The following is a 72,089-nucleotide window of genomic DNA, read 5'->3' as shown; positions in this document are numbered from 1 at the left end:
GATATTTGATTAGCTATTTTAGACGAATTATTTTAGATAAAAAAAGGCTAAAATAAAGAATTTTTATGTACCTCAACCTATTGGACAGGTTTTTTTTTTTAAATGTTCAAGGTCCATATATCAAAATCTACATCTAACTTCTTGCCGCTAAAAACTTTAGCCATTGCTATGGCCTTGAAAATATACAACAAAATGGGCCAGAAACGTACATTTGGGAGTTTTCGAGATCGATGATCACTATTCTGAAGTTAGAATTTCGATATACTCCCCCCTCCTCTTGGGATAATTCACCTTGCTGCTCCAAATTGAATATTTACAGAAAGTTGTAGTGTTAGGTCAACGAAGGGCAAAAAACCCAAAGAAGTGGGGAGTATATCCCCATTATAACTTCGAAATCGTGATCAGTGACCCCAAAAACTCAAAATTTTTTGGCCCATTTTGTCGAAAATTTACAGAATCTTGCTGTTTTGGACCAACGGGGGCGAATAACAACAGAAGAGGGGAGTACATCTTCATTCTTACTTCGAAATCGTACTCAGTGACCCCAAAAACCCCTGAGTATACTTTTTTGATCCTTTTTGTTGAATATTTACAAAATATTGTAATTTTGGACCAACGAGGTAAATAACCCCAAGAGGGAGAGATTATATCGAAATTCTGATTTCGGAATAGTAATCAGAGACCTTGAAAACCCCCGATTTTACGTTTCTGGTCCATATTTTCAAGGTTTTAAAATTTTCAAAAATCACCTCATAAATGGATTCTAATGATTAGCCTATTGGGCCCATAGCAAAAACCAAAACTTTCTAGCGGCAAAAAGTTAGATGTAGACTCCGATATATGGACCTTCCTGATCATTTAAAATAAAAATTGGCTCGATAGGAGGTACACAAAAATTCTCTATGAAAAGCTCAAATGACACGACTATTTGAGTAAATCAATAAATTATTAATTAATGAAAAAAAGATGTAAAAATCTAAATTAATGTGCCAAGAAAACCATTTTTTCTGAGCGTAAAATATTCAAAATAAGAAAAAGAAACATGATGTTTTATTTTCAAAGTCTGTGGTTATACTCCAAGCAAGTGAAATACTTTGATACTTAATTTCTGAATAGAGTAATTTCTTAACGTAATGTTTTAGGATTTTAATTTTTAAAGGATTTTCATGACTCGTAATTTCAAAGCACTTGGCATCTTTTATACATGTAACATACGGGTTTTTTTTAAGTTGACATATATTTGAAACTCGAAAAATAACTATTATCGATAAAAATGCTTCAAGCGAAAAATGTTGGGTGTGTAAGCACACATCTTACGCAGACTTACGCTCAATGAAAAGCTCACTCTACTCCATAACTAGTAATCGATAGATGAACACTTTAAATTAGAAAGTTTTTATTGATTAAAAAAATAACATTTGTAGTTCGAAACATTTTTCCGCAAACCGTACAGTTCGGGTAATAAAGCACTGAAAAGTTTTACCCAAACTTGTTTTTTGGTATAAAAATTGTTATTTCGTATAATTGTTTCTGCAAAATCGAGACTCTTCCAAAAAAAAAAAATTCCAAAACATCCAATAAAAGTGGTTTATTTTTCTATAAAAATCATTTTTTTTCAAATTGAATGAACAAACGTACAAAAAGCTAGATTTTTGATATCAATTACTGTCTAAACTATTCGGTTTACGAAAAATTGTTTCAAACAAAAAAATTTTGAGTATTTATAAAGAACAACTTTCTAATTTAAAGCGTTCGTTTAATGCTTGTCAGTTATGAATCAGAGTGAGGTTTTAATTGAGTTCGAAAACTTAGATCGAATTCGATGACGGGATAAGATGTGTGCCTTTGGAACTAACATTTTTTGTTTGTTGTGTCAAGATGTGTCAAAAAACACCTTGTATATTAAAGACACCTTGAATTAAGCTTCGAGATCATTGACTCAAGAAATATTTACTTGCTATAAGAACATCAACAACCAAGTAAACCAAGTAGGCATATCCCTGTAAAAAAGGCTTAAGTTAAAAATAAATCCTTCAACATATCAATAAATTTTTAGACTTTATACACTGGGTGTTACAGTAAAAATACAATTATTCGGATATCTAGCACTGAAACACTTGGTATATTAAAGATATTTTTCCAATTGACTCTCAAGTATAAATCAAATAAAATCAGATATTAAATTAATCTTTCAGAGTTTCAGCATACTTCAAATATCAATAATCAAATAATAAGCAATATTATTACAAAAGTACAAGATGTTCAATAATAGGTATAGAAACTTAGGGCCAAGATTAAAACACTGAATTTTTGAAAACTTCTTTAGGCGTGTAGGGCACTTTTGGAATGGGGAAAAGGCACTGAGCTCGCGTGACTGTCACGCAAAAACATTGACACTAAACGCTGAAGATTCAATCTGAATTCAAAATATTTGGTTCAATTGAAGAAATGTGTTCAATTAAAACTTTTTTGCAACGGTATAAAAAAATTGATTATACAACCGTTGGTAGCTTTGACTTTGAAGCGAAAGTATATTTGACGTAAATTCGTTTCGATTTGAATATCAACTCTCTGAGTTTTATATTTCATTTTTTTGATTAGTTTTTATAATTGATTTATTGGATTAGGCTTTTTAATATTCGTAAATTGTTCAAATAAATAGTTTTTTATTATCCTGATCCTGATTTAATATAAATATGAAATTTTGTGAGGATGTGGAAGTATTAACTTACTATAACTGCTTACCCTTCGGTATATTTTAAACAAATAAGTCCTATTTAAGAGTTACAAGAATTCAGTTAATTTTTTCTCTAAATTCTGAACTTTTTTTCTAAAAACCCCGATTATTTACTGACCATGCTTGTCTTTATACATAATTTAGGGGGATTTTTAAATCATTCTAACCAATCCTAGCCAATTCTTATCCCTATATATTTTATAGGTTTTTCTATACAAGTCCATACTGCAAGTCAATTATCCTGCAGGAATTATTGCAATATCATTTATTTTAAATCGAAATATATTTTCATTTATGTTTATTGATAATATGTTTCAAACAATCACTCATAAAAATTTGCAAAAAATCCTTAAATATTTTAAATAAATTTTAAAACAAATTGATTGAAATGTAAAAAGTTCCAGATCAATTATTGAAGATTTATTAATTGTACTATTTATGTTGTATCAAAATTAAATTCATTTATTCAATTCAAATTTAGTGAACTCAACTGCACCTAAAACTGAACTTCAATTCCCTCGCGTAGTTGGGTTAAAAGAAGCTGCATAGTTACTTGGATTCCGACAGACTTGTGTAAATCATAATTCTATTGACTCATCTTCATATTTGTCTTCGAACTCCGCGCTGTGATTTAAGTAAAAACGTGGGATTTGAGTATCGTGCGGTATCGATTTAAGTAGTATATTATACGCAATAGAATAATAGTTATTTAAAAAAAATGAAAAATAAATCATATGTCTCATTCTGTTTAAATATACAGTCAAACCTGGATAAGCGAGAGTTCAAGAGAGCGCAATCTGATTCTCACTTATAGAGGTTTCTCACTAACCCGAGTTTCTCGCTAATGCAGGTACATGGGTAACGTTTCTCTCGTATAGAGGTACGCAGCAATAACAAGTCACAGCAAGTACGAATGTAGTAAATATGTTATATGAGTAGCTATAGTTCCTCCTAAATAATATAAATAAATAAAGCTGGACTGTCCCTTATAGAGGTATAGATAAGTAGCAGTCTCACTTACGGAGGTACATGAGGGAAAAACGACTCTCTCTTACAGAGGTTTCTGTTTCTTGCTAATAGAGGTTTTGGGAGCTTAAAATGATGGGTCCTGGCTATTACGATCACTTATAGAGAGTTTTCTCACCTACCCAGGTTTGACTGTATATGTATTTGCTATCAAACTCTGAAGCAAAAATAAGAAAATGAGGAACCTTCACCTTTCCTCACAGGATATGTGTTACAAATATTTTTGTTACATCCTGTTTATGCAATTTACAATACATAACTGTATAAAAATTCCATTTACTCTTTATATACATATATGATATACGAACAAAACTATTTTTTATGATTTTTTCCTGTTTATACTAAACAATAGAATCGTTATACGTTTCTATCTGCATATAGCAATGGTTCCCAACCTGTGGTCCATGGATCTCAGGTGGTTCGTGCGACTTTCGCAAATAGTTCGTGGCAAGGTCCTCTCCTGAAATTACTTTATTATACCATGTATATGAAATATACCAAGGTATACAAAGTTTAGTCCCAAGTTTGTAACGCTTAAGAATATTGTTACTATGAACAAAGTTTTGGTATAGGTGTTCATAAAATCACCTAATTAGTCCATTTTCGGTTGTCTGTCTGTCTGTCGTCTGTCCGTCTGTCATCACGATTACTCAACAACGAAAAGAGAAATCAAGCTGAAATTTATAGCGTGCTTAAGACGTAAAAAGTGAGGTTGAGTACGTAAATGAGCAACATAGGTCAATTGGGTCTTTCCATTTTATAAACTGTTAGAGATAGTTCAAAAGTTTAAAAGTAAAAAATGTTCCTTTCAAAAAAATAAACAACTTTTATTTGAAACATTTTTTCGTAAATTCCACTGTTTACCCGTGAGTTTACCCAAATTGTGTAGTATGTATTATATGGGTATATCAGTTATGAATATGTGTGACATGTATGTATGTGTAATGTGACAGAGTAATCAACACTGTCTATACATGGTATTTCAACTACTAACTAAATTGTTTGTTTTCACTTGGTTTTAATAATTTTTACATAATATTTCTAATAACTACAATATATAGAAATCTAACGAAGAAGTACGCTGCTTTAAAATAGCTGATTTGACAGATATCGACAACCCTACGCTTTGAATTTTACATTATAAAATATTAACCACTTTTTAGTGCAATAAAGCAAGTTGTTTTTGCATATTTTTTAACGAAATTAAAAATTGTAGTGCTTTTTGTTGTTGTGTTCATTGTTCAATAAACAAAGTTATTCTCGAAACGTGAAAATCGGAAAATAGAAAATGGTTTATTATTAATAATAAATCGGTATGTTATATGAAAACACATTGTATCGATACAATATGTGTTTTGTATGTGCATCGATCACTTTTATAGTTTCCCGTATTATATTATGCGGTTCAGGGGCGGATCTACTTAGGTATTCTACTATATTTGAAAAAGTACTTCAAAATGTCGATTTTGCTAATAAAAATGCACCAAAAATTTATTTCGGAAAAATACACACGCTTTCTTAAATTAAAGTTTAAGAAACTTAAATTAAATTTTAATCCTTTTTAAACTGTCAAAAACGCGGGCATCCGATTTGGTGACGTAATATCTGTATCATTACACGAAATAACACAAATAAGTTTGACAGATATATTCATTGACAATTAAATATAACAAATATAAATATTGATTATCTATGTACATATTATACCCAGCTGTCTACACTGAACTAACTGACGGTCTATGGTTCATACCGATATGACATCACAGCAGGGCTTGCCCGCGTTTTATGTCACGTGATATACAGTTTAAAAATTACGATTTTTAATTTTAATATTATAAAAGAAAAATGTGCTTTTATGACTCGAAATCAGAATATTTAAGTATACATATTTTTACATAAATTTTAACTTTTTTCAAATTTCATAATTTATTTTTGACTAACGATAATACCCTATTGCTTTTTGGGATACAGCCCAGGGTCGCATCGATACAAAAGGTCCCACCCTCCATTACAAGACAAAACTATGCAACATATAGGCCTGGAAAGTGTTATAGTATTATTGTTTAATATTATCCGGATGACGTTACCGAAAATTTGGTGACTAAGTGGATTCAGGTCTGCACTCGCGTAATTTTCGAATTATGAATTTTTCAGATTTTTCAACTTATATACAGTTTTTTTAAATAAATTTTTTTTCAAGTCCTTCAGAAATTGTGAGAGTTTCTCTCATCACTAGAGAAAAGGTGTACTTCGGAAATTTTCGGGTTTGGCCGTTTTGGTTATAGTTTAATATAAGTTGTACTCAGTAAATTAAAAAAAAATTGTGATAGAAATATGGGGAAATTAGGTAAATTGAATTTAATTATTTAGATTATTTAAATTATTTAGATCTATTATTATTTTTCTGCTCTAACTTTTTCACTCCCAAACTTCATTCAATAATCACGTAATCAACCTATATTTAATAAGCTAGTACATTAAAAAAAATTAATTTATATAAAATTATGTAGAGGTTATAAGTTGAAGTATTTCTAACGCGCGAAATATTTGACGCACGTGCAGAACGCGTTAGCAAATGTTACACCACTCGATTAAAGATTACCTAACGGTTGACGCGAGTTCTGACGGGTTAAAAATCTAATTTATTACCGTCTAAGTCAGAATATTATACCTCTTGCAGTGAAATTTTTATGCTAATTTATGGAAAGAAACTTGTTGATGTTTTCCCAAACCGCTATAGGTACCATCTTAAAGTAGTTCGGCCATCACATGACTAGCCAAGTTAGCAACAAATTTATGAATAAAAATAATATTTGTATCACGTAAGTGTTTTTAATGCTTTAAAAACATCGTAAAAGATAAAAATTATACGTCAATTTGACTAGTTTTTGACATTTAAACGTCAAAAATCAAAGTTTTTTATGTTTTCTTTTTAGAAAACGCCGTAAGGTAATGTTTTTTTGCATAAACAGATTCTGTGATAAATTTTCTTCATGATGAAAAGTTTTTTGAAGCTCAATCACCCATTAATTTTTGTACAATTAACATCATTGTGAGTTCTTGCATAAAGTACTGTGCTAAAAATCACAATTTTAAAATGAAATAATTCACAATTTTGCCTCGTAAGACGTCCCAAAACTGTATGTATTATAATCAAGGTACTCAAGATTAAGGGATCAGTACACTAAAAAAAAAAAGAATATTCATTGTACTTGATCAAACAGTCGAACCACTTTAAGGATTTTGGTAACGTTGCCAATCACTAGCTGTGAAGCGAAGCGCTCTTTCTACAACATATATAGAAAACAAATATAGGACATCAATCTAGAACTGCTGACTATATCATTTATCAGTTCTTTCCAAAAATTGCGATTTATCAAAGGAGTTACAATGTGATGAACAAATAAAGGAATTTACAGAACAAAAATGCAGAAATGTTACTTTATATATCATAACTATACATAGCCTGACAATTTATTTTGCAATAACGTCCAGTAGCGGATTTACCGGGAAGCAAAGGAAGCAATTGCTTGGGGCCCCGATTAGACAGGGGCCCCAAAAAATGGAAAATTTTTCAAACACATTCGAAAATTTGAACAAAAAAAAAAAAATACAATGAAACAGGTGTACGGAAATGAGCGTAAAACATTTGTTGAATTGTACCAAATCATTTTCAAGGATGAACTGTTTTCAGCGTTTCCAAATGTTGAATGCCTCATCAGGCTATTCCTTACAATACCGATAGCTAATAGTACAGGGGAGAGATCGTTCAGCGCATTAAAACGCGTCAAAAATTATTTACGCTCATCGATGTGTCAAGAAAAAGTTAGTGATTTAGGCTTACTGTTTATCGAAAAAGACAAGCTTGAAAAACTTGACTTTGATGATGTCATTCATCAATTTGCGACTGAGAAAAGTTGTAATTTAGATAGTAAATTATAAGTTAAATGTAAAATATATTGATTATGCAAAATTAACTAGTTATTCATTATTTTGAAATATCGGGGGGGGGGTATTTTACAATGAGGGCCCCAAAAACCTGAGGTTGCTTGGGGCTCCGTCAGAGTTAAATCCGGCACTGATAACGTCATACAGTTGCTATTTGTATATTGTACAAACATTTAATTCATATTGTACAGATAGGCCCGGTAAAATCCGTCATTAAGCATCAATGATTTTCGCATGGAAAATTTTTGTAGGATTCCGCTTTAAAGTGGTCCTGAATGAAATAGTAGGATATTGTTTAAACTACGTTATGAGAGAATTATTTGATAAAATGAAGCGATTCGGTCACAATTATTTATTTGCTTAGAAAAAATTAGTTTAAACAATAGCAGCCCCACCGGCAACCTGTATTTTAACGTTCAGAAGAATTTTTTAAACGGAATCCTTCAAAAATTATTTATGCTCAATGACGGATTTTACCAGACTATTTTCTTGTCCTATTATTTTCCAATACCCTGTACCTACATCACTCTAAAATTTTGACAAAATGGTAATAAGTTGAATAATTAGACATGTACCTAAGTAGTGTAAGTCTAGGATCCCGCAAATTCACGATCCGCCACTGCAACTGATGCGGTTGTGAACAATGTAAAGAGTTTTGTTACAATTATATTCATTTCATATGTACAAAATATCGACTAAGTTTATTTCATGCATCCATATCAAAAGATTCGATACTCACTTCACTTTGATTTCATTTTTAAAGTAGTTCGGCTGTTTGGGCAAGTGCGGTTAATGTTCTGTTTTAAAGTTTTGGGGCAAAAATAAAAATGGCCTCTTGAGGGGCAATAATGTGAATTATTTCATTTTAAATTTGTGATTTTTAACATAGTACCATAGCTTCAAAAAAGTTTTCGTTATGAAGAAAATTTTTCACTTCTGTAAATGCAAAAAAAAAACCATTCCCTTACGGCGTTTTCCAAAAATAAAAAAACTTTTCAACGTGTAAATGTCAAAAACTTGTTAAATTGACATAAATTTCTTATCTTTTACGATATTTTTAAAGCATTAAAAAACATTTACGTGATACAAATATTATTTTTATTCATAATTTTATTCGTAACTTAAATTTAAATTCAATGAATATAAATCATTTGCTAACTTGGCTATCAATGATGATTAGGCAACTCACACGTGATGGCCGAACTACTTTTACTTAAATCAGGGATTGAAAACCATTAGTTCACAAGTTTATCTTAAATTTAAAGAAACGAATTAACAAAATATTAATTTCAGATTAAATTTAATTTTTTTTTATATATATATCTTTATAAAATTATATCCTTATCCTTATCCTTATCCTTAAATATTATAAATGTGAAAGTAAGCATGTTTGTTTGTTACGCTTTCACGCTAAAACTAGCAATTGTTTTTAATGAAACTGTACAGCAATATAGTTCACACTTCAGAATAACACATGAGCTATAATTTATAAAGATATATTAATAAAAAAAATAAAAAAATTAAAAATTAATTTAATTTGACATTACCATAAATTACAGATTTCTGTAAAAGTAGTCATTTGACCTTACCATAAATTACAGATTTCTGTAAAAATAGTCAATATAAGATATTTCACGGCCATCTTTTCTGATATACTCAAAGAATAATTACGACTAATATACATTTAAAAAATAGAAAACCATACATATATTTTACCTGTGTAAAACAACCCTTACCATTATTTCGAGTGTTTTAGAAAGGAGATTAGCGGGAGCAATCTTTATTAATCTTTACTTTTATACCCAGCGAAGCGGCTGAGTATCACTCTAGTATCTTTATAAATTATAGCTCAGGTGTTATTCTGATGTATGTGTTATATTACATACAAACAACCAAATAAACATACTTAATTTCACATTTATAATATATGTATAGGGATTTACATGGTATAATGTGCGTCTTTATACTCAATTGTCTATAACTAAATTTTCCGATAATATTTCTTGTAATTTGTAGTATCAGAAAATAAAACAATAACTAATAGATTTTCGGACCCTTTACCCTAACCCCCCCTCCCCCCAAAGAAATTCTTTTTGATAGTGTCAAGTTCTTAGCTTCTCTTCTTACCCTTTTATGTAAATATTTCATGAAATCAAATATCTGAAAAGACAAAAATTCCATTTCAATAAAACGCGTCGAATAACACGAGTTTTTTTTTTTCAATTTATATTATGTATTATCAATTATTGATATATTTTCAATATATTTCGATGTGAAATAGAATTTTCAATTTCAAATTTAATTCCAATAACGTATAGTAAAATCATACAATAACTTAATCCATTTACTATCCCATTAATCCCCTGGTTTAATGGACAATATTATTAGAAAATTAAATTTTAAATACATATTTATTTAGACTTAAGGTTATACGAACACTATCATTATATTTATTTAAAAGAATTTATCATAATATAGAAAATAACATTTGAGGAAAAGTATGTTTATAGCTTGTCTCACAAGATAAATATGATTGCGCCAATATCGAGATTGAAAAAATTTCAGCACATAGTCGTTGTGGCACTGAAGTCGTATGAGTGCGTCCCCTGTAGTCCATACGTCTACCTCCCCAGAGAGGGTAAACATTAAAAAAAAGGTCTTATTAGCCCTCACAGATTATTCTTCGAACATGTACTACAGCTTATGCTGGAACGGTCATTATCTCCATAGATAAATGATGTGTTTTATTCACTTTTCAGATTCTGTTTATTCAGTTTTTTTATTACCATTAAAAAACGGCTCAACTAATTATCTTTCAGTTCTTAAATACGCGATTTCGCGTCGAATAAGCCCAGTTACGTGTTAATGTCTTAACTGGTTCGCGAGATAATTGAGGCGAAAGAATCCGAACGTTGATAAGTGAGATTAAAAGAGGTGGACGCTATAAAGCGGTGGGTTTTATTTGTAAGCCCAGTGAAGCGGGCAGGTATCAATCTAGTAATGTAATAAAATCTTAGAAGTCAATTTCGACTTACTACTTCAACTAATGTCCCGATGAACTTGAAAATTTGCACACTAATAACAAGCCACCGCTTTATAGCGGTGGCTTTTACTTTTAAGTTCAGTGAAGCGGGCGGGTATCAAGCTAGTTATAATCATCCGCTAGTTTTTGCGTGAAAGCGTAACAAACAAACAAACAAACATTCTTACTTTCACATTTATAAAATACTAGAGTGAAACCCACCCGCTTCGCTGGGTTTAAAAGTAAAGATTGATAAAAATTGCTCTCGCTTATCCTCTATAACACTCGAAATAATGGTAAGGATTGTTTTACACAGGTAAAATATATGTATGGTTTTCTATTTTTTTAAATGTATAATAGTCGTAATTATTCATTGAGTATATCAGAAAAGATGGCCGTGAAATATTTTATATTGACTACTTTTACAGAAATCTGTAATTTATGGTAATGTCAAATGACTATTTTTACAGAAATCTGTAATTTTTGGTAATCAGTCAAATTAAATTAATTTTTAATTTTTTTTTATTTTTTTTATTAATATATCTCTATAAATTATATCTCATGTGTTATTCTGAAGTATGAGCTATATGGGTGTACAGTTACATTAAAAACCATTCGCTAGTTTTGGCGTGAAAGCGCAACAAACAAACAAACAAACATGCTTACTTTCGCATTTCTAATATATAGAGATAGTGATTTTATTCCAGTGTCCTGATCAGGATGACCATATTGTCAAGTTTGAGGTTTCCTACTTCACTTGTCCAAACAATGAACTTCTTATCGTTTTGAAAATAATCATTAGAAAATTAATATTTTATCACCTATATTGTCTACGGAATCCTAAGTAGATGCAATAGACGAGTACATTGACTTTTGATTCTAAATATAAATTAATTAATACCTTCCATGCATATTAACCCAATTAAATAATATTATTTGTTCTAAGAGAACGGTTCTTTAATCCATTATCATCCATTATCAATATAGCTAATGTTTAAGATAATTACACATTTATGTTACGATCAACAATTTAACTCGCGGCTTCACTGCGTGCATTTAGTTATTCAATTTGTGTTTTATTACAAAAACTCGGTATATGCGAGCACATTTTTATACTAAATTTTGAGCTTTCGTATACTTTCCAGGTTTATTTTCATAGGCGTCGCCAGTGGTTCAAAGCATCCACTTTAAAAAAGTAAAATTCTACTAAATTCATCAGTTATCAGATGAGTTTGGTATGAAATTAGAATCAATCAAGTTACCTATAAATTTTCAACTAACCATCTTTTATAATTTTTGAGAAAAAGGGAACAAAATTTTTGTCCTAATTTAGACTCCATAGAAAAATGAATTTATTTACAAAAAATGTTTCAAACAAAAGTTGATTATATGAAACAAATTTTCATTTAAACTTTTTTTTGTCCTTTTGCGGTTTAGCTCGGTATCTCTTTTAATTTTTGAGTTATCGTGATAACGGACAGACAAACGGAAATGGATTAATTATGGTTAATTTTATGAATACCTATATAATAATAATAATAATAATAATAATAATAATGGGATTTAACCTCCGTTTCTCTGACATATACGCCTATAACAGAGGCCACCCACATCATTATTTGTTAATCTTTATTTATTTATTTACAAACATATTTACAATTAAATTTTGATGTGGGTGAAGTCGGTTACTTCGTTCTTATTCAAGCGACGACAATGTGATCAATTCTTCACTCCCATTAATTATAAATTGTTCACACTGCCGCTGTCTGGATTCGAACCCGCAACCTAAGTCTGAATGAACAAATAGACAAGGACAAACGCCTAAGACCGCTCGGCCATTTAGGCTCAGAATAATCTTATGAATACCTATATCAAAATTTTGTTTGTAGCATCAATATTTCTAAGCGATACAAACTTGGGATTAAAATTAATATACTCTGATATATTTCATATATATGGTACAAAAACTAAATAAAATCATGTTTGACAACAAGTTTTTAGCAAAAGGAAGTCCGTACGATTAAAGGGGTACAACAGGAATAGTAGAAAAAGAAATTTTTAGGTAAGGCCCCATACGAAAATACAAAAAAAGTATACGATTCTCATCAATATACATCCGAATTCCTGTATCTGTGACTCCACAAAATTTAACTCTAGACCCACGCCTGTTTTCAGGTAAATTAATTTATATCGCAATTAAAATCCTGAAGAGTTCCACTCCCGTAGTTACCGTAACCCGTGGCTACCCTGAAAACTGGTGAAAAAAGTTCTTAAATTAATATTAGGAGAACATGTCTTAAGAGAGCATCTATAAAAACTAACATGTTGGCCTAATAAACTAATTTAAATTTATGATTTTTTTTCGTTCAAATTATTTGTCTAGCCTGTTGTTTTCTAAGCGATACATTTTTAAACCGTGAGTATATTTTTCGTCAAACCTAAAATGGTTTGGAAAATGTGGGGGGGGGGGTGATTTAATTTGATAAAGGAATAAAGGAGGTAAGGGTAGGACAAAAAAAAACTTGCTAGAGTAATAATATATAAGATAATTGGTCATTTGTTAATTCGAAATTGAGTTTAGAAAAACATTCTTTACTTTTCGATAAAGTTAGTTATTATACCGTTGTGCTACAACCTGTTTTATCATCAGAAATAACGGTAAAAAATAGCACATGCTTATCAAAGATGCTTGGCGCATGTGTTTAAAGTCTTAAATTTGGAGTTCTGCTATTGTTAATGTTCATTTAACAACCTTTAAAAATTCTTGTGAGCAGGCTCGAGGTTTGCTAGCCCTCTGAGCTTCGAGACTCCGGTGCCCCAGAACCTTGCCGTACTTAATTTTAATTTCCGTGTGTAATATATATTCAATGAATATGAAGGTAGTGTTCGTATAACCTTAAATCCGTCTAAATGAATATTTGAAATTTAATTTTCTAATAGTTATCCACCCAAAGCTAAAATAGATTGAATATTAAAACCTTAATTGTATAATAAGTAGATTAAATAGTTCATTTATGATTTTTAAGCTTCCAGGGCAGTTGGCTAGTTATTTGAAATCAATTTCAAATTGGAAACTCTAATTAATTAGTTTTCCTTGAAAATAGTAATAATGAAAATGCATAATATAAATTGGAAATGAAATCGGATATTGGAAATATTTTATTATATATATAATAATTGCTTTTTCAGTGTTTTTTTTTTAATTTCCTTCAGGTAATTCTCTGCAGTTTTTCATTTGCACGATTTTTTTGTAACCTTCCAAAATTATGTCGGATTTACTGATTTAAGGGATGTAAGAGTGTGTATGATCAAGTAATTTCAGATAAACAAATAAAAAGAAGTTTATATTTTCAATTTTGATAGTGAATTATGTTATAACTTGACGATATAAGACATAATAATTTTCAAAATATCAAAAATTGTAAATTTTGTTCCATTATTAAGCTTTCGATGTTTCAAAAACCTAGACAGATATCGAAAAATTTTATTCCTATTTTTCGTCTAAATTTATGAAGTTATAATATGTTTACTTTCTATTAAAAAGTTTTTTTTTAATTTGTTTTCATTCGTTCCAAGTGAAAATTATAAAAAAAACTTTCAAAATTTGTCGTTTTTCAAGATTTGTCCATAATAGCAATGTATTTTATATCGATTTTCAAGAATTTTTATACCGTGTATATGAAATATACCAAGGTATACTAAGTTTGGTCCCAAGTTTGTAACGCTTAAAAATATTGATGCTATGAACAAAATTTTGGTATAGGTGTTCATGAAATCACCTAATTAGCCCATTTCCGGTTGTCTGTCTGTCGTCTGTCTGTCGTCTGTCTGTCGTCTGTCTGTCGCCTGTCTGTCGTTTGTCTGTCGTCTGTCTGTCGTCTGTCTGTCGCCTGTCTGTCGTTTGTCTGTCGTCTATCTGTGCGTCCGTAATCACGATTACTCAAAAACGAAAAGAGATATCAAGCTGAAATTTTTTTTTTTGTTTATAGCGTGCTGAGGGCGTAAAAAGTGGGTCGAGTTCGTAAATGAGCAACATAGGTCAATTGGGTTTTGGGTCTGTAGGACCCATCTTGTACACCGTTAGAGATAGAGCTAAAGTTTAAATGTAAAAAATGTTGCTTATAAAAAACAAAACAAAATTTTGTTAGATACTTTTTTTCGTAAACATCACTGTTTACCCGTGAGAACGCAAATTATGCGCAAATTGTATTTTATGTATTATATGGGAATATCAGTTATATATGTGTGACATGTATGTATGTGTAATGGGAGAGCGTAATCAGTACTGTCTATACATGGTATTATAAAAATTAACTCAGTTATTTGTTTGTTTTAACTTCTTTTTTTCTTTTTTTTTTTTTTTTTTTTTAATTTGTTTTCATTCGTTCCAAGTGAAAATTATAAAAAAACTTTTAAAATATGTCGTTTTTTGAAATTTCTCCATTAGAACAATGTATTTTAAATCGATTTTCAATGATATTTTTCTTCAAAATTTGCATGGAAACCTGAGCTGAAATTTGAACCACATATTCTTTGAGTAAAAGTCTACCTATAACATTTTTTTGAGCCTTTAAAACAAACAATATTGTCATGCTCTTATCCTTAAGCCTTTAACAAATAATTAATAGAACAGCCAAATTTTTCTCATTAAAAATTGGTTTTAAATTATTACACAAAAACAATTTTTGTTAAGATTTTTAATATGAAAATATAATTGTTTTATTGCCAACTGTTAAATTTACAATGTTGCAAACATAGGAAGTTCAAATTGGAACGTCGCGTCGTTCTATAGGTTTGTTCATGAAGGTTATAAAGAAGGAGAACGATCGCTATAGAAAATATTGTCGCCAAAATATGGACAAAATAAGTGAGGCGCTGGGATCGCTAAGTTGTCTCATTAAAAGCGGGCTGTTGTGCGCTAATTTCAAATGATCTGTCAATGTTTAATATACTTGTATTTAATATCATTCAAAGGAAAACAAAAAGCAAATAATGAAATTATTATTAATTATTATTATTATTTACTAATGAATAACTTATAAATTATCTATTCTACTTTATAAATTTATCTATACTACTTTATAAATTTGAATGGTACTAACTTCATCTACTTGTACTCATAAACAGCTAACTTCGCAGATACTACTTACCGATGACAGCGCGGCTGGTGGCTGAAAAATGAACTATAAATTCTACAAATTTTCAGGGACAGGCGCGCTAATGCTTTAGCGCGTAGCGATCGTTCTCCTTCTTTATAACCTCCATGGGTTTGTTTATGTATACAGGAGAAAAATTGTACGTACCTACTATTATGGAAAACCTGAATATATTGTTCAAGGAAATATTAATTAATAACTCATCTCCTGCGTATTTAAAAATACATTATTTTTCCAGGAAAATTCATTTTAATTAAACTGTTTTATATTTTACCAATAAAATTGTTGAAAATCTATTAGAAAATAAAATTTCTATAAATAAATAGTGCTTCATACTCCAAACAAATAAGAGTTGCCAATTTTTCTTTCAAAAGTTCTGGAATATTTTTTGAAGAGTTGATGAAAAATTAAAACTCTCGAAATGTTAACATTCCTCTAAAAATGTGTAAAACATCCCCAAAAGTTCTCTCCTTATTTTTTATGTATTCATAAAGATTAACTATCTAATCGCAACCTCCTGAAAAATAAGTAAATTCCCCAAGATACCACCCCACCCCCTTATTTTCTATACTCGCTTGAATAATGAAAAATTTTGCGCTTGCTTGAATAACGCAAAATATCTCAAAATTTTTATGAAATATCAATATTTGTGAAAATTATGGAGTTAAACCCGTTATGTCAGCACTTCGGTAATCTTTAGTCGCGTGATGATTTGCTCACGCGTTCTGTGCATGCGCCAAATATTTTGTTCGTTAAATATTTTTTAACTTTGTTTAAGAATTCAACGACGTCGAATAAAGAAAATTGAATCCCTCTATCTAAAATTTGTAGAAATAAAGGGTATATTTTTGCGAAGTACCTTCACTCATATTGAAAAAAAAAACGAGAAGTATCATAGAACATCCGGTAGGAACTAAATTCCTTTCGTACCTTGGTACATTATAAATGTAGCGCTTACTTAGGTATTTTATTTACAAAATATAATTCTGAAAATTTAAGGTATTAACTTTAGAAGTCCAATACTTGTTTCATTCTTGTTTGATTAATTTTATAGCTACTTTTAGTTTTTACTGTATGAATTAATTGTAATATTAGTTTAAAGAAGGTATATTTCTGATTTAGTAGTCAACCCAATATGTTAGTACATTACGTTTGGTTTGATAAAGATATTTATTATAACATAACATAAAAATTTTCTTGTACTTACTTTATCTTTAATTTCTGCTAACTTTCACAATTCAATTTTTTAAACGGTAAAACACAAAATTTTGACAAAAAATACAAATTCACATATTATAAAAAGAGGGCGACTAAATGGCCGAGCGGTCTAAGGCGCTAATCTTACAACGTTGGACTATTTAGACTTAGGTTGCGGGTTCGAATCCAGGCAGCGGCAGTGTGAACAATTTATAATTAATGGGAGTGCAGATTTGATCACATTGTCGTCGCTTGGAAAAGAACGAAGTAATCGACTCCACCCACATCAAAATTGTAATTGTAAATATGTTAATGGAATTGATAAAGATTAACAAATAATGATGTGGGTGGCCTCTGTGATTAGGCATGCGTCAAAAAAAACGCATTTTTTCAAATTCATGAAAGCTGAATAGATTTGAAAAGTTTTAGTTTCCCAGGTAACCTGATGAATATAGTCGGTTTTTGGTGCCGTTTTTTTTCGTTGCACTTTTTTTGGTTTTACCTCCCAACCAGCAAACAAATCAAAACGGTAAGGTGTGATAAGGAACATCCTTCCAAAGTTTCAGAACTTTCTTTACAATATTCTATTTTGCTTGGAGTAATCATTTGATCATTCTTTCTTTTATAGTAAAAACAAATAAAATTCTGCTAACGTAATTACTTTCACTTCTTGAAGTGCTCATATAAAATAAGATGTTTTATAGACGAAGAAACGAAGCACAAAAAATGATCAAAGTTTGAAAAATTTGAGCAGTAATTCAGATTTGAATGCGGTTTTCTGTATTCGATTCGTTAGAGCGTCAGGAAATTTTGTGACATAAGAAATTAAAAATATGCAATTAGCATAAATAATATGCATTTTACTATTGCATTTTAAATTGACTGTAAATATTAAATTTACAATTCGGTTAAAAGTGATGAAAATGAATACAAACTCGTTCCTCGAGTTTTTAAGGATCGTTGAACACGAATATCATGACATAATTGGTCTCAGAGGTATCTGGTTCAACGGTTCTGTCGCGATATTCGTGTTCAGCGATCCCAAAAACCTTCATGTAACGATTATGGACCGATTATATGACAAATTTCTCGAAAACTCCACTAGACGACGAGAAGTCGTTTACCCTGAGCACAAGGTACCTTTGCGACCAATTCTGTCACAATATTTGTGTTCAACGACCCTAAAAACCCCCGGATAACAAGTTTGGAATCATTTTCATCACTATTAACCGAATTGTGAATTTAACATTAACGGCCAATTTAAAATGCAATTATAAAATGCATATTACTTTCTTATAAATCATACTAGGTCACAAAATTTTCCGACAATCTACCGAATCACAAAAACCACATTCAAATCCGACTTACTGCTCAAATTTTTCGAATTGTATTCCTTCTTTTCTTGGTCTATTAATATGATGTAAAAAGTTATTTATAATTCGAAAATTTTTAAAGCTTTTAACAAAAAGTGAAAACAAGAAACATTTTATGTACATTTTGTACGTTTGACGTCATATCACGTTTTTAACATTATTCCTTAAAATCCTTCATATTTAGAACAAGGACGAATTCTTTTCTCCTGAAATTATGTTTAAGAAATTTTTTTGCGACATATCTTTTATTTTTCTGTGTAGATATTTTTAATTCGTATCGAGATTTTTCAATACGATTGCTTATTATATGTCAGGAAAACCAAAAAAAAATCTATATAAATAATCTAAAGCTATAGAAATTTTCCATCTAATTAATTAATAAAATAATATCAAAATAAATCAATGGCTATTGACGTGAAATTGATTTCAAATAAATAAGAATTATTTTGAACACAATCTATACAAACAACACATGGCTGTTTGTAAATTGGGCAGTTTTTTCATCCTATAAAATAATAGCACATTTAATAGGGTATTATCGTTGGTCAAAAATAAATGATGAAAATTGAAAAAAGTTAAAATTTATGTAAAAATATACTTAAATATTCTGATTTCGAGTCATAAAAGCACATTTTTCTTTTAAAATATTAAAATTAAAAATCGTAATTTTTAAACTGTATATCACGTGATCTAAAACGCGGGCAAGCTTTGCTGTGATGTCATATCGGTGTGAGCCATAGACCATCATTTAGTTCAGTGTAGACTGCTGGGATAGTATATCTATAGATAATAAATATTTGTATTTATTATAATCAGATGTCTATGAATATATCTGTCAAACTTATTTGTGTTATTTCGTATAATGATACCGATATTACGCCATCAAATTGGATGCCCGCGTTTTTGACAGTTTAAAAAGGTTTAAAATTTAATTTAAGTTTTTGGCAAGAAAGCGTGTGTATTTTTCTGAAATAAATTTTTGGTGGCTTTTTATTAAAAAAATCAACATTTTGAAGTACTTTTTCAAAAATAATGGAATACCCTATTTAGTCGCATCAATAAATGTTTTTACTCAACAGTCCTCAATTACAGCTCCGATTTTGATGATTTTTTTAAAAATGATTTTTTTTATATTATTTAAAATCAGAAATATTTCAGGTTGGGGAAATAATCACTTTGGTATTCATTCCCATGGTTTTTAACCAATTACATATTAAGACCACAGGCAGGGTCGGTCTTAGCCATCTAGGCGTCCCGGGTGAGTCATGTATTTGGCGCCCATTTAGGTATACTTATTTGATTATATTTTGAATTTGTACCATATATTTATTGAATTAATTGAAAATAATATAAATATCATTCATAATAACATATTTTACCTGTCAATCACGTCTAATTGTCTGTCAATCACGTTATCAAACATTTAAAATTAATATAAAAAAATTAAAACTTTATTTTTCTAGCGTTTTTGCCAGCAAACACTCTGATAGTACTGTGCAAAGCCTAGGTTTTCTGCAACTTGATTTTCAATTAAGTAGTTTATCTTGTTTAAGACATTGTAGACCCCAAGTATACTTCATCCGTCTTAGTTTAGAAAAACTGCGTTCGCCACTTGCAACAGTCATTGGTATTGGTAACAAAGTATGCAGTGATATCTAGATGTTGGGATATAACTTTCGAAAATTGTGCTTTTTGAAAAAGTTTAAAACTTTATTTCTCAAGAAGTCGCCCTACTAGCTCAGTTCATTAAGGCATGGTATATGCATGAAGGAGGTGCACTCAGCCTCTGAAATTGAGAAGCTTGGTAAATGAAATTATCAGCTCCTCTATAGCCTAAGTGTGTCCTTCGTGGACAACCAATATGACCTAACATATTCCTCAACAGACCTAAAATTTTGAGCCACAATAGATCTCACATTTATAATTGATCGTTAACTTTTCTTGCAGCACAAAACAATGTCGCATTAGTTCTTATTTATTTTGATTATTTTTTATGTTAAACAGCGCAAGAAATTCCACGTGAAAAGTCTTGCATCTGTTGAAATATTTTCTTTATAGATATAAGCACAGTGTCAAAAAGAGCATTAAAAAACTCGACTTCAATACTATTTTTTTGAAGTTATTGGTTCACCAGTAGCCTCTTTTCCTGGTCTATAAGAATAAAGGACCTCGCACAAATTAGATGTAATCTGCAATTCGGTCAAACTTTTTTAAATTATGGCAAATGATAGCTAAATTAAAGTTGGAAAATGTACTTATTTGTATAATATATGCCTATGTGCATGCATGCGTGTGTTTTTTAGATGTAAGGGTGTTGTTTTTTAATTCTTGTTTTTTTGAAGTACATTTTCCAATTTTAATTTAGCGATAACTTGAAATCCTGTCATTTTCATGACATGTGACCATAGGAACTTTTATTCAGAATGACTTAAACTATCATTCCCCAAAATTTGAAAAAGTTTGACCGAAATGCAGATTACATATAATTTGTGCGAGGTCCTTTAAAAAATGTGCCCGATTTACTCGTAATAAGTTTGAACTAGGACTAAAAGTGCCCAGTTTACTATCTATTAAATACATCCATGTTTTATATCTACAACAAACGAGACTCCCACTCCTGTTACCACCACTCAATCACACCACGATGTGTTTATTCCTTTTAAATCCAGTGTTAACATAATTTATTGAATCGAATAATATGATTGAACGACTTTATTTAATTGGAAAAAAAAATTATAAAAATATTATATTTTTGGAACACAAACATAAACGTAAAATAATCCATTCTATCACTTTCGGTGGCAAAAAGGGCAATTTTTGTTAATCCTGGATTTTAACACTTTTCGGATCCACACATTGACAAGATTATAATTCGTGGTGGCATGATTTGACCACGGAATTCTGTTAAAACCGTCAATATAAACCAAAAATGAGGAAAATTAATTATCGGGTTTTTGCTTGGTTTTGGAGTAAATTCGAAATCTGGAGTAAATTAGAACGCCTTTTCAACAATTACTCTCCCCTATGTAAAAGATTGTAATAAAATAATGAACTGCCCCCACCCCTATATATACCTACTTTTTTTTTAATCTTAGAAATTTTAGAAATTATGGTTAAAAACCTTTCATAATTATTAACTTGATAGTATATTAGATGCAATTAAATATTGTCATGATATCTTATTCTCAGAATATTAAAAAGTTGGCTACAGTCAAGTTAAACATGGGAAGTTTAATTAAAATTTTTTTTTAAATCACCAAAATTTTCTTTTATTTCGATAAACTACGTAAAATCGATGAACGGCCCCCCTCTATCATACTATAAAACATAGTAACAATATGATTTGATCCCCCACACCCTAAATTTCTTACGTAATTTAAGTATGTCCCGTTAACAAACAATTTTTTTACATTACCTTTAAATAATTCAAGACCCTACACATGTGATATTTTTAATAGGTTTTGCTATTGACAGCTGATATAGAGGCTTAATAAATATGGCTGACTTAAGGTTGCAAATTTAAAAACAATCCATGTATTTTATATGAGATTATGACAGTTATCCGCCTGCATCGTTGAACAATTTCAACATCAAGCTTACCCTCACTTAACTTTCTTTTTCTTCACAATTTAATGGGTTTAAATTTTTTGGTGAGGAACCCTTTTTTAAATAAAGTAAATATCATATTATTGATAATGTAGCATTCTATGGAACAGGTTAAAGAATTTTTAAAACCGATTAATTAGTGGACTCAACAATGACGGATTTTCATACAAACTTTCATCTCCTATTTCAGCCCTTTTGGGGACAAATTTTGAAAAAAATCTTCTTAAATGTCACTTTTAGATATAAAATCAATATCTTTTCAAAATTTCTTTTCATAAGTGGTTTAGGCTACAAAATGCAAAAACAAATTGATTTTGATAAATTCAATCGGCATAGTTACCCATTATAATCACGTATCCAGAAAAGAATTTGTGTTTTTATTCGAACTTTTTTTATAGATTGAAAGCAGTGATGTCAAACAATTGTGTGACATCAGGAATGAATGTGGAGCGTCCAGATACGGCAAAACATACTGAAAACTCAAATGAAACGGACAAAACATTATTTCAAGATTGGAATACCACATATCAATCGACAGCTGAAAGGTTTGTGCATTATCTTTTCGTTTTCTGTTTTGTGTAATTTTGAATGTTAGAATGTAAGTAAATAGATGGTGAATCTGTGTAAATGGTAGAAGCAGGGTTGCCAGATCGCTACATATTTTCTTCCAGTGAGGCAACCCTGCTCTCAACAATTATCAATTACCTAGAAAATTTCTTTTTTTATTAAATTATTATTGTTTTCATGCAATTTTTTCATATTTGATCTTGGCATTTCCAACACCAATGCTACTTAAACTTTTTTTTCAGGAATATTGTTTTTTAATAGCTGCCTATTATTGTTATCGACCTTGGATATTTATAAATGATTGTTGATTTATTCACGAAAGCAGTGGCATAGCTACCAACGATTTATCCGATTGTTTACTTAAAATTAAGTTCATTTTGGGTGAAGTTTCCTTCCAAAATGGCTCAGGCCTTGTGCATAATAAGAGTCAACAATTTTTTATAAGTAATATTATAGAATTAAACCTTAGACTTCTATGTTTCTCACAGCGAAAATTATTTGAAAATATCCATTACTTTAATCTCTTTTCGTACTTGGTTGAAGTCCGAGGCTGTACTAAAGTTTTTCCTCAAAGATAGCTGTAAGATGGTATTAAAAAGGGATGTATACAGTTTTTATAAATAAGAAAATTTAACTTTTGGATGCTCTTTGTGATTTTTGGACTCTTCTAAACCCTTAAAAATATCAACAAATTTGGGGGCAATAATTGCAGAATTAACATTTGAGTTAGTAAAAGAATGTTATTTTTTTATATTTTGTGTATATTTAATCATACTTCGAACGGAGAAGGTTCATTTTGGTCGCTAACCCCTTCAATTGGCAGCGAGGGTCCATCCATTTTCAAAAACAAACAGGTATTTATTATTAATACAAATTTGCAAAAAATATCAAAAATATTTCATAAAAAGGCTACCTTCTCATATTACTATCCCCCCCCCCAGTGTTTCCGTGAAAAAAAATTGTCAATTTCATAACTTCAATTGCTTATTGCTAGAAAACGGATAAAAATGCAGAGTCGAGCCTCAGCTTAAAATTTGAATTATCTTCAATTTTCCCATTTAATGTTATCAGCGAAACTCAATAGTTTGTTAAAAAATCGTCTTTCTTTCCAAAGATTTTATAAAACGCCAAAAAAGATATTTCCCGGGCAAATTTTTGTGCAACTTTTTCGGATTTTATTACATCAAGAAGTGTATACCTCAAAAAATTTGGTCTCCAAATGACGGCACTGGCCTATATAATAGAGGAATTTTTTCGTTCAAAATGTTTTAAATATAGGCAATTTTTCTACACAAATATGTTCAATGTAGTACAAAAAAGATAAAAGTTGCACTCATTTTTAAGTCCAAAAGATAAATTTTCTTATTTAATCAGCATCCTAAAAATTCATAAGAAAACTTAAGAGGAGTCATGGACCTCGACCGACTATGAAAATTGGTGTGTCACCTAAAGTACGTATGAATGTTCTTTGAATAGCAATTTGAAAGTAGAATATAAGACAAGTGAGGGCCCACCCTTTAAAATAATATGTTGATACTGGTAATGAAAATGAAACGCAAACTCTATCATAATTTTCTCTCCAACATTGAACAGAAATCAATATGAAAATGAACTTCCTGAAACAGTACTACGATCAGATAATGGTAGTAACATGCGATGTATATCACAATCATCACCAACAAGAGCAACGTCATTAACCACCACGAAACGTCAACCAACAACTCAACCTCAGAATCATTCATCGGAATCAAAAGTTTTCGGGGTAAATCGTTTTAAATTTCAAAAAAAAAAAAAAAAAGAAACAACTTCGAAATAGTCCAGCTGCATTTTTTTATTCCGCTAAAATTTTATCTTATGACTATTCTATACACATTTTCATTGGCGTTGAACTTTATAATTTGTTTAAGTCACCCTAGTAGCTTAGTTGGCTAAGGCGTTACCAATTCCGTCCGCGGTATGCCCAGGGTAGCGGGTTCGATTCCCGCCGTCACCAAAATTGATTTAATTAATAGTTGTAATGGGCTGGTGTAGTGCGTGGTATATGCATGAAGGAGGTGCACTACGCCTCTGAAATTGAGGAGCTGATAAATGAAATTATCAGCGGAAAGGTGGTAAAACACATTTATGGTATCACAATGGGCTCTATAGCCTAAGTGTGTCCTTCGTGGACAGCCAATATAACCTAGCCTAACCTTTTTAAGACTCCAGGTTTTCCAGATAAGAATGGTTAAAGTTACAATTGAATTTCAAGCACTACGATTATACCCTTTACTCAATCGATTTGAAATTTGCACATGTTGTAGGTATTGATAATCTACCTGACCTAGGTACTTTCATTTTTCGAAAATCCTATTAGTTTTCTCAATTTTCATTGTTCAAATTCAGGTAAAGTGGAATAAAAAAAAGTATATACCTTGGTGTAAACAATGAAAATTGAGAAATTTAGCAATATTTTCGAAAAATAATGGTACCCAAGGCAGTTAAAATATAAATATATATAACATATCCAAATTTCAAATCGGTTAAGTAAAGGGAATAATCGCAGTGCTTGAAATTGAAACTTTAGCCATTCTCATCTGGAAATCTGCTTTTTTTATAAAATTTTTTTCCACCATTGAATGTTTAATCAAAGATTTAACGCCAATCAAAAATGTGAATTGAACCTTCTTAATTTCGATTTTTAATTCAAGCTAGTCGATACTCGCGACTTCGTATCCAAATTCCAAAAAAAACAGGAAATAATGAATTTTTTTTGACTTCTCGTTAAGACATACTCATTGAAATATATGAGTACATGCAAAAAGATGTCGCTTTCGAGAGTGTTTTAAACTTCCCATATCTTCCTTTTATAAATGATTTATTACTTTAAATCTGGGGCCAACTTACATAAAACAAATTATTGGAAAGTGATGAAATAAATAACCTTCGTATTTTAGAATCAAATTTATTATAAAAATAAATCGTGACTGACACTACCAAACAAAACGTGACTGACACTACCCTCAACTTGGATTGCAAAATAGTTGTATTTTGGGTTGCATTTTAAAAGAAAGAGTACGACTTATATCAAATTATTCCGATAGCATAGTTTACTTTCCTAGATTAAAAAAAGCTTGCGTGGATTACGAACATTTTATGCTTTCACCAAACCTAACTACGAACTCTATGAGCTTTAATAAAAAAACTGCATTGAAATTGGTTTCATCAAGCTCCAGTTATCACACTGGCATACTGACGAATGTAGATATAATTATACCATGACCAGTATTATATCTTGTATGTAAAAATAATTGCATATATATTTTAAAAATAGATGCGTGTAGTTTTCATATTTTCTCATATAATTTACTTTTCGATATGTATATATAAATAGTATCCTATAAATGAAATCATTATAGTACAGTCGTAAGGTACACTAAAACTTCTTTCGAAGTGAGATTTGGTTTAAAAAAAGGAAATTAATTCCTTTCTTGAGGTGAATATAGATTTAAAAATTAATTGGGGCCAGGTTTCTAAAATGATGCCAAAAAATTTAACCATAAATTTATCTGAAAACGATTGTGGATCTAGAGTTATATTTTGGGGTTTCACAGACACCGGAGTCTGGATTTATACTGGTGGAAATCGTTTACCCAAACATTTATTTTTCTGCTATTGATTTTCCCCCTTTCACCCTTTCTGGAAGCCCTTTTCCTAAAATCTTGTTTTTAAAAATGATTTTATTTAGAAATATGAAATATATTAAATTATATTAAGTTTAGTCCCAAGTTTGTAACGCTTAGATATATTGATGCTAGAAATCAAATTTTTATATAGGTATTCGTAAAATTAACCTAATTAGCCCATTTCCTTTTGTCTCTCCATCAACACAATTTAATAACTCAAAAACGAAAAGATACATCGAGCTGAAATTTATTTATATCATGCTCAGGACATAAGAAGTGAGTTTAAGTTCAAAAGTTCATTTGGTCTTGGAACCTTAGGACCCATCTTGTAAACCATAAGAGATAGAACAAATGTGTCAGTGTAAAAAATGTTTCTTATAAAAAATTATACTTTTGTTTGAAACATTTTTTCGTAAATAACTTTATTTTCCCCTGAGGGTCCAAATAAGTGCAAAAATTTAGTTTCCTTTTTCTCATAAACTATAAAAGATGGTGAGTTGAAAATTCGTAGGTAGCTTCATTGATTCAAATTTCATATTAAACCCATTCGAAAATATTAAGTGGGTTAAAGAGGTCAACTTTTGGGAGAAAATTTTTTGTTTAAAAATTCGTGAGTGCTTTGAACCATTTTTTGTGAATGTCTAAAGAGGGACAGCTGCCCCTATCTGCACCCCTTTGGCGAAGCCTATGTATAGAAAGTGGAGCAACATTGTCGAAAATGTATTAATTCAACATTTTCTATTCAGAATATGTTATAATTCAAATTCTTAATGTTTAATTACATGATAGGTATCCTTCGTCAATTTTATTCAAAAAATTATTTTATCCGTTAGCAATTAAAACAAAATACAGATTTTTATCTGTAAATTATTTTAATGTCCGGTCAACCTTAAGCTATCAAAATTATTTCGAAAAAACCCGAATAAAATTTATGTGTACTTTACGACTGTATTCACATCATTACATTTACTGTGAAAAAAAATGAAATTTTAGCGAAAGATTTGAATTCCGCTTGGACTAATACAATTCATCAAGAAAGGAAACTATACTTAAAAAGAAAAAAAAAATTATTTCTTAGATGGGTGGAACTCCCCCGCCGTTACCATTACGACCGCCAGCAGTTCCAAAACGTACAAGAATCAATGGCGTTATTACAAACAATCAACAAGCATCAACAACGCCATTTTTAAAAATACAGATACCGACTACATCAACGCAATCAATTCCAACAGTAACACAACAGATGAATCCACGTATACCCCCCACACCATTATCACCACGTAAATTAATACAGCAGCAGAAAGGTCGTAACAACAATAATACGCTAACAATGGTGCCACCTGTTATTAAATCTAGGCAATGTACAACTGGTGTGAATCCTGCACAAAGCATTCAACCAACATCTAAAACTATTTTACCATCTTTATTAAATTCATCTACCTTGTCTACACAAACTATTCTATTTGGTAATAACACCACAGATAGTGGTGGGGGTATTAAAAATACCAGTAATTATTTAGATAATTTAACAACAATTCAACAATTACAAGATGCAACTTCAGCGCCATCAAATATAGGTGCGTACTCTCCAAAAATGTACCAAAAACAATTTTTTATTTTTTGGTGGAGTTATACACTATACACTTTTTATTGGTTTTACTCCCCCCCCCCCCCCCCGCTTCATCTTTCTTTGCTAGCGATTATTTTAATGGGGGTGCAACCATATTAAGTTGCTTTTTGACCTCAAATTTATGATTAGCGTCTCCGAAAGCTATCAAGTTAAAATTTTTGAGGTGAAATTCAGAATTTTCTAAACTTTCTTATCATTAACACATATTGGAGTAGTTTTAATGGGATTGCAACTATCCTCAGTTGCTTTTTGACCTTGGATTCCTGAAAAGCAAGCTAAAAAACTCCTTTAAAGACAATTTCCGAGATTAATTTTGATTTTTGAAAATTATTTTTCACTGTTACTATTTGGAGTGCTTTGTGGATGGGAAATCTACCCCAACTTTCCCATTCATAGAAATGCAGAGGTTATTGCGGTACTTAGTTTTCGAGCTGCGGGTTATATAACTATAATATATGAGCAACTGTCAGAACGACCTGTAAAACATATTGGGAGCGTTTTGAAAAATTTTCATAGAAAGCCATTTTCTTAGTCATATAGGTATAAATACTATAACATATGCAAAGCTTTGATCAACCGTAGCTCGAAAATTATTGGTTAAAAAGTTTTGTTGATTTGAAAGTTTTTGATGAGAACGTTCTGAAGAACATTTTGGGGGTGGTTTGAAAAAGTTTCACAGAAAGCCATTTTCCCAGTCATATAATAAAATATTTTCAATTTCCTTAGCTTTGGTCGCTCGTAGTTTGAAAACTACTCGTTCAAAATTTTTGTGACCATGAGAGCTTTTGTTCGGAATGATTCAGAAAACATTTTAGGGTGGATTCACAGAAATTCATTTTCCTATATAACGGGGTAATTTAGAGTATTTTGTGTACGAAAAAAGTAAGCAAGTGGTGGAACATGATAACCTCGTATGGTTTACTCGTTTACAATTTCATGTCATTAGAAGAAGCAGAACTCAAAAATTGTATAACAAAAAATAAGATCTACCCTGTTCACTAGTAAGTGTTACAAGTACAGTGTGTGTAAGTCACTAAAACTCCACCAAAATACACAAAATCCCTAATTGATCGTATCCCTGATACAGCAGTTATTTTTGCGTGGATACGTCTTTGTATGAAAAGATATTCAACTGGACGAAATTTACGTCTTAATGTTTCAAACTGAGTTTCATTAATGATTTCGTTCATTTATGCGCACGTAGGTGGCGTTAGTGCATAAATATCGTCGACTTCGTTCACTTATAAAGCAACAGATGACGATAGTGCACAGATTTTAAAACTAGAGGCTACGTTTCCTTATGCATCAACAGATGGCGATAGTGAATGTAAGCCTATAACGAAATTTTCCCTATTACAAACGAAAATATAGACGTATCCACGTCAAAAAATTGTTACCATAGAAAATTTTCGTCATTTTCTGACTAAGCTCAATTGTATTTATCAGTCACAACAACCGGCCCATCATCAACGATAACAACACCCCCCGCATCCACCACACAAATACCAAAATCAACCAGTAATAGCAAAATATCGATACGTCAAGATTCGAATGTATCAAGTGATAGTTTTAGCCAAACATCCTCCCCATCGTATACCACGAAAACAATGGAAACACCATTAATACCCCCGAATAATCATCATAGTCAATCAAAATCATCTGCAACCGGCCACCAATCATCTGATCATAATAAATTAAATAAATTATATAATGTTACATCCACTTTGCGTAACAACAGTAACCAAATTATGGGTAAACAACAAAAATCACATCATACACATGCTATTGCAAGTGGAGGGGGTATTGGTGGTATTGGAATGGGGGGTGCTAACAATATATTAAAATTGGATCCAAATAATTGTAGTAACAATCAGAAAGCACAAGATGGGAGCGATATGAATGGTAATGGTTCGTCGATCACGAAGAGTGTATCAACGCCGGCTAGTCTTCAAACAATTGTACGATTTCATAATGGTTCAAATATGTCGTTACATCATAGGGTATGTATACCATTCCAGATAAGCCTTTGCGTAGGTACTCGCAGAAAGAAACTACAGTAAATAAAGACCCGAAAATAATTTTACTTTAAAAAAATACTTAATGGCTGAAATTTTTAGGGGATGTTTGGGGGCATGACCTGAGTCTAAGGCCGAGTTTTTCTAATCCAACTCACCCCTGAATTGACAGGGGATTGTATCTTCCTCCACCACCACGAATTCGAAAATTCGGTTTTAGACTACGGGCATGCCCACAAACACCCTCTTAAATTTTCAGTCATCAAGTATTCTTTTTAAAGCAAAAGGCAATTTTCGTACTTTGTTTAAAATTTGGCGTCAAATTGACGCCAGTTCACCAATTTATCGATACTGGTTGACTTTAGCTTATGTCTCATCCTTAAAGGGCTATTAAAATTGATTGTAAGAATTGATTAAGAAAAGGAGTGAATACTCTCGGCAAAAAAAAAATTATATTTTTCGATTAAAAGTACCCAAAAATTGCATACATGAAACATTGTTATCGTTAGTTCTTTTGGGTTCTGCGAGGGCTTATTGAAAAGTGAAAGAGTGAAATTAAACTTAAAGATGTTCTCCGATTTAGTCTCTTGGATCGCTCAAAAACTCTGCTTTTTCCCTCCAATTTGATAAGTGTTTTATAACCGTGCGATTTTTAGTAAATCAGTTGCGTAGCTAGAGGGCAAAGGGGGTGTATCATGCCCCGTCACAAATGGTGCCAAATGGTCCACAAAACTAATTGCTTAATCATTTTTATGTTTATTATAATTGATTTCTGTAAAATATATTTCAAATTAAGTGCCACTGTAATATAATAAATGTTAATTCTTATACAGGGCGTTCTGTTATTAACTGCAGATCGTGGGCCTACAGAATAAGCTCATAAAGACGAAGGAAAAAGTTATTTACCAATTTTGAATCTGAGTCCTAATTTGGGCGCTACAGGTATAACAAACAAAATTATTAAAACTTAAAATGCAATAAGTAAAAAAACAAATTACGTCACAAAAAAGGCGTTTTTTGTTTCTTTACGTTAAATTAAAAACACTCCTTCTGTGACGTAATTTGTTTTTTTTGCTAATAATCTAATGCAGGGCTTCTTAAACTATGGGTCGCGACCCCATTTGGGGTCGCGTAGCAAAATTCTGGGGTCGCGAGAGGTAAAAATACAATTTAACAGAAAATGTTTTTTAACTTGTAAAATTATTGTTATAAAGATAAAATAACAATTATCGTAGATAAATATCATAAAATCTTCTAGTTCGGAAAGATTGTTTGTACCTACATTTCTATTAAGAGTTAAATTTATTTTTGTCAATCTCTAAAAGCCGAAATAATCCCGAGAAATAATTATCAACAAAATTTCTAGGTATTATTGCTGAAGAAACAGCTTTAACACGTATTAAATCCCAATATCGTTCAGCGATAAAAAATGTTGAAGAGGTCTTACGTCCAGCAGTTTCAAACATTCCACCAAGATTTGATTTGTTATGCAATAAAAAACAGGCACATCCATCTTATTAAATTTTTAACTTATATGTACTTTAATTTAATACTTACCACGCAACTACTTGAATATATTCGAGAGAATTAAGACGGTCAGAATCCACTTTTATTTTTGAAACTATAATAAATACAATTTTATAATTTTTTTTGCAATTTTTAATTTTAGATTTTTGTATGTTTCAAAACGAATTCTAAACTTATATATTTTCATATGTATATGTTTATTGTTACCTAATAAATAAATCATCAAAAAATATTAACTTATTTTACTTTTATATTTGTATGGGGTCGTCAAGAAACTCGCAATCATAAATGGGGTCGTGAATTACAAAAGTTTAAGAAGCCCTGATCTAATGTTTTCTTTTCTAAAAATATGAAAAGTAGGGATTTGACCAAACCAATGAAATAATATAATAGTTTTTTTTTAAATGTTTTTTTCAAAATAATATAATCCAATTGAAATCAGTTGATATCCCTTCTTTAGTTGAATATTATTAAATTTCATTTACTAATATCTACTGATTATCATTGGCTACTGGTTATCGAATAATATTCAGTGAATTTACCAATTTATCAATTTTTGTCATACCTGTTGCGCCCAAATTAGGACTCAGATCCAAAATTGTTAAATAACTTTTTCCTTCGTCTTTATGAGCTTATTCTGTAGGCCCACGATCTGCAGTTAATAACAGAACGCCCTGTATAAAAAGGAAAAAAAGGAACACTAATAGTCTAAATCAAACTGTAATATTATATTCATAAAAGAAATGGCACGTCTTGTCTAGTGGTAGGGCTGATTTGACCTGTGTCTGTCAGCACTTCCTTATGGCATCTACGCTGTGTGGTTACATAAATTACTTCCTTTTTTGATTTTTATGATAAAATAATAATATGTTAGATATTATCTTGAATCATTAAAGACTGAACTAGCCAAAATTCGAGACAAGCTCTGTGAAGAGGCAATAGAAAAGGGAAGTCTCCTTGTGAAAAATGGGATATTGATACAACAATACGTCTAAGAAGACGTCGCAAAATGCCTGGAGAATTAAATAATAGGTATCTTTTGAACTAATTGTAGATGATCATCTTGCGAGCAAATTTTACATATAATATTTTATCTTTTTTGAATGGGGGAGGGAAGGGGGCGCTCAAAAGGCATTGTGCCCAAGGCTGAGGAAAATAATTTAAAGAGGGTAAAATTATTTTGAAAAATGACCCCGATTTGTCATATTTTTAACAGTAATTGATTAAAATGAAATTACATAAAATTGGAGGAGAAAAATAAGACTCTCTACTTACCATGACAACACTTTGAGTATGAGAATATATTGGTAACGTAATTACTATCTTAAATTCACTAATTTACCCCTAAAATGAGCCCTGGTATAGAGATCAAAAGAATGAACGATAACAAAAATACACGCAACGATAACAATGAAAACACATTGTCGCGTTGTTTTTTTATTTGTCGAGTGTATGTTTTCGGCTGAAAATGCTCAAGCAATCAAGCTCATCAATAATTTAAAAAACAATTTTTGATTACCTTTTTTTTGTATCAATACACTCACACACAAAAATTGGTCATGTATAAAAAAAGAAAAAAATTACAAAAGAATTTTTTTTCTATATCATTTATATTAAATTTTTATTGTGTTATTATTAATTTTTATCTTCTTTTTTTTGTCGATAGTAATAAATTCTGTAATAAAAAACAAACAAAAACATGAAAACATGCACGTACTTACAGAGGGGATGGTGGCGAATAGTGAAATACGTGCTAACTCTTCAATTTGAATTAAATTCTTTTATGTTTTTCTTTTTGATATAGATTTTCATTCATTTTTCATAAAAGTGAACCACATGAATTTACAATTACAACGATAGAAATTTAAGGAGATTTTTGTCTAGAGGTTATAAGAGTCAAAGAGAACTGTCGAGAGAATTGAAAACCTAAAACGGATGAAATAATAAGATTACTGGAAAATTCACATTACTGGGATTGTATAGAAAAATTTATTATTAAAACAATAAAAAAATCATTTTTAGGATTCCTTTTCGTACTCGCAATGCCCGATCCAGGGAGAAGCGAGCCAGTCAATCACTTGGAACGGCAAAAATGGGGCGGAAAATCCTTAAAATATGATATACCGATAATCGGGACTCAATAAAATCGGGGCTATTCCGAAAACTGGGATTGTATGAGAAAATTCATTGTAATTTTTAAATAAGATAAAACACTGAATGGGTGTTTAGGCGCTTTAGCGTGACCTAAGTTTTCAAGCTCACTCTTCTCCATAACTGTTGATCGATAGATGGACACTTTAAATCAGAAAGTTTTTATTGATAAAAGTAATATTTTTTGTTTGAAACATTTTTTCGCAAACCGTACAATTTAGGCAAAAACGGACTGAAAAACTGAAAAATTTTACCCAAAATTTTTTTTTGTATCAAAATTACTATTCCGAATAATTGTTACTGCACAATCTAGGCACTGTCCAAAAAAAAATTTCCAATATATTCAAACAAATGCACGCTGTCTAAACTATTCGGTTTACAAAAAACTGTTTCAAACAAAAAGTGTTTGCGTATTTCTAAAGAACAACTTTCTAACTTAAAGCTAATGTTTGTCAGTTATGAATCAGAATGAGGTTTTAATTGAATCTGAAAAGTCGAAATCGATGTTGATATAATCGATATGTGCCACGATTAAATTGATTTATAGAGTTTCAAGCATATGTCAACTTAAAAAAGTCACCCTAAATATGGTATGAGTGCAAAAGGCGGCAAATATTTTTTTTCCCCGGGCGGCTAAATAGCTAGATCGGGCCCTGTTGAAGGGTAACTAGCGAAACCTTATTACTTACACTCCTGCGGGTATCTTATAAACCACAATAATTCTACAGCTGGATTATGGAAATAGTGTGTCTTACAATTACCGTTGAAACAATAAATAATAAAAAAGATTTATTTCAAAATGGCCGCCATGCAAATTTAAAAAGAAATTTAAATCAAATATATATTACAATAATTATATATGTATGGTAGCTTACTTATAATGCATACTTGTTGTGTGTGTTGCATAAGTAAACATATAATATTAAATTAAATTAATAGTAGGATATTTTTATAGTGCATCTCTTGTTTCTTTTTAAAAAAATATTTAAAAAGTACAGACATAGTGTTATATGTTGTACGATGGTACGGAACCTTTGGGGCGTGATTCTATCTCGCGACGTGGAAAACGCGGTTGGATGGGTAAAAACTACTAAATATTCGGATTATTGAGATTCTACTGTATTTTTATGTTAACTTCAGGATTGTAGGATTCGATTGTCTGGCACGTGTTGGTCTGCTACATGAAAAACCTGTGTTCGATTACCAGTGTAGATAGCTAGTTTTAACCTTTTTTTATAAATCATCATTAGCATGCCGGTTGCTGAAGCGGGTTTATAAGAATTAAAAAATTTCCAAAAAATAAAAAATAAAATTGAAAAATTAATGTGCTGATAAAGTGAGGAGGAACGAACCTTTCTGATTGACACGATTATAGCCCAACCGGACCAACCTGAAATAAAATTTTTTTTAATATTCTTACTTAAGGATGTATGAGCATGGCCACAATAGTTGATTTGAAGGCTCAAAATTATTTAATAGGTAGATATTTACTCAAAGAATATGTGGTTAAAATTTCAGATTAGGTATCCATGCAAATTAAAAAAAAAAAAAAAAAATCATTGAAAATCGATATAAAATACATTACTATTATGGAAAAACTTCTTAAAACGACATATTTAGAAAGTTTTTCATAATTTTCACTTGGAACGAATGAAAACAAATTAAAAAAAAGTTTTTATAGAAAGTAAACATATTAGCAATGACATAGAAATGTATAAAACCAAGTGTCTCCATCCATATAAGGGATGTACGAGCAGGGTAGGTTTAGGATTAAAATTATTTTTATCTTATTTTCAATTTTTGAGGATGAATTTTGTGATAACTTCATGAGTGTAGACGAAAAATAAGAATACATTTTTTCGATATCTGCCTTGGTTTTCGAAATATCGAAAGCTGAATAATTAAAGAAAGTTTTAAATTTTTAATATTTTGAAAATTACGCCAGATATCGAAAAAATGTATTATTACTTTTCGTCTTATATCGTGAAGTTATAACATAATTCACCATCAAAATTGTAAATATATATTTTTTTAATCCGTTTACCGGAAATTACTTGATCATACGCGCTGATACATCCTTAAGAGTGTCGAAGTAAGAATTGTATAAATAAAAATTACATTTGACAACTATAAATTTCATCTGTCCATTATTCTATTCACTCCCCCCTCCCCATAGTCCACTGGGTGGTGACGCCCTTGACTGCGTCTGGTTTCGAGAGCATCAATCGAACCACCCTAAAAGTGCCACCGGCCACGGACTTGAATTTGAGAAATACTTATCAAATAATTTCTTCTTTTCTTTTGAGAAATCTTTTTTTATAAATCCATTAAAATTTGCAAATATACTAGTCGCAGAAACGAAACATTAGAAACGGTCAAAGGTCGAATAATTTGCACAGTAAGTCGGATTTGAATGCGGTTGTCGGCATTCGATTCGTTAAAGCGTCAGGAAATTTTGTGACCTAAATTGATTTATAAGAAATTAAAAATATTCAATTTGCATAAATAATATGCATTTTAAGTTTAACCGTAAATATACTAAATTCACAATTCGATTAATACTGATGAAAATGATTCCTACTTGTTATTAGGGGGTTTTTGGGGTCGCTTAACACGAAAAAATGATCACTCATTGACCTCCATTGATATCCGTCAGAATTGATCTCTGGGGTACCCGTAGCCCAGGATAAACCTCGTCTCCTGGAGTTTTCTGAAAATTCGTTATATAATCGGCCTAAACTCTTTACTCGGAGTTTTTTGGAGTCGCTGAACACGAATATTGCAACAGAATTGGGACCAGGTACCCGGTGCCCGGTGTATTCAGGGTACCCGAAGTTCCCCTGGCAACCAGATTCATCGGAGATCAATTCTTATTCGATATTCGTGTTCATCGACTCCAGAAATCCCCTAGTTATAAGTTTGCAATCGTTTTCATCACTATTAACCGAATTGTTTATTAATATATTTAAAATGCAATTATAAAGTACATATAATTTATGCAAATTACATATTTATAATTTCTTATAAATCAATTTAGGTTACAAAATTTCCTGACGCTCTAACGAATCAAATGCCGAAAACCGCATTAAAATTCGACGTATTGTTCCAATTTTTCGAACTTCATTGCTTCGTTTCTGCGACTATATATGTACACTCATAAAAGAGATTTATTTGTTCATACGATGCGATGTTTTATTTATTTACAAATAAGAAAAAAAAAAAAGAAAAAGATGCACTCAAAAGATTTAAGAATATTATATTTCATCTTAAATGTTTTTATTTCATCGATATCAAATATCTTCGCAAATGGAATTCTAATATATAATTTTTGTGATTAACCCCTTTCATATATTCAAGGTTAGGTACGACAAATTTTCATCATAGCACATTTTTTTCTTTTTTTTTTTTTTTTTTGATAATTTAACCTTCAATCTACCCTCAAAAAAACTTTTCTACTTTAATGTGCTGAAAATGACATACTTTTTATACCATTTATATGAAATATACCAAGGTATACTAAGATTAGTCCCAAGTTTGTAACGCTTAAAAATATTGATGCTTTTAACAAAATTTTGGTATCTGTTTTCATAAAATCACCTAATTAGTCCATTTTCGGTTGTCTGTCTGTCTGTCGTCTGTATGTCATCTGTCTGCCGTCTGTCTGTCGTCTGTCTGTCGTCTGTTTGTCTTCTGTCGTGTGTTAGTGGATTGTATTTCATAAATCGCGATAGGTAGATAGTAAAAGATCTTACAAAATTGGCTAATAAAGGAAAATGCAAGAAACCGCTCGCATTTTGCTGAAACCTCATGGAATATGTTTCTTAGATGTCAAATATCAAAAGTAAGGCATGAATTATTGGTGCAAATGTTTATATTTGTCAATAAATAGTCAATGACACGATCAATGTTAAAGTTCACTTAAAAATTAGTAAACAGGCAACTTGTATGTCGTAAATGTTAAGTGTTTGTCAAATAACCGAAAACTATTATACATATATATAACGTAGACGTAATTCAAGTTGCCTATTTATTAATTTTATATATAATCGATATACGTAATTCAAAAGTTTACTAAAATTGCCTATTTAGTAAACTTTAACATTTAATAACTAATTTAGTTGCACCACTAACTAACTCATTCCTTACTAATGATATTTGACATCTAAGAAACACATTCCATGAGGTTTTAGCAAAATGCGTGCGGTTTCTTTCATTTTCTTTGATTTGCAACACCTTTTACTGTATTACTTGGGTATATACACACATAAAAATTATTTAAAGAACTTTCAAGTGCGAGTTGGACTCATTCATTCAAGTGTTTCGTACTTTTCAAGTGTTTCGTACTTTTTTTTCCTGTTAAAAAGTATTTAATAAAAAGTTGCATAGTAATTATATCTTGTACGATGGTACGGAACCCTTTGTGTGCGAGTCGGACTGGCATTTGACCGGTTTTTCTCTGTATTAAATTAAAATAAATTCCGTATATATGAGCTTATTTATATGCGAAGGTAGATTGAAGGTTCCTAAAAACAGCAAATTTCTCAAAAACCATACAAGGTTAAAAAAATACATAGGGAGTAAAAGTTGTTTAGCGAGAAACCTTCTAGAATCCTCTCTTTTAAATATAAATGGTTTTATATGAAAATCCCATTTTTCTGGAAAATGGAAAAACGCATATACATACCTATATATGCTTTTTTTATCCCGGAAAAAAGAGAATTTCTTAAAAACTATTAGTCTCGTTTATCGGATACGTCCAGTAATCGAATCATTTTTCGATCGCCCGCACTTTCCACATCGCTCTCAATCAATCACTTAAAAAAAGATATTGTCTGGTTGTATATATATCTAATATGATTCTGTGTGTACAGTCATTTCATGCTGTGTGTACAGTCTCGCCATTTCAATGCTGTTTTTGTAACGCATTTATTTATAATGAATTTTTCCATATACAATGCGAGTAATAGGAACAAATCCAATAATCAAAACTATCCTGGTTTTTATTCCCGAGTCCCGATTATTGAGACTCTACTGTATATATATTTCTCAAAACTATTATATAAGAAGGTATCGTCGTAAGTTTTTAAATCTCTAGAACGAAACCAATTTTTCGAAATCAGATGAATTCAAGAATACTAATTTTTTGTAAGTTTGAGTAATTATCCGAAATCTGTCGTCAAAAAAATACACTGAAGCTTAAGACATTTTTAGATATACGGTTTTTTTAAAAATGTTCGCGTTAAAACTATAAAAGTAAATTTAATAACGGACTCTGAAAATGTGAAACTGTTCAATTATTCAAATTTTTTAGTTGAAAATGTAGCAAATCTATTCTTGATTACTGAGAGTTGCAACCTCGCCAATTGTCGATAATAATTCTTATTTATTAAAACAATAAGTGGACTCGTTTTCAGTAGTTCGAATTTATACCTTGTATTTACCATTTTTAAAGGCCAATAAAATTATTCAAATTAAAATCACATAAACCCCGCTAACTGGCGATAATAATTCTTACTAATTAAAACAGGGAGTGGACCCGATTTCAATAGTTAAAATTTAGATTACCTGGGTACTTATCAATAAAAATATTATTTTATGGATAATTTTCTTGGTTTGAAAAATCGAGCGCCGTATTTTATTTTAGGTAAAATTGTAAAGCACTTATAAAAAATTAAGGATGAGACAAATAGTACAATATTATTAAAGGTCTCCGAAAAATTAAAATTAACTTTTCTTTTTGAATTATGTTTTAAAAAATAGATAATTCGAGATATGAGACGACCATCTGGACCATATGGTAGTACGGTACGTGTAAAATTTCGTTTTGCACAAGTTTTAATAAATGCAATTGCACTATTGGCTATTTCTGGTGGATTAGCTGCATATTTTCGAGGTATTTAAAAATATGATCCATCATTTTATTTATTTTATAATATGTACAAAAAAATCTGCTTTAAGAAAAAACTTACAGGACCCTATACACGATCAAACAAATTTAGGGGAGAGTAGTCATAATTGTACCACTTTACTTGAAAGAACTGATGCTTCAATCTTATTTAATTTTTAAAAATTAAAATAAAAAATCAAATGATAGATAGCAAAAATTTTTTTGAGTGAATCCATATGAGACTGACACTACAATTGACCCAAAATGTGTTTTATTTGGCATTATATTATGAATACCAATATCAGTAGCGTAGCTCGCCTAGGAGGGGCCTTGTATCAAAATTAGTTAACAAACCTTCATTTAGGCCCTCTTCAGTTTTAAAAGGAGTTCTTTTAAAATAGGAACAGAGATAAATAGTAAACGTAAAATTGATATAAAATTTCCAGAATCAGAATCATGCCCTCTTAAAAGTATATTAAATGATGCTAAAGTAATTATAACTTTAATTATACGATGCAATACATCTTCCAAAATGTAATTTTACTATTGATTACATTTTTCTATAAAGTATCGATGGTATTTCCTTGTAATCAATTATTATAAGATAGGGATGAATTAATATGCTGCTGTGAGCTTTTATGGTCAAATATACATAGCGTAAAATTAGCCCGGAGGCCCCTTTTGATTGACACGGCTGATACGGCGATAGCTACGCCTCTGGCCAATATGTTAACGATTTTAGTTTTAGTAAAGTTTTAAGGTTGATTCTATATTTATCACTTTGTAGTAAAAAAAGTAGCTCATAAAACTTTATGATATATGATTTATTTAACCAAATATGACTGACACTACATGCAAAAGGAAGTGGGGTTCCAGAGTGTTTTTAAATTTCGAATATCTTCCTCTATGCAGGATTTATGACTTTAAATCTGGGGCCAAATGACATAAAACAAATTATTGGAAAATTGTGAAATAAAAAACCTTAGTATTTTAATATCAAATTAAAATAAATTGGACTGACACTACTGTCACTTTGAATTGCAAAATAGTTGTATTTTGAGTTATATTTTAAAAGTGACCTTAGAAATTAATATTACAGGACACAAGATGGGAACTTTAAAACCATTTTAAAGATATAAAAATGTACTAAAATGCTATTTTTGAGTACAATTAATAAGAATCAAATAGTTACTAATAATATTTAAAATAATTAAAGCTTTAACGTTCTTATAAACATAAATTATGAAATTTTAATGAAAAAATTTACGAAGAAAAAAATATTATTTACATACTTAGCGAAAAGTATTAGGTACAATGTTGGCATCATACTAAAGTACTGGTTAGGTACTAGCAAAAACGGGAATATTTTTTTCCCATTAATGGTATAGTTTCTCATGGAAGCACTCCGTTTATAATCTAATTTTATTAATATTTTCATTTTTTTATCAAAATGCATCAAAAATTATTATTTTTTATATCAATTTCATAGTCTCCTAAATGGTACTTCGATATTTTACGTAAAGACCTTCAAATAATTAATAAAATAAAGCTTAATACACAGTTAATCATAAAAGTTGTTTATTAAATAAAATTTCAAAAAAAAAATTAAAAACTCCAATGGTAGGTACCATTTAGGAAACTTGGTACGAATATTTTATGAAATTGATCTTATCAAATAATAAAATAGTCGCAGTTTTAAAAAAATGTAAAAAAGTTTAGAAAAATAGCAGTCAGGTAGTTCTAACAGCAAATTCTATTGTAACAAACTTAAGGAGGGTGACTTGCCAGTAATAGAAAAAATAAATTAGTTGATAATGATCCCAATTTTTAGTCATAGTTAACGAAACATATTATTATATCAAAAAATTTGGGTACCTTACCGATCAATTACGAGAGTAATTAATTCTAAATAACTACCTATAGTTCTAAATAACATAACCTCTTATGAGGATGGTTATGTTGTTTAGTGTATTTTTAATTAATTAATTACTCTCTTAATTGATGGGTTAAGTATCCAAATTTTAGTTGGATATAATAACATGTTTCGTTAATTATAACGTACTTAAAATTCTGATCATTATCTTATTAATAAATTTTTACTATTACTGGCGAGTCACCCTTCTTAACTGATTTTTTTACATTTTTACATTTTACATTTAACGGTCAAATAAAACTGAAATGTTTTGCTAGACTACCGATTTATCAATTGGGTCACGATCATCAGATTTTCCGTGAAAATCACCAGTTAGGAGAAAGTCGCGTGGTACTATTTAAGCATCGGTTAGCGTTGCCAACCCAAAATCTATCTGGGTGGTAGATATGATTTAAAAAGTTTATAGTTTCCAGTAAATTCTGCTTAAAATTTGGTAGATTTAATCATAGATTGAGTTACTTTAAGTACCTTTGAGCCAACTAAAGAAACTCAAAGTTAGAAAATCTATCAACTTTCTATTTTAAAGATACTCATAGTTGGTAGATCTATCTAAAAGTTTGTAGAGTTGGCAACGCTGGCTAGGTACGCAATTGACAACTACTCTCCCCTTTGAGAATACTATAAACTAAAATAAAGTTTGCTTAATCACAGCAATCACCGTTCAAATCACTTGTCAAACGCGAAAAATAGCGCAAACAAGATTGTTGTGTGTAAATTGTTTGATCGTACGTGTATGGGTGCTGATAAGCCATTCGCACATTATCAGAAATTCTTAGAAGAAAATATTTGAAAGAAAATTCGTCTTAAAGAAAATTTTAAAAGAAATTCTTACAACAAATATCTTGCTGGTTCATCAAGATTCGAACGTCTTACAAATGTATTCAAAACGTATTAAATATTTCATATAGCATTGTGATATTGAAAATTTCATATATAGCAATAATTGAAAGAAATATTTTAGTAAATCCTGACGAAAATTGTATATTCTACTTTTTATAGAAACGTGCTCTGATCACGGGGAAAATAATTCAAAAGTGATTCAAATTTATAGACATTTATAATTTTTTTAGTAAAAATGCTCGTGAAGTAAACATTACAAAAAAAAACACAGGGGAGCCAACGATGCTAAATGTAACTCGAGCATCGCCGAGACCTATTGAATAGGGTATTCTACTATGTTTGAAAAAGTACTTCAAAATGTTGATTTTCCTAATAAAAAGCCACCAAAAAAAATATTTACGCTTTCTTGTCATAAAATTAAATTAAATTTTAAACCATTTTTATTCTCCCATAAATGCTCTCAGCCATTTTGGTGATGTAATATTGGTAAAAACAACAGTCTTGTATGTAATTATTATATGCATAAATAAAGTTGATGATAACAAATACAATTACTATGAAAGCCATCAACAAATTAGTAATTAATGCATTTTATTTTTGCCTATATGATGTCACATCATGGCGGCTGATGTTTTACGTAACGGATATACATATAGTTTGCTTTTTTGACTCAAAATCAGAATATTTAAGTATATTTCTACAAGAATTTTATTTATGTATCAACTTTTAATTTTTATTCAAAGTTTATTTTTCACTACCGAAAGTAGGTACCCTATTTTGTATCTGAGATGATTTTGTACCTGAAATGACAGTCCCATGAAGTAACTCGAGCGCGTCAGATATTGTAAATGTAATATTTCCCGTATCTCTGATAACGGAAATATATTAATCTGACGATTTGGGTGGTAGGGACCATGTTGAAGGGTTAAAAATGGAAGAAGAAAAAAGTAATTCGACCGCGTCAGATTTTCATAGGGGGCGTTTGGTGGACTCCGTTGGAGTTCCCGTACCTTAGGCTAACGAGTTGGAAGTGACATAAGCTCAAGGAGGATTTTTGGAAATGCAAAAAAAATCGACCTGTTTAGTAGCTAACTCGAGAATGTCAGATTTTCATACTGGAGGTTGAACTTGATGCCCTGGTCATGCTTTACCTTAATCTGATAAAATTTTTGCGGGGTTTTGACGGGTTTTGATAGGTTTAATTCACCTATATATTGCGTACTCAAAAAAATGTTCGTTATAAAACTATAAACAATTTGTTTGAAACAAAACCTGTCTGTCTGTCTGTCTGTCTGTAAACACGATTACTCAAAAACGAAAAGAGATATAGAGCTCAAATCTTTATAGCGTACTCAAAAAATATATTCCTTATAAAAAAATAAACAACTTTTGTTTGAAACATTTTTTCGCAAACATTACTGTAAATCCGTGAGGGTGCAAATTAGATAAGAACAATTATAGTAAGTATACATGTTTCGTATACATTTTTATTGCGATGCAAACTGGAGAAGTGAAAAGAAAGATACTCTTATTACTTTGTGTGTAAGAGTGGCTATCTTTCTTTATTTACATCTCGTAAAAATCGTCAAAAAATTGCGTAATCAATACTGGCTATACATGGTATTTCAACAATTGTTTCAATCAATTGTTTGTTTTCACTTCTTTTTTACTAATCTGATGGTCTGCCTGACGCACTCGAGCTATTCCCCAAATCCTCTCCTGAGCTCCTCTAATATTAATAAAAAGTATTTCAAATTGCATTTTCGATACAAATTTGGTCTCAATTTTGCATTTTTCGTTTACTATTTCAAAAAATATTATATGTGAATTTGACGCTTTTCTGGGAAAAAAAAATTGAAAATACGTATTCTAGACGTTTACGTTTACAAACAACGTTTTTCCGGATTAAATTAAACAACGGTAGAGAGATAATCAAGAAAAACTATAAGTACAGTCAAGCCTGGGTAAGTGAGAAAACTCTATAAGTGAGAGTAATAGCCAGGACCCGTCATGTTAAGCTCCCAAAACCTCTATTAGCCAGAAACAGAAACTTCTGTAAGAGAGAGTCGTTTTTCCCGCATGTACCTCCGTAAGTGAGACTGCTACTTGTCTATACTTCTATAAGCGACATGACAGTCGAGCTTTATTTATTTATATTATTTAGGAGGAACTATAGCTACAATAAAAATACATACATTCATAAAAGACTTGATATTGCTGCGTACCTCTATAACAGAGAAACGCTACCCATGTACCTGCATCACCGAGAAACTCGGGTTACTGAGAAATCTCTATAAGCGAGAATGAGATTGTGCTCCCTTAAACTCTCGCTTATCCAAGTTTGACTGTATATATGTTAGTTTTTTCGAAAAAGTAACAGAAAATCTACAAACCTAATACCATGATCATATGGAAAATTCAATTTTAATACCTTTTTTTATAAATGACTATTTTACAAATTTTTCTAAACATGTTTAGAATTTTATCCCCTTGATCAGAGCATGCTTTTAGAAGTACGAAAATAATTGGATCTGCGTTTATTGTAGTAGAATTTCTGATAATGTGCGAATAACGAACCATACCTAAGAAAACTGCATTTTATTTAATTTTGATATTATCATAAAAGGGGCTTCCACTTAAAATGATAAAACTTTAAAATTAAATTAATCAACATGTGTACAATACACTGGCGTAGCTCGCCTTGGAGGGGCCCTGTATCAAAATTATTTGAGTCGGGGGGGGGGGGGGAAATGAAGGGCGAAGATTTCTCACAAAAGCAACAAAATTGTTGCATTAAATTAAAATGAATATTTATTGATTATAAGTTATCACTTCCTCCTAGAAATTGAGCTAGCCAAACAATTCAAATTAAATATACACTTTTCGGCAAATTGATTTATTGAATCATGTATAACTGAAGACGATTTCAGTTTTTCTAAAATGCTTACGTAAGTAATGAATGATCCCTTAAGTAACATTGTGGATTACATTTTACTAATTTTTGCTTGCATACGTAAAAGACCTCTGTAGCTCGGGGGCCCCGTATCATTGATACGGCTGATTGATACGGCGGTAACTATTTCCCTGGTACAATATATCATGAACAATTGTGTTTTATTTGTAAATAATGTTCAATGACAATTGGGATTTTGGAAAAAAAATGTTTTCCCTTTTTTTTGACAAAAATGGAAAGATTATATATAAGTTTTATAAAAAAAATGGTCATGAAAATTATAGACAGTTTTAGAAGAACTTTGCAAAAAAAGAAACGAAAACGCCCGACAAAAAAAAATTTCGTAAAAGATCGTGTAACGTCATAATGTTAATTAATAATTGTATACAGTGTATACAAATCTCTTAACATTATTACGTCACAGCAATGTTTTGCGAACTTTTTTTTGTCTGGTGTTTCATTATGTTTCTCTTTTTAAATGTTCTTTTAAAACTGCCTGTTACTTTAAAATAGGGTATTCTACTATATTTGAAAAAGTACTTCAAAATGTTGATTTTGCGAATAAAAATCCACCAAAAATTTGTTTCAAAAAAATGCACACGCTTTCTTGCCAAAAACTTAAATTAAATTTTAAACATTTTTTAAACTGTCAAAAACGCGGGCATCCAATTTGATAACGTAATATGGGTATCATTATACGAAATAACACAAATAAGTTTGACAGATATATTCATAGACAACTAATTATAATAAATATAAATATTCATTATCTATGGATATATTATACCCAGCTGTCTACACTGAACTAACTGATGGTCTATGGTTCATACCGATATGATATCACACCAACGCTTGCCCGCGTTTTAGGCCACGTGATATACAATTTAAAAATTACGATTTTTTTTTTAATATTTTAAAAGAAAAATGTGCTTTTATTACTCGAAATCAGAATATTTAAGTATATTTTTACATAAATATTAACTTTTTTCAAATTCTAAATATATTTTTCACTACCGAAAGTACCCTATTATCATGAAAAAATAAAAACAGTTTTGTTATGAAACTTACATATGTTCTTTCCATTTTTGTCAAAATAAAATTTGGTTCAAAATCCCAGTTCTAAATGTAATGACATCACGTAATTTTACCGATTCACTCTCTTACGTTATTTGATTGGTGATATCTCAGATACACAAGTTGTTGAATTTTAAAGTTCTTTCACTCTTAATGGTAAACCCACTAATCTGTATTATGATTGTAAGTCTATGATTAAACTAGCAGTATATTTATTGACTAGATATATGATAAAATCATTGTTGTATGAATGTTTGATGTTTGTATTTATCCTTATTACATTTATTTTTCTACTAACTTACATTTCCTATTCTAGTAAATGTATATAGGCATTATTAAATACATATATGTATAAACATTTGCATAGATTACATTTTTATATAGCGATATTATATAGGTTTTTGCTTGGTAACGATAAATAACGATGTTTCTCGTTTACAAAAATACAATACAATATCCAATATAATACTTTTTTTTGGCTTTTTTTCTTTTTTAAATATTTTTACATAAAAATACTAGATTGAAAAATAACGATACAATAGTACTTAAAAGTACTTTTTCAATTTGATTTAAGTTTTCATTTTTCTTCTATTCAAGATTAAAAAGAATTATTGGATTTCGGAAACCTTGTATTAGAAATCGAATTGTTCTAATTTTATCCAACCATTTCCTAAATCCGATTTTAGCTATTACCCAATAATTAATTCATCGAATTCCGAGATAAAATTATTTTTACGATTTAAAAAAAAAAAAGATTTATAAAAATTTCAAAAAATCGAGAGAAATATTTTCTTTCTGATTTAAATAGAACACTGTTTTTAAAAGGTATTTTCATCCAAAAATTACCAAAATTGGGTTTGTTTAACGATTATACAAATATCGCATATCTCAGGAACTGTCCACCCAGTCATCAAATGAACTCGATTTTCTGGGTCTTCTGGGATCTTCTGGGTTTGTATTTTCTGGGTCAAAATTATTTATGAACTGAGTTTCATAAAATTCCGAAACAAAAATAATTTTGCGATTTTTACGATTATTTTCAAAGGATAGTCTTTCTGATTTCAATAGAACACAGCTTATAAAGTAATTTTTCCTTAGAATTAATATCTTTATTAATTTCCTTAATTAATATCTTTTTACTTAGAATTAATTAATAAAAGTACAAATTCAGTGAGAGAAATTCAAATTCCTAAAACGGAAATTCAAATTTTAAAACGGACGTTACTTCATAGTATGTGGCTTGTCAGATTTGTTGGCATACTGTATGATATTAATTACTTATATTTTGTATTGTATTACATTGGGTTATATTATTATACAGTTTTTTATTAGAAAACTTTATGATAACGAGTGTAAATTTTTTGGAGTAAATTCATTTTTTTAAAGTGTAAATTATACAAGTTTAGTCCCAAGTTTGTAACGCTTAAAAATATTGACACTATGAACAAAATTTTGGTATAGGTGTTCACAAAATCACGTAATTAGCCCATTTCCGGTTGTCTATCTGTCTGTCGTGTGTCTGTCGTCTGTCTGTCCGTCTGTCATCACGATTACTCAAAACGAACAGAGATATCAAGAAATTTTTAAATCGTGCTAAGGACGTTAAAAGTGAGGTCGAGTCGAATTGGTTCTTGAGTCTGTAAGACCCATCTTGTAAACCGTTAGAGATAGAACAAAAGTTTAAATGTAAAAAATGTTTCTTCTAAAAAATAAATAACTTTTGTTTAAAATATTTTTTCGTAAACATCACTGTTGTATAGAATTGTATAGTATGTATTATATGGGAATATCGGTATGTGTGACATGTTTGTATGTGTAATGTGACAGTGTAATCAACACTGTCTATACATGTAATTTCAACAATTAACTCAGTCATTTGCTTGTTTTCACTTGTATTTTCTACTATGTTATAACGGTGTAAACAATGAATTAAAAATATAAAAAAAAATACATGAATATTCCCTATTACTAATACTAATTCAATACTTGAAAACGGAAATTTGAAAACAATGGTGTGAAAATTATGCTGATTTTTCCTACCCCCTACTAAAATATACAATATTACCGTTTTAAATAAAATTAACATTCGATAAAAAGTTTCGAGTACAATTTTCCACCCAATTGCAACAAACCACAAAATGTAAATGTTTTAATAATTGCCTATATTGATAATAATTAATAATGCAGTTTCCTATTATATTTAAATTATCCATTATAATTAAATTGTAAATTAATACAGTTAAACCTAGATAAGTGATCAACTAATGAAAAAGTTTATCTAGTTTCGTAGTTTTTTACCATCGAAAATCTAGTAAAATAAATGAATCTCGATTTTATACTTTTTTTAGTTATTTACTTAATTAATAATAAAAATCCTATATCTTTGTCGAGACAACTTTGGTATATCACGAAAACAAAATTTTAAATCCCTTATCGAGGTTCTACTGCATATAGGTATAAACAAATTATTATTATAAAATTGTAAATTAATAGATAATATTTATAGTACAGTAAACGAACGAAAAGTTTTGAAGTAAGTCGGATATTTTGGTACTTTATTAAATGCAACAATAATCTCGTAAAATAAAATTGAACTCTTCGAAATTCATATTTTCTTGTGAATAATAAAATAAATTTAACACACAATTAACCATAAATTTACTTAATTGGGTGATTCCATATGTGACTGACCCTACAATTGACCCAAAATGATTTTATTTTGCGTCATATTAAGTTAACGGTTTTAGTTTTAGTACAGTTTTATGGTTGATTTTACATTTATCCCTCTGCAGTAAAAAATGTGCTAATAAAACTTACGATATTTGATTTATTTAACAAATTACAATTGTCACTGACACTGCAAAAGTCACGTTCGAAAGTATTTTTAAACTTTGAAAATCTTCCGCTGGATTTATGGCTTTTAATTGTATCTGGAGTCAAATTACATAAAACAAATTATTTGAAAATGGTAAAATAAAAAACATTATTATTTTAGAATCAAGTTTATTAGAAAAACAAATCGTGACTGACACTACCGTCACTTTGGATTGTAAAATAGTTGTATTTTGAGTTGTATTTTCAAGAAACTTTAGAAATTAATATTATAGGACACGAGATAGGAACCATGGAGGTTATAAAGAAGGAGAACGATCGCTATAGAAAATATTGTCCCCAAAATATGGACAAAATACGTGAGGCGCTGGAATCGCTAAGTTGTCTCATTAAAAGCGGGCTGTTGTGCGCTAACTTCAAATGATCTATCAACGTTTAATATACGTGTATATAATATCATTCAAAGGAAAAAAAAGCAAATAATGAAATTATTATTAATTATTATTATTATTTACTAATGAATAAATTATAAATTATCAATTCTACTTTATAAATTTATCTATACTACTTTATAAATTTGAATGGTACTAACTTCATCTACTTGTACTCATAAACAGCTAACTTCGCAGATACTACTTACCGACGACAGCGCGGCTGGTGGCTGAAATATGAACTATAAATTCTACAAATTTTCAGAGACAGACGCGCTGCGCTAATGCTTTAACGCGTAGCGATCGTTCTCCTTCTTTATAACGTCCATGATAGGAACTTGAAAACCACAAGATATAAAAATGTACTAACAGGTTATTTTTGAGTAAGTACAAAAGCCGGAATATTTTTTTCCAATCATGGTACACTTTTTCATGAAATCACCCAAGTATTCTTTGATAAAACATGATACAATTAATTTAAAAAATAAAATCAAGATAAACCTTTATAATTGATTAAACATACTGTATGAAATTTTAGTGTTTTTTACATAAAGGACCAAAATACTTCACTCTCGCCAAAATTTTCCATATTTTGCTACATTTCTGACTTTCGTTTACTGTTGTATGTAATAAAAGATAATTGTTTTATAAATTAGCGTATCCCAGCTCGATTCAAGTGATCACAACAAATGTATCTAAACATCAGAATCCAGAGGAACAAACTGGAAACAATGGTGTATCATCCCATAATCCAGCACCTGGCATATGTCTACCAGTGATTGTAAATTTTTGTTTAAACCACAAAGTACCGTATAATTTTACGGTGTTTCCCAATTATATGGGACATTTTAGTCAACGTGATGCCCAACAGGTTGTGTATTTTATCCCTCTTACATTTATATCTATGATTATATCATACAGAATGGGACATAAGTACATATACAGTTTTAATCATAGAAGTAATAACATAGAACCGTAATGTGAGAGAGGCTTAAAAAAGGTACGCGTATAGCTGTCTTCGTCTGTCTTACATCACCTCTATTAAATACACAGACATGCTCGTGTTTATACAATAATTCAAAATAGTAATGTAGCGCTTTGTCAGGCTGAGAGACAAAGAGGGAAGACGATCCCTTTTTTCGGTCTCTTTTTTAACGATCAATAATTCACTTTTTGTGTTTCCTATGCTTTTAGGCCTCTATGTTATATATAACCTCTTTGATTTTAATGTTATTTACAATCAAAACCGGCTATAGCGACAGTAATGGAAATTCAATATGGCGACCACCAGACGCCATATTTTGAAAAAAAATGTATGCGTGTTCTTCAATGGGATAATGAATTATTTAATCTTGGAATTATATCGAATAGTATAATTGCAACTGTATATCTACCTATGCCTCACTCTGTATGTGCTTGTGTTTGCATGATTGTGTTTTTACTCTATTGAAATAGCAAAATGAATTTATTTGATTTTAGGTTTGTGATTTTTTACTCATTATTTACAGCAAAGGGTGTTTTTGGTATCCAGTGTCGAATTTTAGCGATTAATAAAGGAGCAATTGCTTCCAAAACCCCTCAGAAGTCCATTTCACGGCCTCCCCTAACAAAATCAGTGCTTTTTCAATTATTTGGAGGTTTTTCCCAGGGGAAATACCGTTTTTGTCTTTTCATGGGGGTCCTTTTCCTAAAAACTGCATATGAAATATATCAAAGTATATAAAGTTTCGTTTGTAACGCTTAGATATATTGATGCTAGAAACCAAATTTTGATATAGGTATTCGTAAAATTAACCTAATTAGTCCATTTCCTTTTGTCTCTCCATCAACACAATTTAATAAACGAAAAGATACATCGAGCTGAAACTTGTTTATATCGTGATCAGGACATAAGAAGTGAGTTTAAGTTTAAAAATCCATTTGGTCTTGGATTTATAGGACCCATCTTGTAAGCCATAGGAGACAGAACAAAAATGTCAGTGTAAAAAATGTTTCTCATAAATAATTAAACTTTCTTTTCCCTGGAGGGTCTAAATAAGGGCAAAAATTTAGTTTCCTTTCTCTCAAAAACTATAAAATATGGTGAGTTGAAATTTTTTGGGTACCTTCATTGATTTTAATTTCATACTAAAACCATTCGACAATATTAAGAGGGTTACAGGGGTCACTTGTGAATCTCTAGAGGAGGGCATCTGTATAAAAAGTGGTACAACATTGTCGAAAATGTGTTAATTTAACATTTTCTATTCGGAAAATATGTTATAATTCAAATTGTTAATGATTAATTAAAGTTAAAGGGAGATAGGGACATCTAACCCTATCTACCCCCTTTGGTGACGCCCATGTCTCGAGTTTTTTTCAATATATTATTTGTTTGATAAAGCTACGAGTCCAATGTACTGTTTAAACTCAGGGTAGTTCAATATTTATTGAACAGTAAAGTTAATATCCATTAATTTTTTTTTATTTTGCTGATTTCATTTACGCATATATTTTGACGTGTGTTTTTGTTTGTTGATGTGTTTTATCTGTAAATTGAATAGAATTAATTTTTTATCATATCATAATATTTATTATGTGAATAAATCAATATTTATTTGAGAAAAATCAAATATGAATTTAAAAAAATAAATATAATGAATAAATATTTTTGTTTGATCTCCTTTTAATAAACAATCAACAGGGTTGGATTCAGGTCAATAGCTTTTAATGGTGATTTTAATTGAGTTTCTTTAATTTTTTTTTTTTTTCAACACACAAAAAGAAAAAAGAAATTGTCTTATATAATTATTATCCATTATATAATTTTATTAATCGATTGTTAAGTATTATCCATTAGGTATAAAAAATGATAGCAGCCAAATGGCTGCCTCAGGACCTTCTGCGGCAGTTTATTCGTTCGAGGTAATTTTCTGTGATTTTTCCATGTTTCGGAGGCTAATTTTAAAGCCAAAAACCCGCCTCTAGACTTTTTGCAGCAGTTTATTCGTTCGAAGTAATTTTCTGTAATTTTTCCATGTTTCGGGGGCTAATTTTGAAGCCCAAAACCAGCCTAAAACTAGCGAATGTGCAAGAACAGGCCCGAAAATTTCCTATTTCCAAAAAGTTTATATTTTTGACTTACACTTTTACTCTGGTGATGAGAGAAATTCTCACAATTTCTGAAGGACTTAAAAAAATATATTTAAAAAACTGTAGGTAGGTTGAAAAATTCTGAAAAATTTATAATTCAAAAATAGATAGAAATTATGTTGTACATAGAAAAGTTTCAGGCAAGTGCTGACGGTTGCTAACGGTTTAAATTAGCTGAGTGTTATGTTCCAGGTGACTTTTATTTAATTTTGTTATAATATCTTATGTAATAAAATTTTCAATAATAGATAAATAACATGATTGATTTTATATTATAATAGAAAATCCATTAAAATATTTTCCCCATATATTTGCCACCATCTGTGAAAATCTTCTTAATGTAAAAACATGAACGGATGCAGAAACATGAGACCAAACAATAAAAAAGATTAGTTATTTTATTATTATTATTATTATTATTATTATTATGATTTGTAAAATATGATAATGCTTAATACAATAATCGTTTTTCTATTACTATAGTAACTATTATATCTTTTATGTAATAATGATTGCATATATTATTATAATATGATATCAGATATAAAAAAAATTTAGGTTACTACAGATGAAAATTGTTTTTTGTTCGAATGATTTTAAATTCTTGGTACTTTTTAACAAGCTTTTATTCAGCTTGACTCGTATTTTCATGGCCGAAGACTTTTCTTTCAGAGATCCTAGAAAATTTTATTTTCGCGATAATTTAAATTAAAAAGTTTCCATTAGGAATCCACCAAATTACTCAAATCTACCCCTGTGATTCCTTTTATAAAACTCTACATATAACGTACGCTCACCTCTCCCCTTCGACATTCGATACAGGGTATAAGTCTACAGTGCGTCGCATTTAAGATGAAGACACCCCCATATTTTCGTTATTCATATGAATATCGATTTTAAATATTGCACAGTAATGGGGTGATGGATCACATTTTTTAAGATACTTAACCGAAATCACAACTTTAAACTCAGTTTACTATAAATTGACAAATAGGGCCGATTCTTAAAATTTTGCCTAGCGTCAGAGATGGTTAGAGATATCGAAAAAAAAAGAAACTATTAGAAAAAGTTGCTTAGAATATTTTATTTTCATAACAAAATTCGCATATTTAATACTATTTTTGAAAAAGTACTTCAAAATGTGGATTTTGCTAATAAAAATCCACCAAAAATTTATTTCGGAAAAATGCACACGCTTTCTTGCCAAAAGCTTAAATTAAATTTTAAACCTTTTTTAAACTGTCAAAAACGCGAGCATCCAATTTGATGACGTAATATTGGTATCATTATACGAAACACAAATAAGTTTGACAGATATATTCATAGACATCTGATTATAATAAATATAAATACTTATTATCTATGTATATATTATACCCAGCTGTCTACACTGAACTAACTGATGGTCAGTCTATGGTTCATACCGTTATGACATCACATCAGGGCTTTTTAGGTCACGTGATATACAGTTTAAAAATTACGATTTTTAATTTTAATATTATAAAAGAAAAATGTGCTTTTATGACTTTTATTTTATGAAATCAGAATATTTAAGTATATTTTTACATAAATTTTAACTTTTTTCAAATTTCATAATTTATTTTTCACTACCGACAGTACCCTATTTTTCCATGCAGAATTTTAAATCGATATTCCTATAAATAACAAAAATATGATGGTGTCTTCATCTTACATGCGACACACTATATATTGTCGGGGGAAATATAACTAAAAACTGTTGTTTACATAGTTTAAAGCCTGCAACCATGATTTTTTGATCAACCAGTAAAAATGTTATTTGAATAATATAATAAAATGGTAAGTATATCTGTAACAGTTTTGAACAATTCCAAAGGGTTTTCCATTTAAAATAATATAATTTTATACATAAACTAAACTTGCGATATTATATAACCCGTATATCTTCGCTAGACCGCATGATTTATTAATCTTAGGAAAATCTTCATGCAAAATTGCATGAATTGTTGAGCAACGCATCAAAATTTTGTTTATCAAACTTTTTTTTATCAAAATAAGTGTTATTACATTATAAGTACATTTTTTATTCTTTCTTTTCGAACAGAAAAGTTCGAAAAATTTCATTTTGCACAAAGCAACCTCCCAGAAAAACGATTTTTTCAACTTTCCGAGAAAGCGTTATGGAAAATGTCAATTTTCGAATTTTTCTGTTAATTAGACTTTATTTTGAGTCGATTGGTGAAAATCCTATCTTTCTAGCAAGTATAAAACAGAAAATTGCTATTTGCTATTTTTAGGTGGCTTATCGCGCGCTCTTTTAACAATTAACAATCAAGCACTTTAAATGCAATTAGGTCAAAAATTTATGAAGGATTTTGTTTCATAGACATTTTGAAGAAATAAAATTCGTAAAAATCCGAAAATTTCCGTAGCAATTCGGTCAATATTGCTTTTTAGTTGGAAAAATTACTTTAAGCAATATCCTATCGGGTTACTCACCGACAACCTGCACTTTTACATTCAGGAGCTTTTAAACGGATTCCAGCAAAAATTTTCTATGCGAAAATTAATCATGCTCACTCGTACATTGATTGTATGTATTGAAACAGTTAAAGGGTACAGTAGAGATAAAAATTATATTTTTTTAGTCTATGTCTGTTCTTTTGTGGCACACTAGAGGCCAAACACGATGGCCGATTATGATGATGCTGACGTCAATCGATTTGTCTTAACCTTGCAGGTGCTACTGAAGATATATCAGTAATGAAAATTCAATATGACGATCACCAGACGTCATATTGTGAAAAAGAAAAAAATGAATTTTGGCCAGCAAACAAGTATCTGAAGATCACACACCATTAAATCATAGCGATAGCAGGCAGTTATTTCAACGTTTGGGTGGTTAAACCAAGAACGCATACGCAGAACAACACATAAAGTCACAACAAAATTACACCGAACTGCCCGGCAAACTCAGCAGACACGAACTCACTCAAGTTCGCCGAACGACGTGCGATAATTCACGAAGGCAGAGTTTCAGCCTAGCCAAAAGTTCGGAAGATTTCTAGCCGAAACCAAAACTGATGCCGAAACTAGACTTTTCGTCAGAAACTGGCCGAAACCGAAATTGAGCCTTCGGTCGGACACTAATAATTATATTGTAGGAAGATAACAATCTTAAGTTTAAAATTCTTTCGTTTTGAATGGAAAACACTTTATTTCAATTTGAGATATATTTTAGTAATTAGTGGATGAACAGTCGTCGGTCGTGTTCATGTTTGTGTCGTAGAAAGATGAGAGATTCATTTATACATCTCTCTAAAACTCTATTGAGATTTGAAATAATGATGTTAGTTAGAGATAGTTGCTATGCAAACAATATTAGAAACAGAACTCAATCAAAGGATATTGTGTTTGTGATAATAATATAACATGTTCTTTTTGTACCCTAGTGTATTACACTATTTACATTGAGTGTAAATAGAAAAAGATAGTTACGTAACACTGTTACAGCACTTTTCTTCTCTAGCTACAATCATTAGAATACATTGGTTCAAATAGAACAAGCAATATATGTTTCAAATAATTATTTTATTTCTCAGTTACAATTTTCAACACATATTAGTCTACTACAGACAAAATCACTTGTAACGACATCGCCTGAAGTGACAAATTGGTTATTATGACGAATAAGTAAGAATAGATTCCTATTAAAATACTTAATTCAACATACCGTCTATAATAACATCAGTTATAGCGAACATTTATCATTACAATCAGTCGTCTATAACGAACATTTTAAAGTTTTAATTTGCCAAAAAATGGTAATTTTTATTTCGGTAGTCCATTTATGTAAGCTTAAAGAGGGGGGACAAAAATTCGAGATCAGCGACTTTGGACTAAAAATTCGAGATCAGCGACGCCAAAAACCCTTTTATATGTCATTAAAAGTCTTAATTTGCAAAAAAAAAGTTCTTTTTCATTTTGGGAACCTGAAAGATTATTTTGGGCGTATTAAATTTTTATAAATAAAGGAATGTATTTATAAAAATATCTTAAATTTCTTACTTTAGCATTTTGGCCATTTTAAAATCTTTTAAAACACCCTTCACCCCAATTACGCGGGGGTTAAAACTACCAAATTCCGCTTTAAACCATAAAAACTTTTTTAGGATAATTTTCTGAAGCCAATGCAAAAAACCGCAAGTCGATACACCCAGCAAACAATTTTTTCGTAGGAATCAAAAAATTATAGGTTCGTGTACCTGCTTGGAGCGTTCCAAATCGTGAAGCATGAGTCACCAAATCAGGTCTTGGGGATACGGCACAAGAACCATAATTTTTGGTTCCTTCAATGTCGTTATAAATGGTTTTGATGGTATATATGTCTCAACTCTCAAATAATTATTTTATTTCTCAGTTACAACTTTCTACATATATCCAACTATTAGTTAAGGAGCTGGCATACTTTATGAGAAAATTCAAACCGTCTGATGGTTAGTGATAAGATACGATTTTTGTTTCCTCTGTACCTGGCTAGGAAACCAAACGTCTTCGGGATATTGTCCACAAACTTAACACAGAAATAAAATTTTTTTATTTTATTTAACATAGTTGACAACATGAAATTTTAATCAACTCATCCACAGACGTTCATCAATTTTATCTATTGTCCAAGGATAATGGGCGTGTTATGAGCAGTTTTCGGTATTCATAAAATCACCTAATCACCTAGTCCATTTCCGGTTGCCTTTCTGTCCGCCTGTCTGTCAACACGATAGCTCAAAAACGAAAAAAGATATCAAGCTGAAATTTTTACAGCGTGCTTAGGACATGAAAAGTGAGGTCGAGTTCGTAAATGAGCAACATAGGTTAATTGAATCTTTAATCCGTAGGACCTATCTTGTAAATCGTAAGAGATAGAACAAAAATTTAAATATAAAAAATGTTCCTTATGAAAAAATTAACAATTTTTGTTTGATACATTTTTTCGTACACATCACTGTTTACCCGCGAGAGATGGGATTATCAGTTATGTGTGTGTGGCTACCTAAGAGTGGATACATTTTTTTACTTACGTGACGTCAAAAAACAAACGATTGCATCATCAACACTGTTAATACATGGTATTTCAACAATTAAGTCAGTCAATTGTTTGTTTTCACATGTTTCGGTTTATTTTTTTCGGGTCTGTTTTTCCAGGTCTATTTTTTTCGATTACCGTTACCGATATGACCAACAATCAACTTACCAACTATGATACGGTTAGAGTTTTTCATAAAAGTGCATGGCAGCGCCATAACTACTATACATCATAATGTATGGGATATAAGTTACAAGTTAATGCCGACTATCTGACTGGCAGATAGACCAGAGATATATAACAATTTAATAATTAAAACAATACAAACTTTTCAACAATACTCATCATATTCGAATGTAGATTTAAGGGTTTTACATTTAATATGATAGAACTTTAAACTTCAATTAAACAAGTTCATTGTGATAATTTTTTGTTATTTATACCTAGTAGTTCGGCTGTTTGAGCATGTACGGTCAATGAACACCTTTTTTGAGGGCTAGATCCGCGCTTGTTAACTCTCATGTACAAACGGGAGGTGTATCTTTTGTATGTTCGGATTAAAGTCTGTATGATAACAGACATCTCTCTTCAACTACTTACACTCTAAATAAAATTGTTTCTGTTCAACAATAAAATTTAATAACTTTGAGTAATTATATCTCAAGAATGAAACAGTTAATTATTTTGTTTTTGATTTTTTTTTAAGTCAGGACAAATGCATGAATGTTCAGTTAGTTTTTTGAAAATGTCCTAAATCTAGTAATTTTTCTAGAATTAAGGTAGTCGGGCTGTTTGAGCAAGTAGACGGAATGTTCATTCTTTTTTTTTTGCGGTTAATGATAGTTCAAAGTCCCTTGATCACAATAAACACAGTTTTGGGGCCTCTTGCGGAAAAAATGATGAATTATTTCATTTATAAATGGTGATTTTTAACACAGTACTTTATGGAAGAACTCACAATAATGTTAATTGTACAAAAATTAATCAGTGACTGAGCTTCAAAATAATTTTCATCATGAAGAAAATTTATCAAAGATTCTGTTTATTCAAAAAAAAATGTTACCTTACGGCACTTTCCAAAAAGAAAACATAAAAAACTTTGGTTTTTGACGTTTAAACGTTAGAAACTATTCAAATTAACGTATAAATTTTATCTTTTACGATATTTGATAAAGCATTAAAAAACATTTACGTGATACAAATATTATTTTTATTCATAATTTAGATTTAAATTTAATGAATATAAATTAGTTGCTAATTTGACTAGTCAAGTGACGGCCGAACTACTTTAAAATTAAAATTAATTGCCACTTTTAAGTGAAATAAAGCGTGTATTTAAACTATAATTTATTTACACATTTTTTTCTATTTCATTTCACTCGATTCCGGTGAAAATACGATACTTTTTTATCAGGAATAGAATATAGACATAAACATATTTCCGAGTACTTTGAGTATAGGAATGATAACAATTACGTTAACACAATTTTATTATTTTTTCTATTTTTACCATTGGAAAGAAAACTGAAGCACTATTTATTTAAATTATTTCCTATTAGTTTTTCTAGCTTTTTAATAAAAATGAAAACAATTGAAATGAATTTCCAAGAAATTAATAATAAATGACGTACGAAATATGTTCGAATCGGATTATTTTCTGAAATGGTATGTTAAATTCTTTTAAAAAATACTATCAGCAAAATTTTTAAGCTTGTTTTAAAGAAAACTAACTTTGAAGATTAGTCCTAAACTTCGAAAAAACGTAGCTAACTCTCCGAAGTCCGGGATGTCAGGTTAGCTCTTATAGGATCGTTTTTCGTATAAAGCGCACAGTATGAAAAAAATATGAGAAATAAAATCTAGCGATCAAATGATCTGGTTACGTTTTTGCTTTCACTTTTAATAATGCGTGTGTATAATTTGTATTTGTATACTTGTGTGCCATTGACAAAGCATCTATCGTTTGAAACTGAAAATAACCTGACGGACACAGTACACAGAGTAGTTGTTATCCACCGATACAGAATGACCATATGGTTACTCGTCAACGTATATTTGAAACTGACAATAACTCCAGTCGTGCGTCGAAGCTGGCATACAGAAATAATTTATCCATATCTCTGATCGCTGTGCGAGAGCATAAATTCTTTAAATTCAAACGAAAAATATAATTTCCAAATGTTGCTTTTTTTTAATTACTCTTTTTTCAAAATAAAATTATTCTGATACTTTTTATTAGTTTTTCGTAAAATGCGATCGCGTCAAGTTTTTTGTTTGTGTCCTAATATTTTTGTTATACCCGGTATATAAATATACTTGTATTTCGTACGAAGTTAAAAAGTTTTCCAAGTCTTATTTCCATGAGGGAAATCTATGCACTAATTTTATCTATTCATGTATCCAAAGTCAGTTTTTAAGATTGGAAAAAATTACATAAAAAAAGTTACATTATTTGAAATAAAACAATTTTTGTCCTAAGGTAGTTGGGTCACGCAAGCAAAATCTTAAGAAATCGACAAAACTCTCAATAAAAGTAATTAAAATCTTAATGCACACGCACCAAAATTTCATAGTAAATATTTTAATTAAGGTAGTACCAGCGCCAAGGTAATTTTAGATTTAGGACTATAATTATTTGTACTTTATTTTCAACTTTGATGATGAATTTTGCCATAACTTCATGAATGTAAACGAAAAATACGAATTTAACTTATTCGAAATTTTTTGATATTTTAAATTGATTTTCAAAATATCGAAGGCTTAATTAATGCAAGTTCTTTATTAGAAGTCCGTATTTAAACTTAAAGTTATAGACTAAACTTATAATACCTTTAATAAATTAACACAGGGTAATATTCATTATGCTATTTCAATAAATAAGGAGGTTTGTTTTTTAGCAATAAATCACAAACGTGATTTGAGTGCATAACTGGACCCTGTGCGATTGAAACAACCCTTTGAAAAGCAATTATTTTCTCATCGGAATAACAAGTTTGCGATTTATTGCTTAAAATAGAATATCTTGTGAATATTTTGATGAAAATTTTTTAGGAACTTGAAGTTTATGACGCAGTCGTAGATGTGCGATGTTACGAATTAGCGGCATTATTTTTATGTTCAGTTTTTGTACCAAAATGTGGTACAAATGGTCAAGTTGTTCGACCATGTCGAAGTTTATGTTTTGGTAAGTTATCAAACTCAAAACTTTATTCTAAAACTATTACCAATTATTTTTCTTCTCGAATAGAAACGAAACGTCGATGTGGTTTTTTTCTTGATGTGTTTGGATTATCATTACCGGATTATTTGGAATGTGGTCTATTTCCTGAATCTACTGATCCAGAGATATGCGTGGGTCATAAAGAAGTTAAAGAAGCTAAATTACGTGCACAAAAACCTGGTAATTGTTTTTTTTTCTAACAAAGCCAGTCAAAGCTGCATAGAGCCCTTCCTTTCATTTTCCCTATCCCATTTTATGACATGTTCTGTACAATGTTTGTATTGTTAAACAAAGAATAAATAAACCGAATCGAATTAATGGCGATGATTTAGAAAGGAACCCTTTCAAGGGCGTCGCCAGCTGATGGCAAATAGTATATTATACTGGTGAAAATCGTTTGACTAAAAATTTATTTTTCTGCTATTTCTCTTTTTTCCCTTTCATCTTATGGGGGCCTTTTTTCCTAAAAACTTGTTTTATAAAATGATTTTATTTAGTTTTTATACCCTATGTATGAAATATATCAAAGCATATTAAGTTTAATCCCAACTTTGTAACGCTATATTGATATATTGATAACAAAAAAAAAAATTTGATATAGGTATTCCTAAAATTAACCCAATTAGTCCATTTCCGTTTTTCTGTCCATCAACACAACGAAAAGAGATATATCGAGCTGAAATTTGTTTAAATCGTGCACAGGATATAAAAAGTGAGTTTAAGTTCTAAAGTCTATTTGGTCTTGGATCGTAAGACCCATCTTGTAAACCATCTTCTCATAAAAAATTTTACATTTTTTCGTAAATAACTTTGTTTTCCCTTGAGAGTTCAAATAAGAGCAAAAATTTAATAATTCGTGAGTTGATAATTTGTAGATAGCTTCATTGATTTTAATTTCATACTAAGCCCATTCGATAATATTAAGAAGGTTTAAGAGTTCAATTTTGGGGAAAATTCTTTGTTTAAAAATTCGTGGGTGCTTTGAACCATTTTTGTAAATCTCAAGAGAGGGTAGCTGCCTCTATCTGGCCCCTTTGGCGATGCCCATGAATGATTATTTCTGATAAGTGTACTCCAAAACATCTTTGGATGCAAATTTTGTAAGGATATAAATTTTTTAGCCTTCATTTCTTTGGGTAAAAAGAAATTTTTCGATTTGTTTTTGTTATTTTCTTTGCAGTATGTACATCAGGTTTCAAGTGCGACATAAAACGGTGTATACCAGGAAATTGGCAATGTGATGGACACGTTGATTGTAAAGATCAATCAGACGAATTAAATTGTAAACAGTGTGCCAAAGGTATGATACACTGTGGGGATCAGCATTGTATGGCACAGGAACATATGTGTGATGGTGTTATCGATTGTCCTTGGGGACAGGATGAACTTAATTGTTGTAAGTATTTTTGTATGTATGTCGCAAAGGGATTGTTAAATCAGCTGATTAACATAAACGATAGTTATTTAAACAAAATAGTTCTGTTATGCAAAGGAGCTGAAAGATGTTAAACGGTTTTTCATAATTAGTCTAGTCAACAAGTTTAAGTTTGTGAAATATAGAAATACTGGTCCAAAAAATACGTGTAATAGCTCGTTGGATTCGGAATGATGTCTAGAAAAATGTGCTTGAGGCATTTTTTATTACATAAAAAATTACAAAAGTTATAAACAATTAAAGATGAAAAAAAAAAGTATTTCGTTTTTCGCCAATATTTCCTAAAAATTTTCTTAAAAAGGAGGAACTCCTACCCTTAGAAGTGTACCTCTATTATTTATAATCTTAATTTAACGCTGAAAAGTCTTTTTACGTCAGTTTTAGATTATTGTAATAGCGTCAAAAATGAGTATCTCACACTAAATAATTTTTTTAAAGTATTAAATATTTAAAAATTTGAAAAAATTATGGTGTATTCTTAACATATTAAATAAATTATTAAAGTTGGAAATTTATCCTAAAGTTAATTTCTCAACAAGTTTGACAATAGGGTATTCTACTATTTTTGAAAAAGTACTTCAAAATGTTGACTTTGCTAATAAAAAGGCACCAAAAATTTATTTCGGAAAAATACACACGTTTTCTTGCCAAAAACTTAAATAAAAATTAAACTGTCAAAAACGCGTGCATCCAATTTGATAACGTAATATCGGTATCATTTTTTAATTTCAATATTTTAAAAGAAAAATGTGCTTTTATGACTCGAAATCAGAATATTTAAGTATATTCAACATAAATTTTAACTTGTTTCAAATTTCATAATTTATTTTTGACTAACGATAATACCCTATTATACTATTAGACTCGAAAACACACTTTAAAGTTCAAAAAGTTGGCCTGTGTAAGTAAAATAACTCATTAACTCAAGTATAGACTACAACATATCTTGTTATATCTATAGTTTTTACTTCTCTCATTTAATGGTTTATTGAAACACTAACATACATAGTTATTTTTACTCCTCGCGCAATGCTATGTTGAAGCATAGGGTATATAATATGTACATTTATATGACCACTTTGAAGAATGAAGACTTGATGAATTACTTGACGTTTAATCCGAATGGATTAACAATTTTTGGAAGGGCAACTGATATGAACTAACTAATAATTAGTTGATATTAGAGCCCGCGTAAATTTAATAAAAAAATATGATACAACTGTAATATTGAATAGGGGAATACGTTTAGCCAATAATGGCATTTTAGATTCTTTAATAATCTGGCCACCACTTAATTGGATCAGTTTTTATACCTTGTATATATGTAATATATATCAAGTTATACTAAGTTTAGTCTCAAATTACACGAAATAACACAAATAAGTTTGACAGATATATTCATAGACATCTGATTATAATAAATATAAATACTTATTATCAACATACATAATTATTTTTACTCCTCGCGCTAATGCTATGTTGAAGCATAGGATATATAACATGTATATTTATATGACCACTTTGAAGCATGAAGACTTGATGAATTAGTTGACATTTAATCCGAATGGATTAACAATTTTTGGAAGGGCAACTGATATGAACTAACTAATAATTAGTTGATATTAGAGCCCGCGTAAATTTAATCAAAAAACATGTTACAACTGTAATACTGAATAGGGGAATACGTTTAGCCAATAATGGCATTTTAGATTCTTAAATAATCTGGCCACCACTTAATTGGATCAGTTTTTATACCTTGTATATATGTAATATATATCAAGTTATACTAAGTTTAGTCTCGAATTACGCGAAATAACACAAATAAGTTTGACAGATATATTCATAGACATCTGATTATAATAAATATAAATACTTATTATCTATGGATATACTATACCCAGCTGTCTACACTGAATTAGTTGATGGTCTATGACTCATACCGCTATGACATCACATCAGGGCTTACCCGCGTTTTAGGTCACGTGATATACAGTTTAAAAATTACGATTTTTAATTTTAATATTTTAAAAGAAAAATGTGCTTTTATGACTCGAAATCAGAATATTTAAGTATATTTTTACATAAATATTAACTTTTTTCAAATTTCATAATTCATTTTTGATTAACGATAATACTCTATTTGAATAAATAGTTATCAGAATTCCAAGAAAATCAATCTAGAAATTTAAAAAAGTTGTTGATTTATTTAGAGTTCAATGTATTTGTTTGCAACAGTTATTATTTACACTTTTTTATTTCATTTCATCTTGGTCGCCCTACAAAAAGCGCTTATTGTAACTGCAGGTAAACCATTCTGCATTATGTTTAAATCTATACAGTAGTTCTTTTAAAGGGAGCGCAATGGCATTCCAGCTTAACATATTTCAGCGGGAATGCTAGGTAACGGAAATATTTTGTAAAACAACTGATTCGACAATCCAGTTACAACATGTACATATCTAAATGAATGTATTTGTTTGAAAATTATTTATGCTTCACAAATAACTCATTTTAAATGAAATTTTACTCTTGACCTCCTTGATGTTTCATTTAAAACTTTTCATGGCATCCAGAATAGTACAGAAGCATTCCCGTATTGTGATTAGGCTGTAGAAAGAACATTTAAAATAATTGATGAGCTGAATGGAAAAGATAAAAATGATATTTTAAGGCAATTAATTTTTTTCAGAGATATCATTTAGTTAAAAATATGATTTAATCTACCTATCTATATTCTCTGTCAGTTACGTCATCAAGCATTTAAGGGGATTGTATACCTACAGTATTGTAAAAAAGGTTTTGGTTTATTGCACAGTACAGACATATAAACCAAATGTATGCTTTGTAGTCAAGTAATGAGTTATTTTTGGTTGTACAATACCACGCAACTACAATAATATGTAATATATTGTGTGCAAGTGAGACTTATAAATTTGATAGTATAGATATCGCTCTTCAATCATCACTACTCTAACTATAGTCGTCTCTGTTCATGAAATGATGGATCTTCGATGAACTCATAATTAAATTAAAATTTGGTTTTTATATCATCGACAACCTTATATTTTTAAGTTATTATTATCAAATAAAAGATTGTCTTAATATTTTAGATAGTTTTTTATCACACTCTCTAGATTTTTTAATATAGAAATATTCAATTGAAAAGGATATCCTAAATGATTCATCATTTTTTCAGCCAACTTTGAACGATAAAATAATAATAAAAAGTCCGATAACCTAGGAATTTTTTGTGATTAATGGAAACTTTGTTAATCAATATCAGATTTAATTTATCTCACAACAAATCTTCATCGATATCAGATTTAAAATTGTCCGTTAACTTTTCTTGAACAATTTCGCATTAGTTCTTCTTTATTATACCATGTATATATGAAATATACATAGTATATTAAGTTTAGTCCCAAATTTGTAATACTTAAAAATATTGATGCTAGGAAAAAAAATTTATCATAGGTGTTCATAAAATCACCTAATTAGTCCATTTCCGGCTGTCCGTCCGTCCGTCCGTCTGTGGACACGATAACTCAAAAACGAAAAAAGATATCGAGCTGAAATTTTTACAGCGTACCCAGGACGTAAAAAGTGAGGTCAAGTTCGTAAATGAGCATCATAGGTCAATTGGGTCTTGGGTCCGTAGGACCCATATTGTAAACCGTTAGAGATAGAACAAAAGTTTAAATGTAAAAAATGTTTCTTATCAAAAATTAAACAACGGAAGGTTAAAATCCTTCCTTTATAGAAATAAGCACGGTGTCGAAAAGAACATTAAAAAACTCTTTTTTTTTTTGAGTTATTAGTTCATCAGTAGCCTCGTTTACGTTTAATGCGTTTTAAGCTCGTTTATGGTTTGAAATGGCTGCGTATCACTTGCGGATGTTAATTCAGTTGCTGTTACAATAGTTTGTTTGAAACATGTTTTTCTAATACGCGAATTAATACGCTGAATTTAGTTTTCCTTTAGATCGATAGGTATTCAAATTAAGTGGCTGGAAGGCGCAGCACTCTTAAAAACCTGTCACTCGGTCGCCTGCCCTTAAAGCCGATTGTCTTTAAAATTTACCAATTTATACGTTTTTGTGTGTAGTACGACTAAGTGACGCAAATGGTGATGAAGGCCATGGACAATTGGAGGTATTTTTACCCGAACAACAACAGTGGGTTCCAGCATGTGTAACCAGATGGGATCCAATACATTCAGCCAACGAAGTATGCTCATTACTTGGATATACGTAAGTAAAAAAATTTTCAAAAATTAAACTAATTTTTTTTTACTGAACTAATATAATTAGGGTTTCAAACCAGTATTTAAAAATAAAATTTGTAATTACTATGCAATAATTTTTCAAATCCATTTTCACCAGAGTTGAATTTGTAATGTGTCTCCCCTTCGAAATACCTCCGAATGTGCGTGTTGTTAGAATGTGTCCTCATGCCCCAACATTATTGGTGATAAACTACAAAATACAAATTGGTAAAACAAATAAAAAAACTATAATTGTAGATGATTTTTTCAAAAAGTCTTCGAATCAAAATAATTTCATTTTTATTTATGCACACATAGCACTCTATTGCGCAAACGCAACAATAAAATTCGATTTTAATTTAAAAAAAAGAAAGCAAATTCAAAATTGTCACCACACAACACGTGCGCACGATTTTTTCGGCTGTTGTTTCACCATCACAATATTTTTTATTTCGCTCCAAAATAGCATGCCTGCCGCTCGATATCAAATTTTAAGTGTTTTTACAATAATTATTATAAATTTCAAATTTTTATATATTTTTCACTTGATACAAGGTGTTTTGTAAAATGTATGCCACAAAAATTTTAAGCAGTGAAATTTTGGATTATTTTATGGGGTGAATTTTCCCGCCCGCCCCACTGGGCTTAGAAGTAAAAACCAACGCTTTATAGCCTCCACCTCTCTTGATCTCACTTATGCCCCTTCCATAACACTCGAAGGGATTGTTTTACACAGCTAAAATATATGCACAGTTTTAAATTTTTTTTAATGTAAAATAGTCATAATTCATTGAGTATATCAGAATAGTTGGCCATGAATTGTTTTACATTTATTATTTTAAATTTTTTTAGAAATCATTAATTTATGGTTCCAAATGACGATCATAGATGGATCAGTAAAATGTCAGATTAAATTTAATTTTTTAAATATATCTTTTATATATATCTCATGTGTTATTCTAATGTATGAGCTATATTGTTGTAAAGTTTCATTCAAATCCATTCGGTAGTTTTTGTGTGAAAGTGTAACAAACAAAAAAAACATCTTTACTTTCACATTTATAATATATAGGGATAACTTTTTAATTTAAAGCGTTCATCTGTTTGTCACTATGAATCAGAGTGAGGTTTTAATTGAACGTGAAAACTTAGATCGAATTCGATGCCGGTATAAGATGTGTACCTTTGAAAAAGGTATACTAAGTTTAGTCTCAAGTTTGTAACGCTTAAATATATTGATGCTACGAACAAAATTTTGGTATAGGCGTTCATAAAATCACCTAAGTAGTCCATTTCCGGTTGTCCGTCTGTCTCTTTGTCTGTCTGCCCGTTCGTCTGTGAACACGATAACTCAAAAACGAAAAGAGACATCAAGCTGAAATTTATATAGCAGCCTCAAGACGTTAAAAAATCTATACCTGCCCTTATGTTGGGGAGAGGGGTAAAATTCATTTACGTTTTATTATTCAGAAAAACGAGATTGAATCTTACGTAAAAAAAGAGGAGGTGGAGGGGGGTTGGTGTCCAAAAATGTTATCTATGGTTACGTGGGGGAGAGGTTCAAAAATTCGAAAAACATCTTATTCGTAATTGAATTATCTTAATCAAAATTTTGTTAACAATACCAAAAATTTGAAACAATTGGATTTCTTTATAAAAATTGGTTATTGTAAAATGTTTGATGCTAAAACTTTTGGACATGCCGCCCTGAAAATTCGAATCAAAATAAAATCACATAAAACATAAAATTTTCCAAAGAAACACTGATTACAAAATTTTTAGTATAGATTTTAATTCACCCTATAAACGCTTTTAGGGGAATTTGTTATTTTTTATTTCTATTAAGCACAACATATGTTTATGTAGCAATTTTGGCCATCACTAAGCACATATATATTGTTACTGCACTTGCGCACTAATATAGTTTTGTGCAAGCATATTGTGTAATTAATTATTGATATCCATTTTTATATATTATTAACACAAAAACGTTTTTATTTAATATTTTAATTAAATAACTTTTAATTTTGAATGTGTCAGTCTTATAACGACTTTATTTAATATTTTATTGGGTTAACATGCAAATTTAGTACCGCAAAAGAATTGGTCTGATATAGCTGCACAAACATTAATAATTTGTTTTGAGATGTTAGTTTAATTGATTCATATCCGGCTTGAAGTACCAAAAATTTAAGTACGTAGCTTTTTTTAAGTACCAAGATGAAAAGGCGTAGGCGATTTTCTCTAATTTTGAATGTTAACAATACAAAATTAAACGATTATCGGCAGCGCATTTGATGAATCGTAGATAGTGTCAAAAAAAGTCACAATTCACGAGAAAATTTGTATTGATGGTAAATGGAATCGAAGTCAATTACACGAAATTTTGTGTTACGGTTCGAGTAGAGTCTTTTTCAAGAAACCTTCTGTATTGGCGAGCTATGAGGGGCTCGGAGATGTTGAGCGAAGGTTGAGGATTTGAGTACCTGCTTTTGAGGGTATTTGCTTCTCAGTTGGCAGGGGTTGGACTCTTTTTAATGTTAAAATAACATAGATTTTCAAGGATTTTAAAACTTTGCGCAATTCAATTCTCCCAAATTGAACGAGATTTTAGTGAATGTTAAGGCAGCGGTCTTAAGTGTCGACTCCCAGCGCCCCTTTCCACCGTTTTTGTAAATATGTAATGAAATCTTAGTAACGAAACAATGTTGCTTACCGAATTTTTTTAATTCGTTTCAACTGTTTGTCTTTAAGTCAAGTGAATCAATTTCTTTGGTGAGCTTTTGGGTCTAGAAACTCGCCAAGGCAATTTACAAAGTTACCTAATTAATAGAGACAAAATAGCGGTTATTGATTTCTGATTTTCTAAACCAAATCTATGCCACCCCTAAAACATTAACGAAGCCATTAGAATAGTGAATGAATATACAGGATTTTCAATGCTACCATGTGCAATCGACTTCTAAACCATTTGATTTGAAATACATAATAAATTGTTTAATTTTGTAACCAATTTTTAAAACCATTATATTTGACGTATAAAAATATAATAATTTATTTTATAATATTATAAAAATTGCGATTGATATAATTAGCTCATCAAATTGGACCGGAAATGGTCAGAATATGAATACTGATTTTGATATTTCGCCACCGACACGCGAACGAGAATCATCCACGCGAAAAATATTCAAATCGAAAACAAGTCTTGTTAAAGAATTTCGATCGTGTGCTGGTAATATGCACCAGAGTGTCAACTTAACTTGTACAGGATTTGGTAAGTAAAAATTTTCTAGATTGGTTTATTTAGAGTTTTGACATGACCAAGTTCTTTGACATGGGTGTACCCAGACTAGGGCCCAAGGCAGGAAACCAGAAAATTTTAAACTAAAGCAGGACAAATCAAAACAATTTTATTAATTCAACTGTATTTTGACATAAACAAAGGCAAAATCAATGGCAGGAGAGGGATAAAATGCCCTGGCCTGCCTTCCTCCGTACGCTCATAAATTCTCAGACACTAAAATGTTTCTTCTTAAAATACAGCATGTGGAAAAATTCGTAAGAATTATAAGCACAAAGCAACGAAAAGAATTGTTGGCGGTAATGAATCAGCACCAGGTGATTGGCCATTTTTAGCAGCTTTATTAGGTGGACCAGAAGAAGTATTTTACTGTGCGGGAGTTCTCATAGCAGATCAATGGATTCTGACTGCATCTCATTGTGTTGGAAAGTACGTATTCGAAGATTCCAAAAAATAAATTGGAGCAAAATTTTTAAAAATATTATTGATTTTTCAGTCATTCGGACGTGTCTGGATGGACAATTCAATTGGGTATCACACGACGTCATTCGCACACATACTACGCTCAAAAAATGAAAGTTCGTCGAGTTGTACCACATCCGATGTACAATTTAGAAGTGGCTCATGATAATGATGTCGCTTTATTCCAATTGGCTTCGAAAGTAACATTCCATGAACATCTTTTGCCAGTATGTTTACCACCACCAAATCGAGAACTAGTCCCTGGCACTATGTGTACCGTAATTGGATGGGGGAAACGTGAGGATAAAGGAAGTATGTAATCAAATTTCACTTCTTAGATCTCATAGGTTAGATTAAGTTGTAGTAACCGTCCGAGTAGAATACATGTAGGCCATAACTTCCATTTTGATAACAGAAGGAAGGTCACTTCACAAGAATGTACTCCTTGAACCATTTGTAGCTGTTTAAGGACAGCTGGCAAGATTTAACGGAGACAGATTGGAGCTCCCAGAGAACGTCAAAGAATAACTTACCCAAGTGTGTCAGTTTTTAGTCGCACAAACGAAACACTAAAAAAATGTATTTTTTCTTTACAGTGTCCGAATATGAGCCGGCTGTCAATGAAGTTCAAGTGCCAGTAATAAATCGTGACCTTTGTAACGAATGGCTAGAACATCGTGACTTGAACGTAACCGAAGGTATGATTTGCGCTGGATATGCTGAAGGAGGCAAAGATGCTTGTCAGGTAAAAAAAATGGTTGGCTGTATCCTTGATACAGTCGTAAGGTTTACGTGAATACGTCTAAGTATGAGAAGATATTCGGACAATTGAATGAACAATAGGAATTCACGAATTTGGAGAAATCTCTGAAAACATATCATTTATGTATCGTTTTCCTATAAGACCAATGTCACTTTTAAGTCAATTTATTTAAATAATCGGGCAACCCCCCTAAAATTTTCAGAATTGATTTAGACTTAGTCCAACCTCATATTTAAAAAAAAAATCAAGACTTTTACCCCAAAATGTCCTGGCGCTCATACATCCTTAAAACGAAAACATAAACGTATTCACGTCAAAAAAGAACTTTTATAAGAATCTAAAAGATTGAGAGTAAATTTTTGTAATACTTGTAGGGAGATTCTGGTGGTCCACTATTATGTCAAGATGATAACGATCCAGATAAATGGTTTGTTGGTGGTATTGTCAGTTGGGGTATAAAATGTGCGCATCCACACTTACCCGGCGTATACGCATACGTACCACGTTACATCCCATGGATCACTCAACAGATGGCATATTATTCAAATTCATCTATAAATTGATTACATTCATCATGGTGCTTGTTTAAGACAAATGTTGCGTATCATCTTTTTAAAACTGAATTAAACATATCGCGTAAATTTTATTAAAATATTTTAAAAAATGAAAATCAAATCCTTCGTCATGAAACGGGGAATGAAATCTATAAATCAGACAGAAAAGATTAGACATATCATAAAATTTTACCTATTTGTGCAAAAAATAAGAAAAATTAAAACACAACTTATATACACCGATTTCCTTCTATCTCTCTCTATTTGAATGTGAATTTTCTGCACAGAAATGAAAAAAGAGATCTAGATTGTGTCTATTTATA

At 30.3% G+C, this 72,089-nt stretch overlaps 1 protein-coding gene across 1 annotated transcript; it reads left to right on the top strand.

Moving 5' to 3' along the window:
• The first annotated feature begins 22,503 nt into the window (after positions 1 to 22,503).
• LOC123303014 (atrial natriuretic peptide-converting enzyme-like) lies at positions 22,504 to 71,775 on the top strand. The gene is made up of 17 exons (XM_044886108.1): positions 22,504 to 22,610; positions 24,226 to 24,394; positions 27,376 to 27,874; positions 29,374 to 29,595; positions 29,720 to 29,736; positions 29,802 to 29,927; positions 39,381 to 39,513; positions 50,227 to 50,441; positions 60,816 to 60,948; positions 61,012 to 61,164; positions 62,165 to 62,380; positions 66,525 to 66,669; positions 69,779 to 69,960; positions 70,230 to 70,416; positions 70,484 to 70,761; positions 71,046 to 71,194; positions 71,587 to 71,775. The coding sequence occupies exons 1-17, from the start codon at positions 22,504 to 22,506 to the stop codon at positions 71,773 to 71,775; spliced, it is 3,120 nt and encodes a 1,039-aa protein (XP_044742043.1).
• The last annotated feature ends 314 nt before the right edge of the window (positions 71,776 to 72,089 follow it).

Source organism: Chrysoperla carnea, chromosome X (genome assembly GCF_905475395.1).
Source record: "Chrysoperla carnea chromosome X, inChrCarn1.1, whole genome shotgun sequence".
Classification (NCBI taxonomy): Eukaryota; Metazoa; Arthropoda; class Insecta; order Neuroptera; family Chrysopidae; genus Chrysoperla; species Chrysoperla carnea.
Note: the sequence above shows the minus strand (reverse complement) of the source record. Positions and strands in the feature narration are given on the sequence as shown.

What these genes read in the sequence shown, in the direction of transcription:
- LOC123303014 (XM_044886108.1), top strand. Translation starts at nt 22,504, where the DNA reads ATGAATGTGGAGCGTCCAGATACGGCAAAACATACTGAAAACTCAAAT. An exon ending in CTTAACTTGTACAGGATTTG is followed by an intron (nt 69,961 to 70,229) that starts GTAAGTAAAAAT and finishes CTTAAAATACAG; the next exon opens with CATGTGGAAAAATTCGTAAG. An exon ending in GAGGCAAAGATGCTTGTCAG is followed by an intron (nt 71,195 to 71,586) that starts GTAAAAAAAATG and finishes TAATACTTGTAG; the next exon opens with GGAGATTCTGGTGGTCCACT.